At 48.9% G+C, this 70,869-nt stretch overlaps 1 protein-coding gene and 1 non-coding gene across 5 annotated transcripts; both read left to right on the top strand.

Moving 5' to 3' along the window:
• The first annotated feature begins 1,030 nt into the window (after nucleotides 1-1,030).
• Nucleotides 1,031-1,135, top strand: LOC145504136 (small nucleolar RNA U13). The gene has a single exon (XR_014052117.1). It is a non-coding gene; the product is annotated as a small nucleolar RNA U13 (small nucleolar RNA).
• Nucleotides 1,136-41,641: 40,506 nt separating this feature from the next.
• On the top strand, nucleotides 41,642-68,547 carry A4GALT (alpha 1,4-galactosyltransferase (P1PK blood group)). Of its 4 annotated transcripts, XM_081587840.1 has the most exons (5): nucleotides 41,855-41,891; nucleotides 62,609-62,716; nucleotides 62,871-63,012; nucleotides 63,882-63,991; nucleotides 64,470-68,547. In XM_081587840.1, the coding sequence occupies exons 4-5, from the start codon at nucleotides 63,954-63,956 to the stop codon at nucleotides 65,572-65,574; spliced, it is 1,143 nt and encodes a 380-aa protein (XP_081443966.1). In that variant the 5' UTR covers nucleotides 41,855-41,891; nucleotides 62,609-62,716; nucleotides 62,871-63,012; nucleotides 63,882-63,953; the 3' UTR covers nucleotides 65,575-68,547. The 4 variants fall into 4 exon arrangements, 3 of the variants coding, with proteins under 3 accessions (XP_081443967.1, XP_081443965.1, XP_081443966.1); XM_081587839.1 differs by lacking the exon at nucleotides 62,609-62,716 and having other exon boundaries at nucleotides 41,779-41,891; XR_014081601.1 differs by lacking the exons at nucleotides 62,609-62,716; nucleotides 63,882-63,991 and having other exon boundaries at nucleotides 41,802-41,891; nucleotides 64,470-66,073; nucleotides 66,904-68,547.
• The last annotated feature ends 2,322 nt before the right edge of the window (nucleotides 68,548-70,869 follow it).

Below are 70,869 nucleotides of genomic sequence, written 5' to 3'. Positions count from 1 at the left end.
TCGGAGTGGCCCACAGACCCCGCAGGTCTCACCCCAGTCAGCCCCTTGCGGGCCCCCGGGGCCGCCAGGCTTGTCTCTCCTCCAGGCCTTTCCACAGCAGGCGCTTCTGCCAGGAAGGAGCCCTCACGGGTGGTGGTTAAGAGCTAGTTCAGGGCTAAGAGGGGCGATGACAGTCTCACGGCATTGTTGTGCAAATGGGGAGAGGAGGGCACTTCCCTGGTGGTCCAGTGGCTAAGACTGCGCACTCCCAATGCAGGAGGCCTGGGTTCAATCCCTGGTCCGGGAACTTAAATCCCACATGATGAAACTAAAGATCCAGGACAGACAATTTTTTTTTTTTAGGAAAAGAGCAGGGTCCATCACCTCACAGGAGATGAGGGGAACCATGGGAAGTGCAGGAGGTGCCCTAGTGGGGACCCCGGCACACCAGAGGCCTGGGGCTTGGGCCTTGGGGTGAGGCAGGGTGAGGCCCCCACAGGCAGGCTTTCACAGAGAAAGCACAGAGACAGGGAGGGTCAGCTCACAAGGTAAACGGAGGGGTGCCAGCCTGGGGCCCCCAAGTTCGGGGTGGCCTCAATGCAGCGGTCTCGCTGAAGCACCTGCGTGTGCTCTCAACACACCCCCGTACGGCCATCCTCCAGCGGGCTCCCTGTGGCTGCCCTGTCCTCGTTCCGGCCGCTGTCCAGCTCGCTCACCCAGCTGCTCAGGCTTCGGAGGGGAGGCCGTGAGAAGCCCAACCTGGCTTCAGTGTAGTCAGTGTAGGGGAAGAAAAATTCTTTTTCCTTCTACCCTCCTAGGTTCTCTGGCCCCGGCCCTGTAAAATTAGACTGACTAAAGGCAGATTAACACGAGAAAAACAAACACAAGACTGTTGACATGTACATTGCGCATACACGTGGGAGCAGGCGTGGTTAAAGCCAGGGCTTCTATAGCATCTTGACAAAAGAATACTAAATTCTTGGAGAAGTAACGAGACAAAGGAAGGGGAGGACTTCCCTGGTGGTCCAGTGGTTTAAAATCCACCCACCAGATCCTTTTGTAGTTCATGAGCGTGATGATTGGGTGTTCACGCTGTTGCGTGACATGTGCCTCCCTGCAAACCTTGTTACGACACCGGCACATTACCCGTCTGACGTGAAAAAAAAAAAAGAAAAAAAAAAATCCACCCACCAGTGCGGGGGACACGGGGGGGTTTGATCCCTGGTTGTGGAAGATGCCACATGCCCTGGGGCAACTAAGCCTGTTTGCCGCAACTATGGGGCCTAGAGCCTGGGGACCACGACTCCCGAGTCCACACGCCACAGCTCCGGAGGCCTGCATGCCCTTTCATGCCCACGCTCTGAAACAAGAGAAGTCACCGGAAAGAAACCCCGAACATCCCAACTAAAGGGTAGCTGCTGCTTGACCCAACTAAAGCCCGTGCAAGCAGCAGAGACCCAGTGCAGCCAAATATAAAAAGAAATAAATCACAAATAACATTAAGAAAAAAAAGGAAGGGGAGTCAGGCTTTCAAGGGCAGCAAACTGTGGGAAGGTAAATAGAAACTAATGAAGGAAGTAAGGCTGGTTCATGCAGGTCCATCGTGGCCCAGAGGGGTCCCATCATCTTCTCCGTCATAAAACTCTCTCCGGGAGAGGGGATTTCTGGCAGCCCTCCCTTTTCAGACGTTCCCGCTTTCACCCAGATGAAGGAGGTTCTGGGTAGGCATCCTTCTGCATCTGCTGGTTCTCATTTGCCTGCAGCTCGGAGTCATCCTGACGCCAAAGTGGCGTGCTCCAGTCCCATCGCAAGTCAGAGGGAGGCTGGTGATGGCCTGATACCTGCTGGACAGGGCTGCAATCCTCTCTGCAGGCTCTGGGGCTGAACCTGCTTCCACGTCCATTCAGCCTGTTGGTGGAATGGCTTCCTTGTGGTTATAGGCCCACATCCCTGCTTTCTTGCTGACTGTCAGCTGGTGCTGTTCTTTACAACCTGAGGACTCAGGTCCTTGCACCGGGCGCCTCCATCAGAGCTGACTCCAGCTGCAGCGAGTCCAACCCTTCTCATTCCCGGGAACTTGCTGACTTCCTCGTGTCTCTTGCCTCCAGCCAAAGAAAGTCCTCTGCTCTTAAGGGCTCATAGGACTAGACTGGGCTTGCGGGGAATAATGTAGGAAAATCTCTCTCACTATTTCAAGGTTCATAACCTTAATTACAGGCTTCCCAGGTGGTGCTAGTGGTAAAGAGCTTGCCTGCCAATGCAGGAGACAGAAGAGACTCATGTTTGATCACTGGGTATGGAAGATCCCCTGAAGGAGGGCATGGCAACCCACTCCAGTATTCTTGCCTCGGAAATCCCATGAACAGAGGAGCCTGGTGGGCTACAGTCCGTGGGGTTGCACAGAGTCGGACACGACTTAGCACACACACATGCCTGTCTTTTAAATGTGAGCGGGCAGCTCAAGCTCACCAGGCATTTGAGGAAAGCATGTCACATGAAAAATGAACACCAAGGACACAATCATGAACAGGATAATTAAGAGGGAAGCGATCGTGCTGGAGATTTTTTAGAAAAAAAATGTTTAACTATGATTAGAATCTTCAGAGAGAAAAAGATATCGCACCTGTTAAACGCTGAATTCTAGAAAAGGAAACGAGGGGAGAATAAGAAACAGCATATAGCAGTGCAAATTAAAGTCAAGCGTGGAACTTCCCTGGTCGTCCTGTGGTGAAGATTCTGCACGCCCAGTGCTGGGAGCCTGCGTTTGATCCCTGGTCAAGGAACTAGATCCCACCCGTCACCACTGAGAGTTCACAGGCCACAACGAAAAAGATGCTGAGACCCAACTAAGACCCAGCGCAGTTAAATAAAACAAATACCTGTAAAGTCAGTGTTAAAAAAAATTCATATAAAGTAAGTTCAAGAGAAGGGTAGAAAAAGATGGTCAAATCTCCCAGAAAGCCAAGAGTCAGAGAGGGAAAAGTAGGAGATAGAAGGTCAAGGACATGAGAGGAAAAACTCAGGGGGTCTCACCCTCTGAGTAAGTGAGGTTCAGGAAAAATGGAGGGAAGGAAAGAAATTGTCAAAGAAAGAACTCAAGAAAATCCCTGTGAAATGAAGAATGTGAACGTGTGAGCAGGTGCTGGGCACGCACTCCCCCACCTCTGCCCCAGGTATGAAGGGCTTTACACGCAGAACCTTGCTTTACCTCAATCCTATGGAAGAGGCCCTGGCAAGGAGCCTGGGGGGCCACAGTCCACGGGGTCGCAAAGAATCGGACACGACTGAGCACACATTGTCAGATGAGCACCACGTCTTCTCAGGTTATACTGTACGGTAAATGTTATGAATACAGATACTCCAGAAATTCTGTTATATAAATTCCTAAAAATTGGATGTGGCCTGGTAAAACGTTATCCGTCATAATTCTAGCTGTCATCTGCAAGTGTAGTATGTCACAGCAGTAACCAAGCTTCTTTGTCAATTGCATTTTAATCAGATTTTTGTTTTAATTTTTACTTACTGATTTTTTGGCTGTGCTGGGTCTTCGTCACGCGAGGCCTCTCCTCTAGTTCCAGCGAGCAGGGGCTACTCTCTAGTCGCGGTATGCGGTCCTCTCATTGCAGCGGCTTCTCTCGTTGCAGAGCACGGGCTCTAGGGTGCGGGGGTTCAGTAGTTGCAGTTCCGAGGCTCTAGAGCACAGGCTCAATAATTGTGGCACTTGGGCTTAGTTGCTCCCTGGCATATGGGATCTTCCTAGATCAGGAGTTCGAACCCGTGTCTCCTGCATTGGCAGGCAGATACTTTACCACTGAGCCACTAGGGAAGCCCTACAATCAGGTTTTAAATATGCCTTCTTAAATCTTTTGTCATCACAGACAGTTATGGTTTTATTATGATACCTTCCTTTGTGAAAATGCTTCCTCTTCAAAAAGATTTATAGAAAGGACTTTTGGATAGTATTTTGACTCTCAGGCCATAATGCTAAATGGGTGAGAAATTGAAGAATTCTACTGGGAAACTTTATGGCTTCACAAAATTGTTCACAAAAAGGATTAGTTACATAGGACCGACTGAACTGGTGAATATGGTTATAATTTTTATGGTTTCTAATCTGAAAAACTACTGGTCTACACCTGTGTTTTCCAGGTGTAAAGAAACCTTTCCCTCAACTAACTGTGACTTACAGTAATTTGGTAAATTATACTTTTGTAAGCAGAATTAAAATGTTTATCTTTTCTTTTGATCTGCTCCCTCCAGACGTTGGAAACTCATAGGTTCCCAGCAGCTCTATCAGATAAAATATCTATCAGGAAATCTACCTCCTAACAGAGCTTCCCCTGTTAGGCTCAGTAGTAAAGAATCCTCCTGCCAATTCAGGAGACCCGGGTTTGATCCCTGGTCCAGAAAGATCCTCTGGAGAAGGAAATGGTAACCCACTCCAGTATTCTTGCTTACGAAATCCCATGGACAGAGGAACGTGGTGGGCTACAGTCCATGGTGTTGCAAAAGAGTCAGACATGACTTAGTGACTAAACAACAAGTACAGAAATCTCAAGGTGTTTGATGACCTTGAAAAGAGAGGAATTCACCTAGACAAGCCCTTGGCATGACTCCTAGCCAAGTTCGGTCTGAGACTCCTTACAAAAGTTTCAACAAAGCAAATAAAAATAAAAAATAAACTTATATGATCTATGATAGTTACATAAATCATCAGGTCAAATTTATTGAGACCAAAAGTTATTTTGCAAATTAATCTTAATTAGGTTATATTTGGTAGAAATTAGGGTAATTTTAGAGAAAAAAGATTATGTTTCAATGACTGTTAAAGCCCACCTTTGTTAATGGAAGTGGAAGTGAAAGTCCAGTCATGTCTGACTCTTTGTGACCCCATGGACTATACAGTCCATGGAATTCTCCAGGCCAGAATACTGGAGTGGGTAGCTGTTCCCTTCTCCAGGGGCTCTTCCCAACCCAGGGATCGAACCCAGGTCTCCCACATTGCAAGCTGATTTTTTTACCAGCTGAGCCACCAGTGAAGCCCATCCTTTGTTAATGGAGGTCTATATATACTAAGTCTCACTTCCTGGATAGCTCCTTGCTGTTATATAACCTTAATGTAAAGTTTAACTGGATTGTTAAAAGGACACTCAAAGTTTCTGAAACTTATCTCAGTAATATATCATTGGGTGAAGATTAGATGTCCCATGACCAGTAACCAGGGGATTATACATACTGGAAAAGACATAATTTAAAGGACTATCTCCAACTAGAAGAAAGGATCCTTATCAGGTACTCTTAACTACTCATGTACTGCGGAACTGAAGGGAATTGACTGTTGGGTTAATTCCCACTTACAAAGGGCCTCCACCTAGCCTGGTCTGTACGGAGGATGTCTAACCTCAAACTCACCTTAAAACAATGCCCAAGGGCTTCCCTGGTGGCTCACTGGTAAAGAATTAGCCTGTCAGTGCAGGAGACACAGGTTCGATTCCTGACCCCGGAAGACTCCACATGCCACCGAGCAACTAAGCCCATGCTCCACAATTACTGAGCTGGTGCTCTAGAACACGGGAGCCGCAACTACTGAGCCCACGCGCACTAGGGCCCCTGTCACTAGAGAAGCCACACAATGAAGGGACCGCACACCACAGCTAGAGAAAAGCCCAAGCGCTGCAGCGAAGACCCAGCACAACCAAAAGTTAATAAATAAAATTATTTAAAAAAAAACGATGCTCAAAGAGAGGAGAAACTACATTCACAGTAGGGAGAGAAGACATCAGAAATAGACAGCTAACCTAAGATCTCATATGGCCATGTATAATGCTTTCTTGACTTCTTGGACCTTTGCATATGAATCAATGTCAATTGTTGCATTTGTGGCCAATTACCTGTGTCTAGTACTTTTGGCCTGGAAAATCCCATGGACGGAGGAGCCTAGTAGGCTACAGTCCATAGGGTCGCTAAGAGTCGGACACGACTGAGCGACTTCACTTTCACTTTACCCTTTTATGCACTGGAGAAGGAAATGGCAACCCACTCCAGTGTTCTTGCCTGGAGAATCCCAGGGACGGGGGAGCCTGGTGGGCTGCCGTCTATGGGGTCGCACAGAGTCGGACACGACTGAAGCGACTTAGCAGCAGCAGCAGCAGTACTTTTGGATTACCTTGGTGGGTTTCTTCACTCCAAGGGTATAACTGGGTGGTCCTTAGAATTATTCTAAGAGAAAGAAATTATAGTCCTGTTTAGGCTATCTTAAATGGGATCTTAGATGGGATCCCCTCAACTTGCCAATTAATAATACCTGCTCTGACCCTGGCAATAAATATGAATTTTCCTCTAAAGTTACTCAAGCTTAATCAGAGCAGCAAGCCAAATTTCAACCAAGGAATTAAACCTCCTACAATTAGGGGATAGATTTAGGTGGTTAACACTAGGCTATGGTCATTTAAGTTGTTTTTTTGGTGGTGTTTTTTCAATATTTATTTATTTGGCTCCACCAGGTCTTAGTTTTGGCACACAGGCTCTTTGCTGTGGTGCCTGGGCTTCACTCTAGTTGTGGCACATGGCCTTTGTTGCCCCAAGACATATGGGATCCTAGTTCCCCGACCAGGGATTGAACCCACGTTCTCTGCATTGTAAGGAGGATTCTTAACCTCTGGACCACCAAGGAAGTCCCAGTTATTTAAGTTTTAAGCCCCCCGCCCCCTTCATCTTGGGAACAATTAAATTATGCTAAGGATAGCTATTCTAGTAACTCTAGAAAAGTGGATTGGGACAGTGGATTATGGACAGTGCCAATGTATAATTTCCCTGAAAGATAAGGATTTGTATGGAACAGATATAGTCCAACAACGTGAGGATATACTGGGCTGCACCTAAAGGAAGTTCTTAGAATTCTTACTTATGATATTAATAATACTGCTAGCTGTATTAGGAGAAGGCAATGGCACCCCACTCCAGTACTCTTGCCTGGAAAATCCCATGACCGAAGGAGCCTGGCGGGCTGCAGTCCATGGGGTCACTGAGTCGGACACGACTGAGCGACTCCACTTTCACTTTTCACTTTCATGCCCTGGAGAAGGAAATGGCAACCCACTCCAGTACTCTTGCCTGGAGAATCCCAGGGACGGGGGAGCCTGGTGGGCTGCCATCTACGGGGTCGCACAGAGTCGTACACGACTGACGCGACTTAGCAGCAGCAGCAACAGCTGTATTATTTGTATTTGGCCTGTTTCACAAGATTGTTGTTTCTTGCATTACCAAATGTGTGACTGAGTGACAAAAGTATGTAGCTTTACAAGAGATCAGTGATTGTAATAGTGTGATTCTAGATATAGGAAGATGTAACAAGAGTAACCTTCACAAGACGAGCAGAAACTTTCTGCAAAAAAATAAATGTGCTTGGGCTAAGATATTTTTCGAAAAGCATGATTTCAAATAGTAATTTAATTGCCCATTAATAAAGAAAGAAATAAGCTATGAGTTACGATTTATTTATATAATGGAATATTTCAAGCATTTAAGGGACTTAATGGTTTATTATTTTGGAACCTATTGCATGACACTATCAGATAAATGAAATATACAGGCTCTATATGTTTAACATGATGTACAATGGTGTGATTATGGCTAATTAATTTTTGTTCTCTTTGTGTAAATAAAAAAAAAGTGAGGACTTCCCTGGTGGTCCAGTGGCTAAGACTCTGCACTCCCAATGCAGGGGCCCCCGTTAGATCCTTGTCAGGATCCCACATGTCAGAACTAAGAGTTTGCATGCCTCAATTAAAGACCCACATGCCACAAGGAAGATTGAAGATCCCACGTGCTGCAACTAAGATCTAGTTAGGCTCTGTTGCAACAAAATAATTAATTAATTAAAAATTTAAAAAATAAAATAAGTGCTTGATTGCATGTATTCCCCTTTCACCAAAATCACTTATATACTGACCTTCCCCACTACCTCTTTGGAAGAGTTTCTCAGAGCTATCCGAAATGCTGTCCCCCTAGGCTAGAGTCCTCATTTTGTCTCAAATAAAATTTAACTCCTGGGGCTTCCCTGGTGGTCCAGTGGCTAAGACTCTGCACTCCCAGTGCAGAGGGACCAGGTCAGAGCCCTGCTCAGGGAACTAGATCCCACATGCTGCAACTGAGACCTGGAATAGCCAAATAAATAAACATTAAAATAAAAAAAGAATATAGGGTATAAATGTAAAACAAACAAACATTTAACTCACAGTGCTCACGTTGTGTGTGTGTTTTTCCAGTCAACAGCCTCTGGGAAGGACTGGGGTCTCTGGAGACTCAAAATCATGAAGTCCTGTCCCTGGGGCCCCATGCCTGACAGCCCTCGAGTAGACACACCTGTGTTGGAGTTAATGAGATACATGGGTTTTTCTTTCTGTCTTGAGCTGCCCACAGCAGGAGCCAGGGCACCAACCTACAGAGATTTCCCAGGCTGTTCAGTTCAGTTCAGTTGCTCAGTCGTGTCCGACTCTTTGCGACCCCAAGGACTGCAGCACGCCAGGCCTCCCTGTCCGTCACCAACTCCCAGAGTTTGCTCAAACTCATGTCCATTGAGTCGGTGATGCCATCCAACTATCTCATCCTCTGTGGTCCCCTTCTCCTCTCGCCTTCCCAGCCTCTGGCAGGCGAGAAACAAGCTCAAGGACAAGAAAGGCATTCCAGGGCTGGAAGGAGGACATGCTCCATTCTCTGTGTGAGACTGGGCATTACCTAGAGGCCTCACCCTGAGCCTCGCCTTTCTGGAGCCAAGGGAGGACTCGAGCTGCCAGGATGTGGGGCCAAGACTGATCCCAACTGTACTTGACTCCCCAACAGAGGCCTAGCTTCTGTTCTCTGGTGACCAGGCTCTCAGGACGGGCCCCCTTCCCCATGGGTCTTCCCTAGAAGGCCCAGCATCAGCACAGCCCTAGCTATCGGAGCGGGGAGGGCCACGGGTGCCCGAAAGAACACTGCACACCCTCCCTGGGTGAGCCAACACCCCCAAACTGGATTCCACCAAAGACACAACCGAGCCAAAGAGCTAGCAAAGGAAGGATGTATTGTTCATATTTTCAGCAAGTAAGGAGAACCCAGGATCTTTTCCAAAGCAATGTCTCCTCAAACAGCAAAACTGGGGAAGTTTTAAGCTAAGTTGCAGGAACATATTCATGAAGTGGGTTTATCTGGTATATGCATATTCATGGAGGGGCTTGAGCAAAGAGTTCAGCCTAGAATTGGGACAAAGGTCAACAGAGTCCAAGCTTTAACTGAGTCAGAAAAAGTCAATGTCATCATTCCTTAGGTTCCAGTTGATCTGGTAGTTGATTGCTTGAGGGTGATTATATCCACAGCTTAAGAAAGTGTTTCAGGCTTATCTTTATATTGAAACAGAACTTACTACCTTTATACAACTAACCTATTCCCTTTGCTACTGTTACTTCTGTGGGCTTCCCTGGTGGCTCAGACAGTAAAGAATCTGCCTACAGTGCAGGAGATCTGGGTTGGATCACGGGGTTGGGAAGATCCCCTGAAGAAGGGAATGGCCACCCTCTCCAGTTCTCTCTAGTATTCTTGCCTGGAGAATTTCATGGACAGAGGACCCTGGTGGGTTACAGTCCATGGGGTCTCAAAGAGTGGGACACGACTGAGCAACTAACACTACTTTACTTGTTTTTTCTACTGTTACTTCTGTCTGATGAAGGTCATTTGTTCCTGCCTTTTTTTGTTCATCCCCTTACTGAGCCAACTTTCACTTTAAGACTATCATTACTGGGACCTGATCAAGAGCAAGCACTGAAGCCAAGCTTAGATCACAAAACAGCTTAAGCCTAAAATGGCTTCTCTTATGCCAGGAAAGCCAGGCCTGCTTCTCTTTCTCTGGGAACTCTCTACCCTATGGCTCACAGAGCCTCCCAGTTCCTCCAGGTTTGAGTACTGGATGGATAGGGATCCCAGGGACCTTTCTGCAGAACCACAGAGGGTCACTGTGGGGACTCTGGGCTTTGTGCAGACAGATTGCTGCATGTGGACACAGGCAGTGCAGGCAGAGGACAGAGTTTGAGACAGGGTTGGTGGGGTTGTGGGCTGGGACTGGGGGTGTCGGAGAGAGAAAGAGAAGAGGAAATTGGAGAAGTGCTGGGTGGCATCTCACTTTGTGAATCTCCTATAAAACCAACAGTATTCACCAAAGTGTTTGTTTTGTTAGTGGGCTTGGGGAGGAAGATTGTGACAAATGCTGAGTGACCTGCATGTGGGGTGAGTGAGAACAGAGGATGTCATGAGGGTCCTATTAGACCCCACGGAAGGGGTGGGCAGTGAAACCTCAGCACCAGCAGCATTTCCTCACCGGGTCACCCTCCACGTGGCTCCATCCTCTTTCATCACAGACGGCTTGTTCACTAGGCAGGAGCAGGATGGCCAAAGACTCCGAACACTGCATCTCCTTCTACAGGACCGGCCCCAGGCTGGAATAAACTCCCAGCAAAGGACTCTGATTGACTTATCTCCAGTTGTCCTATAAGAACGAGGGCTCAGATGCGAACCAGAGAGTCTGATGGGAGCTGTGCATGACACAGCTTAGTAAATGGTGGAGCTGGGATTAGAACCCAGGTCTTGGGGTGTCAAAGCCTGGGCCCACCGCCTTGCACCAGGGGCTCATCTTTACAGCCCCTCTCTTGCAGGGCTGCACACCTTCATGAAAGATTGTAAGGCTCTGAAGGCAGACACCATGTTTCTCCCATCCCTAGAGCACAGCCTTTCTCCAAGTTGAGTCTGGGCAGATCGCTGGTTGCTTATCCAGGGATTTGGGCAGGGGAGTGGGGAGTTTGTGCTGATAGAAAAGAAAGCAATGAATTCATTTGTTACATAAATTTCACAAATGTGTGATGCTGAGTTGTTGGTACTCCTAACCCCAGTACCTTAGAATGAGATTGTAATGTGAGACAGGGTGTTGAACAAGGTGATTAAGTTAAATGAAGCCATGGGGTGGGCCCTAATCCAGTATGACCAGTGCCCTTACAAGAAGAGGAGATTAGGACTCAAAGAGGAGATTCAGTTCAGTTCAGTCGCTCAGTTGTGTCCAACTCTTTGTGACCCCATGGACTGCAGCGCACCAGGCCTCCCTGTCCAACACCAACTCCTGGAGTTTACTCAGACTCATGTCCATTGAGTCGGTGATGCCATGCAACCATCTCATCCTCTGTTGTCCCCTTCTCCTCCTGCCTTCAATCTTTCCCAGCATTAGTTCAGTCGCTCAGTCGTGTCCGACTCTTTGCTACCCTATGAACCGCAGCACGCCAGGCCTCCCTGTCCATCACCAACTCCCGGAGTCTACCCAAACCCATTCCGTTGAGTCGGTGATGCCATCCAATCATCTCATCCTCTGTCGTCCCCTTCTCCTCCTGTCTTCAATCTTTCCCAACATCAGGGTCTTTTCCAATGAATCAGCTCTTAGCATCAGGTGGCCAAAGTATTGGAGTTTCAGCTTCAACATCAGTCCTTCCAATGAACACCCAGGACTGATCTTCTTTAGGATGGATTGGTTGGATCTCCTTGCAGTCCAAGGGACTCTCAAGGGTCTTCTCCAACACCACAGTTCAAAAGCATCCACCTTTCCCAGCATCAGGGTCTTTTCAAATGAGTCAGTTCTTTGCATCAGGTGGCCCAGATTAGGCACAGTTAGACACAATGATGACTCTCCCTGTGTTCTTTTCTCTTCTTTTAAAATTATTTATTTATTTTTGGCTGCACTGGGTCTCAGGCTTTCTCCACTTGTGGCGAGCAGGGGCTACTTTCTAGTTGCAGGTACACGGGCTTCTCACTGCCCTAGCTTCTCTTGTTGCAGAGCACAGGCTCTAGGGCACGTGGGCTCAGTAGTCATGGAGTATGGGCTTGGTTGCCCTGCAGCATGTGGAATCTTCCCGGATCAGGGATCAAACCCATGTCCCCTGCATTGGCAGGAAATTTTTAACCACTGGACCACCAGGGAAGTCCTCCCCCTGTTCTTAACCATCATCACGACCTCAACAGTTGCACACGAGCCACAAGGACAGTCCAAGGCAGATCACCTCGGGTGACTCATTTTCATATCATTTGCCTGTTAGAGTTCACATGTGTTAAATTTGCATTTTCTTTGTCACTATGATATTGCATTATAGCCCCCAATTCAGAGCTGAAATACATGACTCAAAGCGCCTCATTAAGGCATAAGTATAGGGCTGCAAGGAGATATGTAAACATGCAGGATGATGCTGTAAACATAAATATGGGAGCAGGTGGTGGTGGTGGTGGTTTAGTCGCTAAGTCGTGTCTGAGTCCTGCAACACCATGGACTGTAGCTCGCCAGGCTCCTCAGTCTATGGGATTCTCCAGGCAAGAATACTGGAGTGGGCTGCCATTTCCTTCTCCAGGGGATCTTCCTGACCCAGGGATCAAACCCAAGTCTCCTGCATTGCAGGCAGATTCTTTACCAACTGAGCTACGAGGGAAGCCCTCACGGGAGCATGAGAGCAACACAAATGCAGAGAGTGGATCTGCCTGTTCCCGCACAGCGACTCTGCAGGTGTGATGTTGCCACAAAGAAGCTGGAAAAGGACGAACAAGAAGGAGGCATGACCCTGAGAGCCTGACATGGTTCTAATGGCTCCATCTAGCCCTAGCTCCAGCGCAGTGACTGATGCAACTTTGCCAGTCAGTGGGGCGGGAGCTCCTTTTCAGAGGCAACACTACAGTTTCGCTAGGTAAAACCACAGGTTATTTCTGGAACAAGAAAAATAATTCTTTCGAGCAGAAAACTGACTTTTTTTTTTGGCGTACCACTCAGCTTGTTGGAATTTCCCTGACCAGAGATCGTGACCCCAGCAGTGGAAGCACAGAGTCTCAGCCACTGGACCACCAGGGAAGCCCCAAAATGTTTAATTTTGATGCTAAAGGCAGAGAAGATCTGCAAACCATAGAGATACCGTTCAACACTCCCTTCCTTCCAGGAAGAAAAGAGAAGCGGGTCACACTGCTGCTGAGAAGGTAGGAAGACCTGGCTGCTTTGGATTGAATTGTCCCCACCCACCTCAGAAGTGGTAAATTGAATTCCTAACCCCAGTAACTTAGTATGAGATTGTAATGTAAGACAGGGTGTTGAATGAGGTGAGTAAGTTAAATGAAGTCATGGGGTGCGCCCTAATGCAATATGACCAGTGTCCTCACAAGAAGAGGAAATTAGGAACCAGAAAGGCACAGAGGAAAACCAGAAGGGTGGTTGTCTGCCAGCCAAGGAGAGAGGCCTCAGAAGGAACCACCCTTGCCAACACATTGATCTTCAACTCCTGGCCTCTAGAACTGTAAGAACATAAATTTCTGGGACTTCCCTGGTGGTCCAGTGGTTAAGAATCTGCTTTCCAGTGCAGGGGACATGGGTTCAATCCCTGGCCCAGGAACTAAGATCCCAGATGCCACGGGACAACTGTGCGAGTGTGCTGTAACTACTGAGCCCGCTGCTCCGCAACTAGAGAAGTCCGCGTGTAGCAACGAAAGATCACACATGCCCCAACGAAGATGCCATGGGCTACGACTCAGACTCCACGCAGCCAAAAATAAGCAAGTCCTTTTTTAAAAAAAAGAACATAAATTTCTGTTGTTTAAGCTGCCTGTTTTATGGTATCTTGCTTAGGCAGCCCCAGGACATGAGTATACTGCCCAAGACATTGTGTTCAGAAAGTACAAGATGCAGTTGGCAGAGTTCCTTGATCAAAAGACAAGGTTGGCAGTCAGAGAATAGAAGCTGCATACCAGGATGTATGCAGGTTTCATACCAGGATGAAACCCACGTGAAGAGACTAGCAGTTATTTTTGATGTTTGGACAAAACCACTGATGTCTCTCTCCATGCGTGAGGAAAAATGCTCAATCACTCTTTGTTCTGTTTATCAGTGAAAAATCCAAGCTCGAGAGGAGAGATGCTGTGTGGTATTTATTGTGTGTGTGTGTGTGTGTGTGACCACCCTATTACCCCATTGCTTTTTGAACATGGAGAGGAAAAGTGTGTTGATGTCAGTTTTGAGAGAACATCCATACGATAGCAGAGTTTGTCCACAAATGCCTCTCCACCCTTTCCATCACTCAGAGACCTATTGGGGGTCAACAGAATGTTCCTCACTTTGATTTGGCGAAGAATGAGATGGGGGAACATTATGAATGAATCTAATTCAGTTCTCAACTTAGTAAAGAGAGAAAAAAATCATATGCTGAGGTTGCTAACATCTTCAGTGTGAAAAAAAAACTACTACCCATGCAATTGCAAAGAAGGAAAAAGCCATTTGTGTTAGTTTTGCTAACCCACCTCAAACTGCGAAAGTTATGCCCACAGTGCATAAATGTTTAGTTAGGCTGGAAAAGGCACTAAATTTGTACAACCAGGTATTTTGAGAGAAACCACAGTCACATAAGTTTTACTGCAGAATATTGTTATAATTGTTCTCTTTTATTAGTATTATTAATCTCTTACTCTGCTCAATTTATAACTTATGATAGGTCTGTATGTATGCATAGGGAAAAACACAGCATATATATTCTTACTTTCTGTGGTTTTGAAATAGGAGGTAAAGGGGCAGGGCACAACCTTCACAAGAATGACATAGCCCAAGGACATGACATAAACTGATGTAGAATCAAACAGGTCCAAGATGGCAGATGAGTCAGCTTCCACCAGACCTTGAGCATCATTATATATTCATTGCAACACACTGTTGTTCAGTCACTAAATCATATCCGATTCTTTGTGGCCTCATGAACTGCAGCACATCAGGCTTCTCTGTCCTTCACCATCTCCTGGAGTTTGCTCAACTCGTGTCCACTGAGTCAGTGATGCCATCCAACCAGCTCATCCTCTGTTGCCCGCTTCTCCTCCTGCCCTCAATCTTTTTCAGCATCAGGGTCTTTCCCAGTGAGTCAGCTCTTCTCATCAGGTGGCCAGAGTACTGGAGCTTCATCTTCAGCATCAGTCCTTCCAATGAATATTCAGGGTTGATTTCCTTTAAAACTGACTGGTTGGATCTCCTTACCATCCAAGGGATTCTCAAGAGTCTTCTCTACCACCACAGTTCGAAGGCATCACTTCTTTAGCACTCAGCCTTCTTTATGGTCCAACTCTCACATCCATACATGACTACTGGAAAAACCATAGCTCTGACTATATGGACCTCTGTTGGCAAAGTAATGGCTCTGCTTTTTAATATGCTGTCTAGGTTTGTCATAGCTTTCCTTCCAAGGAATCAGCATCTTTTAATTTCATGGCTGCAGTCACCATCCACAGTGATTTTGGATTTATTTGCCCAAGCAAATAAAATCTGCCACTTTTTTCCCATCTATTTGCCATGAAATGATGAGACCAGTTGTCATGATCTTTGTTTTTTGAATGTTAAGTTTTAAACCAGCTTTTTCACTCTCCTCTTTCACCTCATCAAGAGGCTCTTTAATTCCTCTTCACCTTCTGTCATTAGAGGAGTATCGTCTGCATGTTTGAGGTTGTTGATATTACTCCCGGCAATATTGATTCCAGCTTGTGAGTCTTCCAGCTAAGCATTTTGCATAATGTACTCTGTGTATAAGTTAAATAAGCAGGGTGGCAATATACAGCCTGGACGTATTCCTTTCCTGATTTTGAACCAGTGTGTTGTTCTATGTCCGGTTCTAACTGTTGCTTCTTGTCCTGCATACAGGTTTCTCAGGAGACAGGTAAGGTGGTCTGATATTCCCATCTCTTTAAGAGTTTTTTCCACATATTAGCAAGCTCAATACACACACAGGCCCCATGACAGTTCCAAGGCCAATCATAAGGGTCAAAAAGTGGGTGATGGTCCAATTCCTAGAAATCCCCACCCCTTTCCAAAGTATATGGAACTCTCCCACTTATTAGCCTATGAAAATATTCTATAAAATTACCCACTTCTATAAAAACTGACAAGCTTCCCAGGTGGCTCATTGGTAAAGAACCACCTGCCAAGCAGGAGGTGCAATTTTGACCCCTGCAGGAAGATCCCCTGGAGAAGGCAATGGCACCCCACTCCAGTACTCTTGCCTGGAAAATCCCATGGACGGAGGAGCCTGGTAGGCTGCAGTCCATGGGGTCGCTAAGAGTCGGACACAACCGAGCGACTTTACTTCCACTTTTCCCTTTCATGCACTAGAGAAGGAAATGGCAGCCCACTCCAGTATTCTTGCCTGGAGAATCCCAGGGACGGCGGAGCCTGGTGGGCTGCTGTCTATGGGGCCGCAGAGAGTCGGACATGACTGAAGCGACTTAGAAGCAGCAGCCTATGAAGTTACCTATTCCTATAAAAACAGACCACCCCCATATCTTGTGGCCGCCCTCATCTTCTGAGATGGCCCACACTCTGTCTGCAGAGTGTATTTCTCTTTAAATAAATCCACTTCTTACCTGTTGCTTTGCTTCTCACTGAATTCTTTCTGCAGTGAAACATCAAGAACCTGAACTTCATTAAGGCCCGAGACCAGGGGTGATCTCAGTTAAAAGACCACGAGTTTGAGTCCCAACCTGAGTTGCACAGTTTCGATTTCAGGCACTCACTGGGGCTTGTGGAAATGTAATCCCATGGATAAGGGGAACTAGTGCAGTAGAAACAAAATAAATAAGCATTTCAGCTCACATTTAGCAAAGACTTCCTGTCCATTTCACATTCTAAGCCTTACACCGAGTTCTGAGGCAGATACGCTTATCTGGATTTCTGGGACAGGAAACAAAGGCCACAGAGATACACTGTGAAGTGGGAACCCAGGAAGGACAGCACCCTGCCCGTCTGGCTCCACCAGCAGCAGTGAGACCTCTTCCTTTTGTTTGTTGAGCCGAGGATTAAGTCAATGACGCATGGAGAACTGTCTCTAAATACCCTGTCAGAGCTTGAAGAAATCTCTGAAGCCAAATGCCAGCAGGGAGACACTTGCCAGAGACCTCCCAGGTCCAGAGGGTAATGTGTCACCAATATAGCCTTTGGGGACTCACTGCAGCCTCCTGGGGAAAGGTCCCCAGCTTCTGAGGCCAGGTTTGACCTGAACGCCCAGATGGCCCTGTTTGAAATGTTCAAACAGAGGGCCCTGTGTGAAATGTACAGGGCAGGCCATCAGGGAAGGCAAGCAGGAAACTCTCAGGCTGGGGCTGACACTGCTGCTCACAGGCAGAGTTGCCTCTTCCTAGGAGAAACCCCAGTTTGGCTCTTCCAGCCTTTTGATTGGTAGGATCAGCCCCACCCACATTATACAGGATAATCTCCTTCATAGAAAGTCAACTGATCACTGACATTAATCACGTCTGCAAAATACCTTCACAACAGCACCTGGATTAGTATTTGATTGAATAACTGGGTTCTATAGCCTGACCACGTGGCCATAAAACTGACCACCACAGGTCGCAGTCAACCCCAATGGCCTGTGTGTGCTCAGATGCTCAGTCCTGTCCGACTCTTTGTGACCCCATCCTCCGTCCATGGGATGCTCCCATAAAACCAGCACCAGAAAGCCTCCTTGGGCCCCTCCGCAGTGGCTATCTCCCATCATGAGGTCTTCTCAAACTCCCATCAGCATTGCCTGTTTTGTTTTTTCTTGTGTGTCTAGCTCTTCTCACTCAGTATTGTCTTGGTGGGCTTTGTCCGCACTGCTGCAGTGATGCTGTGATTTGCTCATTAGCAGTGCTGTCTGTCCTTCCATTCTGTGAATACAACACAGATGTGTATCCATTCTCTTGCTGAGACTTTGGGATGGTTTCTGATTTAGGGTTATTATGAATGAAGCTGCTGTGAACATTCAGGTACAAGATTTGGGGGGAACATCTGTGTACTTTGCGTTGTATGTACTTAGGGGAGGAATTGATAGGTCATAGGAAGTGTGTCTTTGGAAGATAAGAGCAGACACACCAGCACCGGGCTCGCATCCCCTCCACAGTCTCACCAGCAGTGAGGGGTGTCTGCTGTTTCATGAGCCCTGCTGGCAGGGCTATGATGTGGCAGCTGGCCTTTAATCTCATTCCCTGAGGACTAACACATCTGCATATCTACGCTTTGATTACTGACCATTTCCAGTTCCTCTTCTGTGAAGTCATTCATTCCTCTTTAGATCCTCTTTATCATATTGATGTATAGGAATTTCCTATATATTCTAGATACAAATCTTCGTTATAAATTTATATTTCAAATGTTTTTTCCCCACTCTGTGAGTTACCTTTCTCTCTCTCGTGTACTCAATTGTTCAGTCATGTCCAACTGCTTGCGACCCCATGGACTATAGCCTGCCAGGCTCCTCTGTCCATGGGATTTCCCAGGCAAGAATACTGGAGTGGGTTGCCACCCTCTCCTCTAGGGGATCTTCCCAACCCAGAGATCTTGCATCTCCTGCCTTGGCAGGTGAATTCTTCACTACTAACACCACCTGGGAAGCTCCTTTCTCTCTCTTAATGAACAGAGAACACTAAAATTCTTAATTTTAGTCTTGCCTAACCTATCAATCATCTCCTTTATAGTCAGCACTTTTTGTATCCCCTTTAAGAAGGTTTTGCATAACCCAGTGAAAATATTCCCTTGTTTTCTTTTAGAAACTTTGTTTGCCTTTCTCATTGTTTGATTCTCAGTACCCTGAGAAATGATATTTATGTATGGTGTGGGTGTTACCAAATTCATGTTTGGTTACTCCTCACTCAATAATCCAATACTGGGGACTGCCTTAGTGGTCCAGCAGATAAGAATCCACCTGCCAAGGTAGGGGACATGGGTTCAATCCCTGGGCAAGGAAGATCCCACATGCTTTGGAACAGTAATTGAAGCCCATGCATAGAGCCTGTACTCTGTACCAATAAGAAGCCTTTGCATTGCAATGAAGCATAGCCTAAGCCTGTTATAAATAGAGAAACCCTGAACACAGCAGTGAAGACCCATCATAGCCAAAAATAGAAATAAATAAATAAATGAAAAAAATTTTAAATTCTGTATTAAAAAAAAAAAAGAATCTAATCCTGAGAGACAAGTGTTAGGTAAAAGGAAAGACAGCTTTATTGAGGAACCTGGCAAACCTGGGGAGAAGGTGGACTCATGCCCCAAAGAATCAACTTCCCATTGCTGGTCAAGGGGCAAGTTTTCAAAGGGGAATTTCCAGGGTGCTTAGGTGGGGGAGGTGGAGTGGCTATATACAGAACAGCACAGTCAGCTCTGACAATCATCTTGAAATCAGCTATGTGGTGGTCTGACCAGCATCATCTTGATTGTTTTAAGTACAGTTAATCTTTGGTTCCAAGGTCAGTTTGTTCCCATTTCCTTGAGGCCAGCTCCCTGAATTATGTAAGATCGAATACATTATGTTATGGCTACAGTCTGGTCATCGAGTAGTTAACTTCTTCCACTTGGTGAGGGTTTCAGTATCTGCAAAACAGCTCAAAGGACATGCTCAGAATATTATCTATAGTCCTTGAAGGAGAACTAAAGCTCCTTGACTTTGTTTAAAGACTAACTTATTATTATTTTGTCTTGTTTGACTATTTCCCTTTGCTTCTGTGTTTTTCTCATTTTTCTGATTAAATGTATTATTTGACTAAGACTTTTCTTCATACAAGAGGCAGGCAGAGGACATGAAAGCAGGGGCTGGATGGGTGAGAGGGGGCATTCTGCGCTGGGGAGGCACCATAGGGTCTTGCTCCATTACATCAGGAATGGGGTAGAAATTCACATCAATACTGATATTCCACTAACTCAACACCATTTATTAAAGATGTGTGTTTTTGTGGTGTGGCTGGCACTGCTTGGGCTGTGCACTCACCTTCCTATTAAAAGCTCACCTTGCCTATGGTCCACTATTGTCCCCATTCTGCAGGAGAGGAGACCGAGGCTCAGGAACCCAGGGACGTGCCCACAGCACACAGGTAGTGCTCACACAGCAGAGCCAGAATTCAAATCCAGACAGATCCAGCTGTAAGGCTGTTTTGAAGGGAAATGGTGACGATGGTGATTGATGATGGTGATGACAATGCTGAGCCTTTGGGGTGACTTCACAACTCAGAGCATCCTGTATCCAGAGAGGGGCTGTGACTCTGGTCCGTTGTTCCTGGTTGGCCCCAGCTGGAGGACAGGGTCTCAGAACCCAAAGGAAAAGACAAACCCACTCGAGGAAGGGGGCGTACTTCGGGATGGCTGTGGCTGAGCCATTCCTGGCGCTTCCTGGAGGAGACGTAGACAGGGTTTGGGGTGGGAAGCGGGGAGGGAATCTTCTGGAACTCACCCAGAACACAGAAGGTACTTCGGAAATGGCAGGAGTCTGCTTCTTTGATTTCTTCCTCTCACTCAGAAATCACATCAGGCCAGGAAAACCTAGTGATGGATTGTGGGGACCTAACTGGGATTTAATTTGCTGGTCTTGTCCATTTGGAGGGGGTGGAGCAGCGAGGAAATCTGCCAGACCTGGAGCCAGATGCCCGGATAATTTGGTTAGCGCCAAGGCTGTGTGGACAGACAGCCTGACAAGTGTCCTGGGAGGACCGAGGGAGGGAGGCCACGGGCCACAGAGGCACAGACTCTCATGGCAAGGGAGTCATGCTGTCCGCTTCCACGGTGCCCCCGTCCCCTGCACAGGCCCCCTGGTAGCCGACTCTTCACCCTGAACTTGGGAGGGAAGGATGAGTTTTATCTCTGGTTTGACAATGAGGAACCTGAGGCTCCAAGTGGCCCACAGTCTCCTGGAGGATGGACAGCTGAGGGATGAGATGCCCAGACAAGCCCAGGGTAGGGAGGCCCGAGGTGGGTGATGAGGAGTCTGCCAGGGCTGCCAACCCCTTCCTCCTCTGGCCTAGAGGGACAGAGGGGCCCTAGCATTTCTGCTCCTCTCTCCCTCACCCTCACCCCCCACCAAGGGGACCCAGGACAGGTTCAGGCGCAGGGAACCTGCCTCTCAAAGCTGCCTGAGTACAGGGGACGCCTGTCACCCCCTCCCACGCATATTTGTGATTCTGGGGACAGTTTATTTTATTTTAAATTTTTGTTTATTTATTTTTGGCTGCGCTCAATCCTGGTCGCTGCACGTGGGCTTTCTCTAGTTGCAGCGAGCGGGGGCTGCCCTGATTGGGGTGAGGCTTCTCTCGTCGCACAGCACAAACTCTGGGTGCAGGAGCTTCAGTGGCTGTGGCATACAGACTTAGTTGCCCCACAACGTGTGGAATCTTCCCAGACCAGGGACTGAACCCGTGTCCCCTGCACAGGCAGTTGGATTCTTAACCACTGGATCACCAGGGATGTCCCCAGGGACAATTTAAAGTCCTCTCTTTGTTCCTAAATTGTTGCCACAACTGTCCAGCTTTGGGGGAAGCCATTTTTAAGCTGGTTAAGGGACAGAGGAGCCTGACGGGCTGCCGTCCATGGGGTTGCAAAGAGTCAGACACAGCTTAGCGACAGAACAACAACAGGGGACTTTTTCTTTCTTTCTTTTTTTGGCCATGCCTCAGGGTTAGCCGGATCTCAGTTCCCTGACCAGGGATTGAACCCAGGCCGCAGCACTGAAAGCCCAGAATCCTAAACACGAGGCCACTAGGGGACTCCCTAGGGGACTGTTTGTATGTCCTGTTTTGTTTTACTTCAAATGACAGGTCAAAGCAGCTCTGAGTGGGGTAGTCAGAGAGAGAATCAGATGTGACCAGGGCAGCCTAATTCTGTGGACGGAGGAGACAGCAGCAGCCCTGTGGAGCTGTGGGCTCTGTGTGAGGCCCCCCACGAAGACTAACGGGGTTCTGAGCCCGGGCAGCAGGCCTGGGGCCAGTGGTGCCCACGGCTGGCCTGGTCCCCACTCTCCACTCACGCTGGCCTCACCCTTTGGGAGGCCCCGCCTCCATGGGAGCAGTTTCCTAATGTGGAGGGTTGGCCGTGGGGGATCTGGTCTCGGTCCTGCCAAATCCGGGCCCCACTGCACAAGGAAGAAGGTAAAGAAGCAGGCTTGGCTTTCTCAGAATCCTGGCCCCAAAGCCCAACTCAGACCCAGTTGCCAGCCCCCCTTTCTCTTCCTCATCTGCAACCTGGAGACCGTTGTCTGGTCCCATCTCCTGAGGCTCTTTGAGGGCAAAGCAACCTGGTCATCACGCTCCCTCATCAAGTATGTTCTTGATTTTGCCTCCCAGAGACTCATTTGTTTGGAAAACAGAGGCCCAGAAGGCCTTGGAGCCCAGCCACTTGATCTGAAGGGCCGACTCATTGGACAAGCCCCTGATGCTGGGAAAGAGTGAAGGCAAAAGGAGAAGGGGGCGGCAGAGGATGAGATGGTGAGACAGTATTACCAGTTCAGTGGATACGAATTTGTGCCAACTCTGGGAGATAGTGCAGGACAGAGGAGCCTGGCAGGCTGCAGTCCACGGGGTCGCAAAAAGTTGAACAAGACTGAGCGACTGGGTAATAGTAAAGAATCTGGCTGATGGCAGAACTCACAGGGCTGTAGTTGGTAGTGATGACATGAAATTCTTATTTTATGGCAAGAGGAGACACATTTAAACATAATCTTTTTCTTTGCCCATTCAGACCTCCTCCCTCCCATTCAGTGTATGTTCTGCCTCTACCTTAACCAGGCCTTCTTAGTATCGAGATAGCATTCCTTCTTAATCTCACCAAGGGTCACAACTCCCTTGGAGATAACCTTTCTTCTTAATCTCCTAAGAGGCCACAGTGACCCAGGACTCACCATTTGCTTTCCACATGTAGACCTAGATTGTGAAAACAGTCAAGAACACGTCATCTGACGTGTAACCCTCTTTGTCTCAAACATGTGTATCACTGTGCTTTGACCTCTAAGGGGAAGAACAGTTCTCAGAGCTTTTCATAAGACTGTTTCTTGTGTTATAATCCTGTGTGTGTGTGTGTGTGTGTGTGTGTGTGTGTGTGTGTGTGTGTGTGTGTGTGTGTGTGTGTGTGTGTGTGTGTGTGTGTGTGTGTGTGTGTGTGCCTGCGTGCTCAGTTGCTTAGTCATGTCCGACTCTTTGAGACGCTATGGGCTGTAGCCCAATAGGCTCCTCTGTCCATGGGATTTCCCAGGCAAGAATACTGGAACGGGCTGCCATTTCCTTCTCCAAGGGATCTTCACGGGCCCAGGGATCAAACCAGCATCTCCTGCATTAGCAGGCAGGCTTTTTTTACCACTGCGCCACCTGGGAAGCTCTAAAATCCTCAGGTTGCCTCCAATAACATTTTCCATTTCTTTCTTCGATGGACTATTGATTGATTTTTCATCAACAATAGTGATGAAGGACCTGGGTCTGGGCAGAGGCCATTGGTCATCGGCCACCCATAGGCCTAGCCTCAGGTGCCCATGAGGCCTTGGTTGGGCCTGTGCCTAGCCTTTGACAGGGGCAGTTGAGCACCTGGAGAAACCAGCTTGCAAGATGGGACATGCTGGGGACTCATTGGTCATCCAAAGAGAGGGGAAGGGGCAGGGGCCTCTGTGCCCAGGACACTCACCATCGTTCTTGGTCCCCATATCACCTCCACACGAGGGACCCAGATATAACACCTGTGGGGACACTTGGGTTGCCCCTGTGTGCTGTTACCCAGCATCTGGGCCTTACAAGATGATCCCATCTTGTGTTTTGCTTTAGATTTTTTTTTTCCCGCTGTGCCATGCAGCATATGGGATCTTAGTTCCCTGGCTAGGGATCAAACCTGCATCGGAATGGGCAGAGTGTTAACCACTGGGCCACCAGGGAAGTCCCAGATCCCATCTTGTTAAGAACAATTACTCTGAGGTACATATGCTCAAAGGGCTTCCCAGGTGGTTCAATGGTAAAGCATCCACCTGCCAATGCAGGAGACACAAGAGATGTGGGTTCGATGATTCCCTGGAAAAGTTCTACTCCAGTACACTTGTCTGGGAAATCCCATGGACAGAGGAGCCTGGCAGGTTGCAGTCCATAAGGCTGCAGAGAGTTAGACACAACTTAGCAACTAAACAACAACAAGGAAGCAAGGAAACAACACAAGCTCTGCCTGGTGCTGAGTTTCTGCTGTGAGCAGGCATCCATCCACCCTGAGAATGTGCTGTGCAGCAGCAATTATGCTTATTTCTGCTTCAGATTGCTGAAGTGATCCACCCGAGGTCCCACGGGGAGGGCGGGGCCCCATGGACACTGGAAGGGGACCCAGGCCAGACGTTCCTCCCACAGCCAAGCCCCAGCGTATGAGAAATCAGGAGAGCACAGGGCAGGAAGGGAGATGCTTTGAGTCCCACAGGAGGCAGCTCTTTCTTCCACTCCCACAGATGAATCCAAACCTCCCTCCAGGGTGAGCCGCACCCTGCAGCTGCCAAGGCCTTTCCTGTAGTGGGGCGGGGAACCTCATTCCGTCTTCAGGAGGAAAACACTGAGGTCTGGAGAAGGCGAGGGGCTTGGCCAGGACCACAAAGGCTCTGTGGCAGGACTTGGACCCAGGCTTCCTGAGACTAAGGACGGAGAGGCTGTAGGAGTGGGGACCAGGCAGTGATGCAAGAGCACTCTGACCTGGCCTGGGGAGTGGTAAGGGCCAGGCACCCGGCCCATGAGGCTGGGGAGGGTGGCTAAGCAGCTCTCAGGAGAGGATGGAGCTGGGGAAGCAGAGAGTGACCCCAGCAAGACTCTGAGCTCGCGTTCTGCCCGGCAGTGAAGCTGGGGGAGCTGGCTGTCACCAAAGGAACAGCTCGTTGTGTCCAGGGGCCGTGGGAGCTCAGAGGAGGTGTCTGAACTTTGCAGTCTTGAAACTGTGTAACTCAGATTGGGATCTGAACCCACAGTCTTTTAACTGAGATCACATACCTGGTTTCAGGGCTTAAGGAAGCTCAGGTTCTTGACATCTCATCACAGAAAGAATTTAGTGAAAGACAAAGCGATAGGAAAGAAGTAGATTTATTTAAAGAGAAGCACCCTCCACAGACAGAGTGAGAGAGTGGCCCCAGGGTATGGGGTTGTCGGTTTTTATTTTGTTGCTGCTATTCAGTCGCTAAGTCATGTCTGACTCTTTGCAACTCCATGGACCGCAGCACACCAGGCTTCCCGGTCTTCACTATCCTTGGAGTCTGCTCAAATTCATGTCCATTGAGTCGGTGATGCTACTGTTGACTAAAAAGGTGCACAACTTGATAGTTGCGAGTTAAGTTCTATTTGGGGCAAAATAAGGACTGCACTCCGGGAGACAGCACCTCAGAGAACTCTAAGAGACTGCTCCAAAGAGGCAGTGGGGGAAGGTCAAGATAGAAGATTTTGATAAAGGGAGAGTTCAACGCAATCAAGCACTTACTTTACAAAAGCTTTGCTGCTAGTCAAGAGGAGCTGATGTCACCATGAAGGGATTTAGTGCTCTTCTAGATGCGAAGAAATGCAAGGATTGTGATCATGAAATCAGTTCCTGAAGGTAACTAACTATATAAAGACCTGTTCCACCAGATTCCCAGGAGCACAGAGTGCCTCATTCCACCCTGAATTCCCCTCAAGGGGAGTTGAAGTTCGGCAACTGCAGCAGCCCAGGGCTCAGTCTCCAAGGAGGCAGATGGCAATTGCCCTTGTTGCTGTTGTTCAGCCTCTGGCAAATGCTCTTCGCAAGTGCCAATTTACAGTTGACAACTAAGAAGTGGATTTAAAAAGAAACACGCTCCAGACAGAGTGTGGGCCATCTCTGAAGGTGGAGTAACCCCAGGGTTTGGGGTTGTCTCTTCTTATTTTGTTGTTGTTGTTCAGTCTCTCAGTCCTGTCCGACTCTTTGTGACCTCCTGGACGGCAGCACACCAGGCTCCTTTGTCCTTAACCATCTCCCAGAGTTTGTTCAAATTCATGTCCATCAAGTTGGTGATGCCACCCAACCATCTTATCCTCTGTTGCCCTCTTCTTTTGCCTTCAATCTTTCCCAGGATCCCGGTCTTTTCCAATAGTCAGCTCTTCACATCAGGTGGCCAAAGTATTGGAGCTTCAGCTTCAGCAACAGTCTTTCCAATGAATATTCAGGGTTGATTTCCTTTAGGATTAACTGGTTTGATCTCCTTGCAGTCCAAGGGACTCTCAAGAGTCTTCTCCAACACCGCAGTTTGAAAGCATCAATTCTTCGATGCTCAGCCTTCTTTATGGTCTAACTCTCACATCCATACATGACTGCTGGAAAACCATAGCTTTGACTATATGGACCTTTGCTGGCAAAGTGATGTCTCTGGTTTTTAATATGCTGTCTAGGTTTGTCATAACTTTCCCTTCCAATGAACAAGCGTCTTTTAACTTCATGACTGCACTGATTTTGGAGCCCAAGAAAATAAAATCTGACACTGCTTCCATTTTTTCCCATTCTGTTTGCCATGAAGTGATAGGACTGGATGCCATGATCTTATTTTTTTAATAATGTCAGTTTTTATAGAAGTGGGTAATTATACTGGCAGAAGAGTGGGAGGAGTATTCCTGTTATTTGGGGAAAGCGGTGAGGAGTGGCGCCTTTGGGTATTTCATTTAGCCAACTCATGTGTTGAAAGAAGAAAGTGAGAGTGTTAGTCGCTCAGTCGTGTCTGACTCTTTGTGACCCCATGGACTGTAGCCCACCAGGCTCCTCTGTCCCTGGAATTCTCCAGGCAAGAATATTAGAGTGGGTTGCCATTTCCTTCTCCAGGAGATCGTCCCAACTCAGGGATTGAACCAGGGTCTCCCACATTGCAGGCAGACTCTTTACCGACTGAGCCACAAGGTCTGGTGGAAGTCAACTCATCAGCCATATTGGAGCCATTTGGTTCTAATCAGTTCACGTTGTGTCCTTGGGCTACGTCATTCTTTTAAAAGTTGTGCCCTGCCCCCTTCCCTCCTGTTTCGATTTTGTAAAAATGAACTGATTGGAGCCCTGTGGGGCTGTTGGGCACAGAGGCATTTTTTGTCCCCCATTTCTTGTAGACAAGACTCCAGTCTCCATGCTGTTCCCTGACTTCCCAAGGGCAGATTCAAACAGTTGATAATTAAGGGAGGAGTAACCCAGAAACCTCCTGAGTCCTGACCAATGAAACCAGAGAAGCTCATCAAGATAAGCTGAAGGACTTCACTGGTTCCAGAGGTTAAGACTCCATGCTTCCACTTTGGGAATGTGGGTTTGATCCCTGGTCAGGGAACTAAGATCCTCAAACGTAGCTGGCCAAAAAAAAAAAAAGATTACCTGAGACCTGAAATAAGATTAAAGGAGGACAGAGCCTAATCTTATCAGATGCCCTAATCTTATCAGCAAACCCACCCTTGAGCCATTGCCATAAAACTTCTCACCAAACTCTAGCGGGTTGGGACATTCAGTTTCAAAGGCAGGAGGCTACAGGGTCCCCCTTTTCATGGCAAAGCAATAAAACTATCCTCTTCTACTTCACCCAAAACTTTGTCTCTGAGATTCAATTGGGCACCAGTGAACAAAGAAGTTGAGTTTCAGCATCAAAAACATATCAAAATTTAGGGGCTTTCGTAGGTGACTCAGTAAAGAATCTGTCTGCCTAAGGCAGGAGACACTGGTCCAGGAAGATCCCACATGCCTCGGAGCAACTAAGCCCATAAGTCACAACTACTAAGCCTGTGGGGAAGATCCCCTGGAGAAGGAAATGGAAACCCACTCCACTATTCTTACCTGGGGAACCCTGTGGACAAAGGAGTCTGGCAGGCTACAGTTCCTGGGGTCACAAGAGTCGGATTCGACTTAGCAACTAAGCCACCCCCGAGCCTGTGCTCTAGAGTCTGGGAGCTGCAAATGATGAGTCCAAGCACCACAGCTACTGAAGCCTGAATGCCCTAGAGCCCGTGCTCCCCAACAAGAAAAGCCACTGCAGGGAGAACCCCGCACACCTCTAGAGAGTAGCCCCTGCTTGGGGCAACTGGAGAAAAGCCTCGAAGCAACAAAGGTCCAGCACAGACAAAAATAATTGGTAAATGAAATTATTTTTTAAAAAATACCTAGGTTTAGATTATTTTTATTTATTCTGCTTGATATATGCTGAGATTCCTATATTTGTAGATCCATGACTTGCACCACTTCTGGAATATTCTCAGCCATTATCTCTTCTTCTGCCGCCCCCACCCTCTAGGACTCAGGTTAGATCTGCTCTCTTTTTGCTTCTGTCTCCTGGTCTGTCTGTGCTGCATCCTGACCAACGTCTTCATATTCATCAAATTCTTCTCTGTGTCTAATGTGCTATTTCTCTCTTCATTGAGAATTTAATTTGAAAAAAAATTTTTTAGTGTTTATGCATTCTATTTGGCTTAATTTAATATCAGCTGGACTGCTTTGGATGGTCTCTTGTTCCCTGCTCACTATTTTTGCTCCATCTTCTCTATCTCTAAACATTTGAAACTTGGTGGTTTTATAGTCTAAATCTGATATCCACTACCTGCAGTCCTCTCTCTGGAGGGAGTTATGGCTACGTTTCTTGTGTGTTATCTCAGTGCTCAATGGAAACAGTGACAGACTTTATTTTCTTGGGCTCCAAAATCATTGCAGATGGTGACTGTATCTGTGAAATTAAAAGACGTTCACTCCTTGGAAGAAAAGCTATGACCAACCTAGACAGCATATTAAAAAGCAGAGACATTACCAACAAAGGTCCATCTAAGCAAGAAATGTCCCCAGGGAAACAGAAGCCTTCGGCAGAGCCGTTTCTGACTACGTGGAAGGACTTGATCTCCAGGACAAGGAGTGCAGGGTGGGGGATGAGAGAAAAGTCAGAGGCGTGGGGGGAGAGCCCTCTGCTCCTGATGGGCAGGGGGTGGCATGTGAGCTCCAGGCTCGGGGCACTTTTGCCTTCCCTGAGATTTGGTTTTGAAGGGGTTCTGAACATGCTACCCCCAAATACACCGCTTTGGAACATTGATTGCTCTGAGCTGAAGGTACTTGAGAAACAGAAGATGCAAGAAGGGCTCTCAGCCCTCCTCTTCCCACCTAAAGGCAGGTCACACATTTCCCAAGTGAAATGTGCCCTTCTGCACCAGAAAGAGAGCATCTTGTCACCAGAGACTGTTTGCGTGTGTGTGTTGGGGGGGGGGGGATGCTGAAAGAGATCTGTACAAGCAAGCTGCTAAAATAACTCTGGTTTTCTATTAGTTTCACCCACGTTACTGCCCCGGCTCCAGCCCCTTCATCCCGTCACATCTCCGCAAAGTGCCATTGTTCATGTAAAAAGATATATAAGCTTTAGGGCCTAAGACCTTCCTGGGGTCATCATTTTCCTTTTGAAGACTCCTGTGTACATGTAAGAATACTAAACAAAACATGAGTGCTTCTCTCCTATTAATCAGCCTTTGGTCAGTTTAATTCTCAAGCCAGCCACAGAGCCTAAGAGGACAGCAAGATATTTTTCCTTCCCTACAATTTGGAATCTTCTACTTACTCCATTGGTTTTCCTGGTGAGTCAGCGGTGAAGAAACCGCCTGCCAAGCAGGGGATTTGGGCTCAATCCCTGGGTCGAGAAGATCGCCTGAAGACAGAAATGGCAACCCACTCCAGTATTCTTGCCTGGAGAATTCCATGGACAGAGGAGCCCGGTCAGCTACAGTCCATAGGGTCGCAAAGAGTCGGACACAACTTAGCAACTAAACAACAGCACAATAACCTATTCCACCAGCCAACGAATCCCCTTGTGTCTAAGGGAATGTGAATTGGGTTTCTGACACTTAGAACCCAAAAATCAACCTGAAAACAAAACAAACAAAAAACAAAGCTTGCTCATCACCTTCTGGCTCCTGGTCATCCCCACTCCCCTTTCCTATCCACACTTTTCAGGAGAGCTGTGGTCTACACTTCCTGTTCCCCCTTCCTTCCTCCAGCCTCATCTTGGGCCCCATGCTTCTGGGATCCCTCCTGGACCCCCGCAGGGTCCGATGCTGCCCGCGGCCTCCTTCCCGCAGACCTCTCCTCTGGCCTGTTTCTGCATCACCGGAGGGCCGTCAGCTCCCCCAGCCTGGCCCGTCCCGGAATGTTGCAGGGCCCTGGAGCTGAGTCCAACCTCTCATCTTCGCAGGCAGAATTGCTTCACACCGTTTCCAGGGCAACAGCATCCCCACGTCCCAGTCTCCAGCCCAGTGACTCTGCTGACCTCCGTGGACCTCCCTCACAGGAGATGCCCCCAGGTGTGACACGTCAAGACTGAGCTCATTCCTTCCCCAGAGCCCTGCCTCCGGGCCTCTGGACAGGCCGTCCCCTCTGCCAGGCGCACCCTTGCCACTCTGGCGCCTCAAGATGAAACGCCTTTCATGCTTCGAAACCGGTCCTAGAGCAAAGACGGTCAGTCCCACCTTTGTCGTCATTCGGATTTCAGCATTGCTGGGATCCACCAGCTCAGGCCAGGCTTTTGTCTGAGCTGGAGGAACTGAGTGTGGGGAAAGGCAGGAACCCCGCAGGCCTGAGTCAGTCACACCCCATTCTGGGACAGTCTGTAGGATGGGGACAGTGACCTCCAGCTCACCAGCCTCCTGGGCTGACCTGCAGGTCAGGTGAGGGGTACGACTCCATCATTTCATGGGAGCAGCATGGTTTCTCTTTCTTGGAAACCTTAACGGGGGTCAAAACCAAACCACTTAGAGGTAAAAAGGGACTTTGAGCTGAGATTTTTGGAGAAGCCTCACTTCATTTATTCACTCATTCATTCATTTATTATTCGGTCATCCAACACTGCTTGAATGTCTAGCACCTTCCAGGCCCTGGGCTCGCATCAAACCTGGGCCTGCCTTCCAGAAGCCCTTGGTCAGTGGGGCCAAGAGGGGAAAAAGCAGAGTAAATGCCTACCCTGTTACCAGGCCAAGTTGGGGCAGGAAGAGGCCAGGCAGGGCAGAGAACCAGAGCCCCGGGGGTCCCAGGAAGAACTTGGGGGCTGGCCCACTGCCGTCCACATATTGGGATGCAGAGCTGGAACACAGAGCCAAGTTTCGGCCTCCCGACCGAGAACTGCCTGAGGCAGGGGCCTCCCCAGCACTGTTTTCAGCAGTGGCTCATCTCCCAGGGCCAGGAGCGCTCTAGGCAGAAGAGGATCACAAGGCTACAAGGCCTCGAGTTTACAGCAGAAGAGGATTCAGGCTTCTGGGTCCCCATCTGATGGGCAAGCTTCCACACCAGGCAGCAGCCAGGACAGGGTGAGGGTGGAAGCTGCCAGCCCCCTGCGCTCCCCACGACCCTCCTCGGACAGAGCAAGCCGGTGCCCCAGCAATGGGCCCCATCCGCATCTCTAGTTCTGGGGTGGCCGAGGGCAGCATGAGCTGAGGGCAGGCTTTTGAGGCCAGAGATCGTGCATGAGCGCTCAGTCGTGTCTGGCACTGTGTGACCCTACGGACTGTAGCCCGCCAGGCTCCTCTGTCCATGGGGATTCTTCAGGCAAGAATACTGGAGTGGGTTGCCAGGCCCTCGTCCAGGGGATCTTCCCGACCCAGGGATCAAACCCACATTGCCTGTGTCTCCTGCATTGCAGGTGGATTCTTTGCCCACTGAGCCACCTCGGAAGCCCCAGGCCAGAGCCCAGCATTGTCCAGTGCCAGGCGGCTGATGCCAGTGGGAACCAAAAGATCCTCCCAGGGCTTCTCAAGGTGGGCTTCTCAGATCGGCAGCAGCAGCACCTCCTATAGGAAATGCAGGTTCTCAGGTCCCACCCCAGACCTGCCAAGTCAGAAACTCCAGGGATGGAGTCTAGCCACCTGTGTTGTTACAAGCCCACCCAGGGATCCTGGCACCCTCTCGTCCTAGAGTCCAGGGGACTGTCCCCGGGGATGGTAATCAACATCTGGTATGTGCTAGGCGCTCTGCCTGAGTCATCTTAGACAACACCTCCAACAACACATGCAGAGGGGCCAGCATGGCCCGCAGAGGCTGGGGAGCGTCACGTAGTCAGCCAGGGCTGTGCAATCACTCAAGTCGAGTGGCTGATGGCTTCAACCACCAGACCAAACTCTGTGCAGGACCCAGCACGCACGCAGCAATGGGCAGGCTTGCAAAGGCCTTTCTCATGCCTCTGCTGCTGTTTCCTACACCTCTAGGTGCTCCAGCGAGGCAGGCACCTCTATGCTCTGCTGGGTTGGTAAACAAATTAGTCCTAACTAGGGGCTGCTGAGCGAACTCAAAAGAAGAAGGCAGATAGATTTGGTACCGTATCTGGTACACTGACCTCAACACGTCCAGCAATTTCTTTGAGGTTCAGTTTCTTTATCTGTAAAACAAGATGGTAATCCTTCCTACACAGCCTGGCAGCGAGGTTGAGATCTTATGTTGAAGAACCACCTCCACCTTCTTCCAAAGCTCAACCAAAAAGACACAAAAGGGATATTTTTAGAGGCGTAAATCCTCAAGGACAGAAGGGAAAATAGGGAAAGAGACGATGATAACATTTTGGAAGCTGAATGGCAGATAGATGAGAGGAACTCATCGAACAGACCCAGAGAAGATGAACCCTAAGCGGATGCGGCCAGTTCCAGAAGCTGCAGAATCCAGCAAAGTTGACACCTCAGAAAAAACTTAGGGGGACTGTGGTTGGACGTCCACTTGACAAGGAGTTGTGGGGATTTCTCTCTCTAGCTCTGACAGAGAAGTTTACAGAGCATCGATGATCCCACCAAGATCTGGGATCTGGAAAAGCCAGATGTAATACCCAGTCAAACAAACCAAACCACAAAAGCAATGTGTTTGAAGGCATTAAAAGCTTTGGAAGAAATCGAGTTTAAGGGGGCCTTCCCTGGCAGCCCAGTGGGTAAGACTTTGCCTTCCAGGGCAGGGGGTTCAGGTTCAGTCCCTGGTCAGGGAGCTAAGATCCTGCATGCTGCTAGGTGCCAGGGAACCACCTTCGAGAGAAGCTTTTCCCTCTGGCCATCTGCTCATTTGGGAGCCTGGCAGTTCAGTTCAGTCACTCAGTCGTGTCCAACTCTCTGTAACCCCATGAACTGCAGCAAGCCAGGCCTCCCTGTCCGTCACCAACTCCCGGAGTCCACCCAAACCCATGTCCATCGAGTCGGTGATGCCATCCAGCCATCTCATCCTCTGTCGTCCCCTTCTCCTCCTGCCCCCAATCCTTCCCAACATCAGGGTCTTTTCAAATGAGGCAGCTCTTCGCATCAGGTGGCCAAAGTATTGGAGTTTCAGCTTCAACATCAGTCCTTCCAATGAATATTTAGGACTGATTTCCTTTAGGATGGGCTGATTGTATCTCCTTGCAGTCCAAGGGACTCTCAAGAGTCCTCTCCAACACCACAGTTCAAAAGCATCAATTCTTCGGCGCTCAGCTTTCTTCACCATCCAACTCTCACATCCATACATGACCACTGGAAAAACCATAGCCTTGACTAGACGGACCTTTGTTGACAAAGTAATGTCTCTGCTTTTCAATACGCTGTCTAGGTTGGTCATAACTTTCCTTCCAAGGAGTAAGTGTCTTTTAATTTCATGACTGCAGTCACCATCTGCAGTGATTTTGGAGCCCAGAAAAATAAAGTCTGACACTGTTTCCCCACCTATTTGCCATGAAGTAATGGGACCGGATACCATGATCTTAGTTTTCTGAATGTTGAGCTTTAAGCCAACTTTTTCACTCTCCTCTTTCACTTTCATCAAGAGGCTCTTTAGTTCCTCTTCACTTTCTGCCATAAGGGTGGTGTCATCTGCCTATCTGAGGTTATTGATATTTCTCCCAGCAATCTTGATTCCAGCTTGTGCTTCCTCCAGCCCAGCGTTTCTCATGATGTACTCTGCATATAAGTTAAATAAGCAGGGTAACAATATACAGCCTTGATGTACTCCCTTTCCTATTTGGAACCAGTCTGTTGTTCCATGTCCAGTTCTAACTGTTGTTCCTGACCTGCATACAGGTCTCTCAAGAGGCAGGTCTTGTGGTCTGGTATTCCCATCTCTTTCAGAATTTTCCACCGTTTATTGTGATTCACATAGTCAAAGGCTTTGGCATAGTCAATAAAGCAGAAATAGATGTTTTTCTGGAACTCGCTTGCTTTTTCGATGATCCATCAGATGTTGGCAATTTGATCTCTGCTTCCTCTGCCTTTTCTAAAACCAGCTTGAACATCTGGAAGTTCACAGTTGATGTATTGCTGAAGCCTGGCTTGGAGAATTTTAAGCATTACTTTACTAACATGTGAGATGAGTGCATTGGGACAGATGGAACAGACAGCCTGGGCAGAGGGCTACAGAGAAGACAGCAAAGCTTCTGACCGTCTTGTGAGGCTGGTGAGCAAAACTTAGAGCCACAAGGGCTAGGATCCCAGAGAGAAGGGAAAGATAGAGAACTGAGCCCAACATCCCCTATCTCCCCCAGATATTTGCAGAATTCTGCATACAGGATATGAGGCGCAGAGCCTCTGATAAGCAGAGCAGAGGTTGAGTAGGCAGGGGAAAGGAGACTGGGTGTTGGGGGGAAGTAAGGAAGAGAGCTAAATCCTCAGCTTCCAAAAGTTATCTGTAACTTAAAAAGTTAAGCAATGGCAGTATACATTTATAATTTTAAATTACGAGGGATGTATCTGTTAGAAAGACCTTTGTCTTTAAAGAATCAGTAACAACAAAACCATAAACACTAATTTCAGAGGCTTAAACTGTTTCTCTTCCTTTCTCTGCTTCATATAACAAGAATTATGGAAGTACGCAGCTGCTAGGATTAGTTTCGAGGCTCGATGCTATGAGAGCCAATGTCCTGAGATTCTCTTTGCCCTTTATGCTTGATACCTCATAGTTACAAAATGACCGGTGAACTCCAACCACCACATCCATATTCCAGCAGGAAGAAAGGAAAGAGGCAACATCTGTATCGGGAAAGAAACCATCTTTTCAGAAACATCATGGCAGACTTCTCCCTGTGTCTGCTGGCCACTTGCCCACCGTAGCTGGAGTACTGTGAAAGAAAAGAGAGTTAGAAATGGGAGTTGGGTGAGCTGGCCACAGTATTTACCACAGAGCCACAGAGATAAGTATCAAAGGAAAGAGTTGAAAATGTCCGCTTCTGGGGAGCAACTGCAGAAGACTGGTGTTTTAAATTATGTCTTACAGGACTAATTTTCTTTAAGCTATGCATACATGTAACTTATACAAAAATGAAAACTAAATTTCACAAAAGAAAGGGCAACACACACACACACACAAATAAAGGGTAAATCGTGTCCCTGGAAAAACTGATGCAGAATTCTCATCTTACTCAAGTTACTGAACTTTAACAAAAAAATTCTTTGAACATCCCAGCAAAAGGCTAATGTCACCCATAATGATGACCTCAGAATTCTCCATAGCAACATCTGGTGCTGGACTGAGCTGACACTGTCCTTCAGGAAAGAAAGCAAGATCCAAGAACATTATAGCCAGCCTGACTGATTTAAAGTGTAAAGGCCACAGACACATATTTTGAAGCATGCTAGAATGTGAGGAGTATGCTTTCCATCGTCTCTTCTTGTGTGTGTGTGTGTGCGTGTTATTGAAGTATAGTTGATTTCCAATGTTGGGCCAATCTCTGCTGTACAGCAAATTGATTCAGTTATACACATATATAGATTCTTCTTAAATATTTTTTTCCATTATGATTTATCCCAGGAGATTGGATATAGTTCCCTGGGCTGTATAGCAGGACCTTGTTGTTTATCCATTCTAAATGTAACAGTTTACATCCACCAACCCCAAACTCCAGGTCCATCCCTCTCCCTCCTCCCTTCCCCTTGGCAGCCACACACCTGATCTCTATGCTGTTGTTATTCAGTCGCTAAGTTGTGTCTGACTCTTTGCAACTGCATGGACTACAGCACGCGAGGCTCCTCTGCCCTCTACTACCTCCTGGAGTTTGCTTAAATTCAAGCCCGTGGAGTCGGTGAAACTATCTTACCATCTCATCCTCTGCCACCCCCTTCTCCTTCTGCCTGATCTCTGTGAGTGTGGGTCTATCTCTGTTTTGTAGACGCATTCATTTGTACCATGTTTTAGATTCTACCTATAAGTGATATCATATGGTATTTGTTTTTCTCTTTCTGACTTACTTCATTTAGTATAATAATCTCTAGTGGCATCCATGTTGCTGCAAATGGCATTATTTCATCCTTTTTGTGTGTGTGTGACTTAGTGTCCATTGTATGTATGTACCACATCTCCTTTATCCATTCACCCATCAATGGACATTTAGGTTGTTCCCATGTCTTGGCTATTGTGAATAGTACTGCTGTGAACCTAGGGGTGTGCGTATCTTTTTGGATTAGTTTTGTCCCAGTATATGCCCAGGAGTGGGGTTGCTGGATCATATAACAATTCCACTTTTAGTTTTCTGTGGAACCTCCATACTGTTTTTCACGGTGGCTGCAACAACTTACATTCCCACTAACAGTATAGGAGAGTTCCCTTTTTCCACACCCTCTCCAACATTTGTTATATGTCGACTTTTTAATGATGGCCATTCTTTTCATCTTTAACTTTTTATTCTGTATTGAGGTATAGTCGATTAACAATGTTGTGATAGTTCTAGGTGAACAGCAAAAGGACTCAGCCATACAATGATGGCCATTCTGACCAGAGTGAGCTGGTACCTCACTGTAGTTGTCGTTTGCGTTTCTCTAATAATTAGTGATGTGTGTCTTTTCATGTGTCTACCAGCCATCTGTGTGTCTTCTTTGGAGAAATGTTTATTAAGGTCTTCTACCCACTTTTCGGTTGAGATGGTTGTTTTTGTTGTTGAGTTGTATGAGTGGACTGTGTATTTTGGAGATTAAGCCCTTGTTAGTCACGTCATTTGCAAATGTTTTCTCCCATTTCTTTTCTTTTTTTTAATGGTTTCCTTTGCTGATCAAAAGCTTGTAAGTTTGCTTAGATCCCATTTGCTTATTTTGGGTTTTATTTCCATTGCCTTTGGGGACAGTAAAACACATCCCTCAAAGGTCCTATCAGAAAAGTTTAAACAATACTTGAGGGAAACAAGGCCTTCTCCAACGGCCCAGCAGTAGAGAATCCTCCTGCCATGCAGGAGACGCGGGTTCGATCCCTGGGTTGGGAAGATCCCCTGGAGAGGGAAATGGCAACCCACTCCAGTATTCTTGCTTGGGAAATCCTAGGCACAGAGGAAGGAGCCTGGTGGACTACAATGCACAGGGTTGCAAAGAATCAGACATGAGTTAGCATGTGATAGATTATAATAATTGATTTTTGAATGCAACCAGTCTTGCCTACCTGAAATAAATCTCACTTGATCATGGTGAATATATGTTTTTCAAATTTTTTTCCATTATAGGTTATTGTAAGATATTGGATATAGTTCTCTGCGCCACACAGTAAATCCTTGTTGTTTATTTATTATATATGTAGTGATGTGTATCTGTTTATCCCAAACTCCTAACTTATCTTTCCATAGTAGCTGTATCAATTTACATTCCTACCAACGGAGTAGGAGGGTTCATTTTTCTCCATACCCTCTCTAGCATTTATTTGTAGACTTTTAGATGACGGCTATGCTGACTGGCGTGAAGTGATACTGATAGGAATAGAATTGGATAGTTATACAGATGGTTGTAGCAGTCCCAGTAGAGGACTATATATAGAGAAGGAAACCTAGGAAACTTTTGGGGAACCACTGTAAGTTAACGATTGCTCTGACTTCCCTGGTGGCTCAGACAGTAAAGCGTCTGCCTACAATGCAGGAGACCCAGGTTCGATCCCTGGGTCGGGAAGATGCTCTGGAGAAGGAAATGGCAACCCGCTCCAGTACTCTTGCCTGGAAAATCTCATGGTTGGAGGAGCGTGGTAGGCTACAGTCCATGGCCTCGCAAAGAGTTGGACACGACTGAGCGACTTCACTTTCTTTCTTTCCTTTCAAGAAAGCTATTGGAACACTGTTCAGTAAAGTAGGCTTGCTTAATGATAAAACCAAAAGCAAAACCACAAGATATGCCCGAAACTATTAGATGGAAGAAAAATGTCACCACCCTTCTACTAATACAATAATCCTAGTTTGACCCCATAGGGTCAGACACTTTCCTGCCTAATATGAAGTGGGAGTGAGTGATGTATGTCTGCCCCTGTGTCCACGTGATAGCAAGACTGGAAAGAATTGGTGCCATTTCTTCTCCAAATGATTGGTAGAATCCACCAATGATACAATCTGGGCCCAGTGCTTCCTGTTTGGGAACGTTATGAAGGAGAAACTTTCTATAAGCTTTTATTTAAATCTCTATGGTTGTTGTTTTTATTTTTGGTAGGCCAGAGTCCCTGGGCTGTGACCTTCAGAGGAGTTTCATAGTTTGTTTTTCTTCTCTTTTGTAGGACCAGAGGGTTAGAGTGAGTGGAATTGACTAATTTCCCTTTCCTAGGTGGTATAAGGCTCTGGCTCTCCTTGGTTACTGAAGAGGTTCAGGACATCCCCCTTTCACCCTAAACTTGCCACACTGACAGGCTATTTTGACTTCAAAGCACTTGAGAAACAGCATTTGAATGAAGGGCACATTCTGACTTTGCTTTTCTTTTTGAAAGCAGGAGGCAAAATTTCCAAGTGAAAGATGTCCTCTGCGTTCCAGAAAGAGAAGGCATTCCTATCACCAGAGGCAGGGAGTTAAGAGAAATCTATGCAAACAGACCCTATTATCAAGACAATATCTCTCATCTCCCTATAGTCCTCCTATGTAATTTCGTTGTGCTTGGTTGCTCAGGCATGTCCGACTCTTTGCGACCCCAAGGACTATAGCCTGCCAGGCTCCTCTGCCCATGGGGATTCTTCAGGCAAGAATACTGGGTTACTTGTCCACAACTGCAGTTCTCTCTTTAACCGAGTATATGGAGCACTTGGATCTCATCACTTCTCTGGATCTTTCTGCTGTGAGGGCTCCCACTTCTACGTAAATAAAATTCATCTGCTTTTCCACAGTTACTCTGTTTTATGTCAATCTCGGCTGGCAACCTTAAGAGGGTAGAGGGCCATTCTTACTTTCCCTGTATTACAGACGGAATGTATTTCAACATGGCTTGTGTATTTCAGAATGTGTTTCAAAACGGTTGGCTTCCTCTCTTTCTGTCCAAAGCACCGTGTGATTTCTTTTAAGTCTTTAACTCCCAGGCTTGTCTACACTGAGCTGCCTGCAGTGTAATTGTCCGACCAGTGCCGGCTCCAGCTGTGGGCTTTTGCCCAGGTACAGCTGTGATCCTCTGCACCCACCTCTCCCTTTCAGGCCGCTGCTTTGCCCTGCAACCTCAGTTCTCTGATGGATTTGAGAAGAGTTACTGATTTTCAGCTTGTTCAGATTTCTTTTCTTGTTGTGAGAATGGGAATGATGACTTCGAAGTTCTTTACATGCTCAACCCCAAAACTGGAAGTTCTCATTATTTCTAAGAGAAAAAAAAAAAGTTACCACCTTGATGGCAAACATCCAGCAACTCTCCTGACAGGCCTTTGAACCCTGATGCCCCTCAGGGCTCTACCCAGGTGTCCATCACTCTAAGCCAGTGACCTGCAACAGCCCAGACCCATGCTTGGGGCTCTAGCACCAATGTCCCTCTGCCTTTGCCCCCCACCTGGATGGCACCAGTGCCTCAAACACACCTCACACACGTGTTAACTTGAATTCACCATCTTTCTCCCCCAAACTAACCCATAGCTCGGGTTTCCTGTCTCAAGGGGCTGACACAAATCTTAGCTTCCTTTTGGATGCTTGTCTCTCCCCACCCCCAAAGTATCTGTGAGCCACCGGGTTCCATGGAGTTTGCAGCGAGCTGGTTCACCCGCAGCCACCCCCAGGCGGCTCTCTTAGAGCCCTCAGCCCCTCTTCAGTCCTCACTGACCCCTCTCAGACACCCTCTACTGCTACTCACTGCTCCCTTCGGAGAGGGGAGATTTTCAGGGGAGCTCTTCCCCCGAAAACGTTCACTGGATCCCTCTCCTGCCTGAGCACAGCCAGTGGCCTCCCAGTGCATGCGGGATAAACTCTGTTTCTCCCAGCTGGCAACACAAGGTCAGGTGACCCTTGCACCTGCTCGGTCCTCCCTCCAGAATCCCTTCTGCACTCCCAGCATTCTTCTCCTCTGAAACCACTTACTTCCTTTCTAGGATAGACCAAGGGTTCTTGCTCACTTTTGAGTGAGCTGTAAGCAGGCAGGTCGAATGTTCCAGGTGAAGGCAACATTTTCCCACCCCCCACCCCCCACTCATTCTGCCAGGGTCAGCTCGGAAGTCATCTCCTCCAGGAGGCTGTCTCCATCTCCCAGAACTGGGGGAGCTGCAGCCGTGTGCTAACGTTTCACCACTTGCTCTGCAGGAAGTCCTGCTTTGCAGCCTTTGCCAATTTCCATGGTGTAAATATTCCCAGCATAGCCAATTTCATGCTACCAATGTGATATCACTGAACTTGAGCTGGGAAGAGATGCTGACATCAATCAGCTCAAGCACATACCAGGTGGATGAGCCTCTTGGGGGCTCACATCACACGTTGTACAACCCTCCATCAAAGTAGGGCTCACGGGCTTCCCCAGTGGCTCAGTGGTAAAGAACCCTCCTGCAATGCAGGAGACACTGGTTCCATCCCTGGGTTGGGAAGATCCCCTGGAGGAAGGTATGACAACCCACTCGTTTTCTTGCCTGGAGAATCCCATGGGCAGAGGAGCCTGGCGGGTTACAGTTCATAGGGTCGCAAAGAGTCGGACACGACTGAGCAAATGAACATACATGCGTGCTAAGTTGCTCAGTCGTGTCCAACTCTTTGTGACCCTGTAGACTGTAGCCCGCTAGGGTCCTCTGTCCATAGGATTCTTCAGGCAAGACTACACACACACGAAGTATGGCTCACAGGAAATGGTCAAAAACAAAAACTCTGGTGGTCCAACAGAAGGATAGATTGAAAGGCTTAGCTCTAATCCCCACTCAATGCCTTCCTGGCTGTGTGACCAGAGGTAAGTGGCCAAGCTTCTCTGAGCCTCAGATGTGTTGTCTATAAAATGGACATGTTCTTCCTAAGCCTGTATAGAAATTACATGAATGTAAACACTGTAAAATCCTAAGAAGTTAGAGGGTCTGTCAAGGAGTAGGGAGGAACATTCATGGGGTGATGACCAGCAGGAGAGCAGAGAAGCAGAAGGTAAAAGATGTACTTTCTTAGTTGGAGCTGCCCTGGGAACCCTGGGTGGGAAGGCAGTGGGGAAGCCCAGGAGGGTGGTCTTTGGAGGGCAGTGTGAAGGGGCTGGGATTCATCGTCAACCCTGGGAGCTTTGGGAAGCTCAGAAGAATAATTAAATCAGCTGTCTTAGAAGCAGGAGACCATTCATGAGCTGCTCCTGGGCGAGGGGCACAGGGCTGGTCAGGCCAAGCTCCTTTCAGAGGTTGGGATAGACGCCGTGAGAAGGAAAGGGGTTGAGGGCCTCAGTGTTTGTTTTCTTTTCCGGAGATGGGGGTGAAAGCCTCGCGCATCTTAGTTATCAAGCTCAGGAGGCAAGAGGCTCACTAAGCATCATGGGAAATTCCCCTATCCAGCCAGGAATAGGAGAAGAACCCTGTCCTAGGGAAGAAGATTTGATGAAAGAACCCAGACGGCTGTGTGTGCCCTGAAGGCCTTAACTGGGTCAAAAGAACTCTCTACCTTGGGCCCTCCACGGCCCTCTGCCCATGCTCTTTGGCAAGACTCAAAACCCCTGTGTAACCCGGGACCTTGTAACTCAAAGAATAGGTCTGGAATCACTAGCAGCAGGAGCAGTACCTCTGGGAGTGCTCCGTACCTGTGAGCCCGCGGGCTGACGGGGGTCCAGCACCGGGCGCTGGGAGCGGTGCGGACTCGCGGGACCCCCTCGGGGCGGAGCGGGGCGGAGCGGCGCTGACCCCGCCTCGGGACTGAGAAGCGGCGCTCCGCCCGCCTGTCTCCCCGCCCTGCCCGTCAGCCGCCTGCTGCCTGCCTGCCGCCCGGCCGGCCCGCGGGGCCGCGTTGTCCGCCGCCCGGAGTCCCAGGAGCCAGAGGTACGAATGGCCGGGCTCCGGGGCACAGACCAGGGGGCGCCCCGGGCCCGGGCGGGGAGGCGCGCTCCGAGAGAAGGAAGGGGTAGGGGCTGTAGAGGGCTCGGCCGCCGCCCGCCTGGACCACCTGTTCGGGAGGGTCGCTCGCGTGCGCACCAACTGTGCGCGCTGGTTCCCGACCGCCGCCTCCGCCCCAGAGGCACCCAAAGTTGAGCGCGGCGGCTGGGCAGGGAGCCCAGCCAGAGAAGGGAGGGCGCGCCCCGCCCGGGCGCCCTCCGGGCAGCGCCGCCTGGGCGGGGGTCCCCGCGGCAGGAGCAGAGCGGCCGTGGGGGCGAGACGCCCGGGTCCGAGGGCAGGCTCCCCCGGCCCATGTTGCGCCCTTGGGCGAGCCGCGCCGCTGTGCCTGGGGGCGCGACAAAGTCCCGGAGGCCTCACCGCCGGTCGCGATCGCCCCTGGCCCCGAGGGGCGCCGCTGGGGAGACGGGTCCGGGGGAGCGGCCGGCTGCGGGGGAGACTGCCGGGGGATGGGAGGTGTCCCCCTGGACGCCGAGGGGGGAAAGGGTTCTCTCTAGGTGGAGGGACCGCCCGGGTCGTAACTGGGAAATGAGGAGAGCAGGGTCTAAACGCTCCGTCTCGGGGGTCGGAATCCCCAGACCACCCCCTCTTTCTAGCGTGCTTCTCTCCTCCAGATGGGAACCGTCGAGTCCCAGCGGGAGCTGTGGTGCGCTGGCAGAGGCTCTTTCCGGGGATGTACAGTCTCGGTCCACGCCCCTTGGCACTATCCGAGTCCCCTGGCCTCAGTTTACGCTTCTGACTCGTGCGAGGCAGAGGTTCCCACCTCCCGGCCAGACGCAGCCGAGCCTCCAGCTCTGAGAGGGTTAGCAGCCACCTCCCCTGACCTCGCGGCCCTCTCTCTGGAGGACATCTTTTTGGTCTCCGCCAAATACGGAGTGAACGGCGGCTCCGTTGTGGCCCTTTGGGGGTCTCTGGAATCGCTTTGTGCCCACCTCCATCAAACTCCCCGGGGCACCTGGGGTGCTACCCCTCTGGCGCCCCCTCGACCCCCACCCCAGCTACCCAAGGACTCCTCCTTTGTTACCACCTCCCGAAGATGGAGGAATCACCCTTCCCAGAGGGACAAAGCAGGGCCCAGGCTGGCCGTGACTGTCCCCTCCTGCTCGCATCCCTGTTCTCACAGCCAAAGAGCCTGGTAGCCAAATCAGGCCCAAACAAAAAATAAAAAGGAGAGTCCAGATGGAACCTTCTCAGTTGCTCCTTTTCCTTCCAAATCTGTTTCCAGTGCCCTGGTGCCTGTCCCTGCTCGTCCGCTGTGGCCACTCCACATTAGAGGACAAACACCGAAGTGGAAATTCTTTAACATTTTGTTTTGCTTCCTTGTACCCGTTGAAGCCCTATAGCTGCCTAGGCTAGTGGACTTGCTCCTGCTGTGTGCGAGGGTTGGCAGCATCTTTCAAAGTGACTTGTGCTTAGTTGCTCAGCCGTGTCCGACTCTTTGCCACCCCCATGGACTGTAGCCCGCCAGGCTCCTCTGTCCATGGGGATTCTCCAGACAAGAATACTTCTCCAGAGGAACTTCCCGACCCAGGAATTGAACCGGGGTCTCCTGCATTGCAGGCTGATTCTTTATTAGCTGAGCTGCCTCGGGAAGGTGACTTCTGGAAGTTGTGACACACCACATCATCAGGTTGGCCCCCATCAGCCCCTTCCATGGGGCCATGGAGGTCCGGCTCTTCAGGGACCCAGGGCTGCAGAGAATGCTCTTTCCTGTGGGTCTGAGTTGGTACTAGGGCAGAGTGAGACAGGGTGGCTGCCCTGGGAGTTTTGTAACAAGATGGGAAGAAGGGTGGATGAGGAAAGGGGAGCTTAATCTGTGAAAACAGCTCTTCCCCACCCCAACCTACCCAACCAGCTGCTACGCCTCCTGGTGGGGATGGTTCCACCTTCAACCTGGCCACCCGAGCTGTGCTCATTACTGCGCTCTCTGGAACACACTTTCTCCCAGCCAGGTAGCTCTTAGGTGTGCCCTTACCTCCTGTTGACTGACCTGCCCTGCATTCTGTTGCCTTCCTCCTCCTCTCCAGATTGGAAGCTCCTGGAGAGAGGAACCTTGCCAGAAGCCTAGCACCCAGTCTGACATAGTAGGTGTTTACTGCCTTTTGCTTGAATGAATGAACTGAAAGTAGGGGGTAAAATTCCATATTTGCATCACTTGGAGATGAGCTGTGCTTAGTCACAGTCATGTCCATCTCTGTGACCCCATGAACCATAGCCCACCAGGCTCCTCTGTCCATGGGGATTCTCCAGGCAAGAATACTGGAGTAGGTTGCCGTGCCCTCGTCCAGTAGATCTTCCCAACCCAGGGATCAAATGACTGTCTGAGCCACCAGTTATCACTTGGAGATAACTGTTGTTAAAATTTACCAGGGTTTTTAAAAACCACATTGGTACGGATTTGAATGGGCTTCCCTGGTAGCTCAGTGATAAAGAACCCGCTTGACAATACAGGGGACTTAGGCTCCATCCCTAGGTCAGGAAGATCCCCTGGAGAAGGAAATGGCAACCCACTCCAGTACTCTTGCCTGGGAAATTCCACAGACAGAGGAGCCTGGTGGGCAGCAGCCCACAGGGTTGCAAAGAATCAGACACGACTGAGCAACTAAACAACAACAACAACATATTTGGATATCTTGTTTATACAAACATTGCAAATTCCTCATCTTTCTCAAATTCTTTTTTTATGTTTTTCAGTGCTTAGATATTGTGACATCATATTTAGTTAATGAGTTTCATTTGACATTTAGGTTTTGTTGGGTGTTTTTTTTAATATTTGGCTCTTTTAGATAGTGTTACATTGAGTTCATAGATAAATTTATGCATTGCCAGATATTTTTTTCTGGAGAGGGAATTACCTGGTAGTCGCTGTAGCATCAGCTGGCTCTCCAGAGGAACTGTGCCATTGTGTACTTCCTTAGGCTGTGAGCATGCATTTCCTGTTATTTCCTGGAAATGAAATTACTGGAGTCAAAGAGCATGAACATCTAGTATCTTTGGGTGTTTCTTATTCACTTGTTTGAGTTCATCAGTGAGACGCTTGCCCCTTGTTTGGTCTCTTGGTGGCAAAGATCTTCTCCCAGGTTATGACTAGGCTATTACTATTTTTGCGCTGATGCTGTGTGTATTTGAGCAGCACGTTTTAAATTTTAATTTTACTGTATCTGTGCTTTTGGATAAGGGAGACTTGGCTGCATTTATAAGCTGATAGGAAAGAGCCAGGCGAGGGAGTGGCTGAAGTCCCTGAAGAGGGAGGGGCAGGTCGACAGATGAAGTCCCAGAGGATGCTGGAGGCGGGATAGAGCTGGAACTGGTCCAGAGGGGGGCCCTCTGAGGACAGGAGGTGTGAGGAAAGGGCTGGGAGGGCATCTTATGAATCGGCTTTGATCTTCCCAGAGAAGAAAGTAAAAAAAGCATCATCAGCGGGTTCTGGACCTGAGGCCCCCAGCGCCCTGTGCTGTTTGCCAGCCTCATTTCCCTTGAATCCTCCTTGTTTCCTGGGGAGGTAGGAGGTGTTATCACCCCCATCAACAGACTCTGGAGGGAGGGGAAGTGCCTTTTGGGAGTTCCCCCTGCATTCACTGCTCGCTCTTGAGAGTCCCCTCTGAGCCTCCATCTCTAGTAGCTAGCGGGAAACAGTACTCATCTTCCTGTGTCTAGGGCTTAGTGAGTGAGCATCCCTTCCTCTCCTGCCTGCCTCTGTTTGTCTTCCCTCTGGACAGACCCCAGTGGGGCCAGGAGCTTTCAGCTCCGCAGAGCTGGCCACAGGAACTAGGAGGGCCCCTTCCATTCTGGGCAGTGCCCGCACACTCTCCTCTCACCCCCCAGGAACCAAGTGCTGCAGGGGCAGCAGGGCCTTCTGGATGTCACATTTGTGCAAAGTCTGAGTTGCTGGGTAAACGTGAAAGTAAAACAGAAAAGTGGTCCTTACGCTTCATGAACAGCTTGATTTGAAAGTGCAGACGCCATTGTCCCAGATACAGATATGGGGCCCAGAGACACCCTTCCAACCCCACCCCAACTGTCTGTCTGTAGTCATCAATCGCTTTTTTCCAGCAGCTTCCAAGGCAATCCCCTGATTTGAGGGCGGGCTTCTGGCTCAGACAGGAAAGAATCCACCTTCAGTGCAGGAGACCCGGGTTTGGTCCCTGTGTCCGGAAGATCCCCTGGAAAAGGGAATGGCAACCCACTCTAGTATCCTTGCCTGAAGAATTACGTGGGCAGAGGAGCCTGGTGGCTACAGTCTGTGAGGTCGCAAAGAGTCAGACATGACTGACACTTTCACTTTTCTTTCCGTTGGTCAAGCCCCCACCTGATTCCAGGGGCTTTGTTAACTTGATCTTTTTTTTACTGACCCTCTCAGCCCTCTTGTGGAGAAGGAAATGGCAACCCACTCCAGTATTCTTGCCTGGAGAATCCCAGGGATAGAGGAGCCTGGTGGGCTGCTGTCTGTGGGGTCACACAGAGTCGGACACGACTGAAGTGACTTAGCAGCAGCAGCAGCCCTCTGGAGCTGTCAGTCCCATTTTACAGATGAGGAACAGAGAGTCAGCCACCTCTTCTTGACCACAGCAAGATCTGAGCCCCTGGCTACAGCGCAGTCCCAGCTGAATGGGACTGGGCTACAGACAGAGTTATTTCACCTGGCAGAGGGTGTTTGAATCTCAACTGGGCCTTAGTTTCCAACTCTTAAACTCTAATTGATAATAAGAGGACCTGCTTCACGCAGCTTTTGGGAAGATTAAACGAGTTACTGAAAGAAAAACCACTCTAACCAGTAGCTGTGCAAGGTAAGCCCTCAGGAAATATACACTGTTGTTATTATTAAACCACATAGCTCCATTCCTGACGGGGAGCTTTTAATAAATGCTAACTCAGCCACACCCATCTCTCTTCCAGATGAGAGGATGGGAAGGAGGACCAGCCCTGCCGCTGGAGAGAACTTGGACTTTTTAAATTCTTGAGACCAGTGATGACCTGTATCAAAGAACAGATTTGCATTTCCTTTGACCTAAGCAGTTCATTTCTAGGAAGGGTCCTGCAGAAGTACTTAAGGATGTGTTGAGAGATTTAACTGCTAAGATATCACAGTGTTGTCTATAAAAGCAAAAAGATAGAAGCCACATTTCCAGCAGTCAAAGTGAAAAGTGAAAGTCACTCAGTTGAGTCTGACTCTGTGCGACCCCATGGACTATACAGTCCATGGAATTCTCCAGGCCAGATTACTGGAGTGGGGAGCCTTTCTCTTCTCCAGGGGATCTTCCCAACCCAGGGATGGAACCCAGGTCTCCCGCATGGCAGGTGGATTCTTTACCAGCTGAGCTACAAGGGGACGCCCCTCCAGCAGTCAAGATGGGTTACCCTGGAGAGGTAGGGCATGAAGCTATGTATCCTGACATAACAGAGTCACGGCATGTATTTCCAAAGAGTTTAATTCAGGTAGAATTTACACCCTGTTGCATGTGTTCAGTCTGATGAGTTTTAGGAAATGGGTCTGGTTATGTAACTGCCACCACCTGGTTTTAGGAGACAGGGGCCCCGCATATTTTTAAGTGAAAAATAAAACAAGGTATAGAACAGTGTGGTTAAGGATCACTTGTGCGCCTCCTGGACACAGCCTGTGTAAACACTGCTCTGTGTGAGTGGAGGCGGCAGAAAAGGACTGGAAAGCATATGCCAAAATGCTGACGTGTCACATACCCTCACCTCAAACCTTCAAGATAAAGACCAAAACAAGAGGTGTTCACTGAGAGTGGTGACTGGACGTCCCCTCCCCTGCCCCCCATGTATGCACACACACACACACACACACACATCCCTCTAGAAAAACTGGGAGCCCCACCAACCATGATCCCACTGTTGGCTAAGTGTCTGTGTATATGCGCTGTGGAAACTCAGAGGCAATACTCAAAGGTCTGAAGAAAACCATAACAGTATTTTGATGGATTCTTGGCAAATGGCAGCTCATCTTCCCTACAATGATTGAGAGGTTGCCAGGTCGGGAAGGTGGAGGGACGTTTGGGGAAGAAGGAAGAGCTTGTTTCAGAAACTTGGTGATCCCAGAGCCTGGTGCCTTGAGCAATAGAGAAGAGCTGGTTTTTCTTGCAAGTCTTTAATCATCGTTTTTAAAGGCACTGAGGATATAGTGGGATGGCTATCCTGTATCCCTCACCACTGTCAGTCATCACGCACTTATCATGCACCTGCTGTATGCCAGCCCTCCCTGATTTAATATCAGGCTGAGTGGGCAGCGTCTGGCTTGGTGCCCACTTTCCTGCAATCCCAGTTCACTCCAAGACCAAATTCACCCCAGTGGTTCCCCATAGGACTCATTCGGGGGCTCTGAAGGTCTGCCAGGGGTCTGGGCTGTGGGGGAGCACAGGGTTTGGTGTGAGAGCTGTTCACACTCCTTTGGAAGGTAGCCACGAGCTCCTCCTGGTGTGAATGTGTGCAGAAATGGGGACCCAGCCCACAGGCCACAGTAAGAGTTGCACCAACATCTGGGCGGCTTCCTAGATCAGGAGAGACGGAGGAAGGAAGGTCTGAGACTTGGGGGCACACATGCCCGGGTGGTACTGATCCTGCCTCCCACCTTCACTAGCCCAGCAGCCCCTTTGCTCTGCACTTTAGTTTTTCATTTGCAAGAGGGGCCACCGCGGTGGACATGAGACCCAGGACGCGTGGTGTTCAGTAGGGTGCCTGATAGGCAGTGTGTTCTGGACAGATGGCAAACTTCCTTCATACCTTTTCTGCTCAGGAAGTTCCTGGGCAGGGGAACATGGAGGGATGTTTTGGGAAGAGGAAAGAGTGCGTTGCAGAAACCTGGAATTCCCAGAGCCTGGTGGCTTGAGCAATAGGGCAGACGTCAGCTCGGTTAGTCTGGAGGTCATGTGCCCAGAGCAGGCAGGGCTGGGGAGGCAGAGCTTGCAGGACCCCAGCACTGTGGGGTCTGCGGGCTTGTGTGGGGCTGCAGCAGGAGGAGGCTGGGGTGGCGGGTCCCAGGATAGGGACAGAGAGATGGAGAGAGCTGAGCTGGGAAGGAGGGGTAGAGGGGAAATCTGTTTGGCGGAGCTGTGCCCCTACCTCCCTGTCTCCACTTCCCTCTCCCCGGATCATCACAATAGCCCTGTAACACATTCCTGTTGCTGCACATCCCCTGTGATTTAGCCTCAAAAAGCAGCCAGATCTTAAAGATTTCTTTAAGACATAAGTCACACTAGGGAATTCCCTGGCAGTCCAGTGGTTAGGATTTGGGGCTCTCACTGCCGAGGTGGAGAACTAGGATTCCACAAGCCACACAGGGTGACCCCCCAAAAAGTCACGCTATAACCCTTTCCTCCTCAAAATTGCCCAATGGCACCCCCTGCCAATCAGCTGTCAAGTCCTCCCGGTGGCCCTCAAGCTCCTTCCCACCCCAGCCCAGTCTCCCCTTTATCTCTCTGGCCTCTCCTGGTATTTTGGTGACTCCATGGTCAGTTCCTCAGGCACACATGTCTCAGAGCCTTCGCACTCACTGACTTTCTTCCCTGGACACACTTTCCCCTGAAATCCATCCAGCTGGTGCCTCATCTCCTTCTGGCCTCTGCACACATGTCAGCTTTTCAAGAGAAGCCATCCATAACCATTCTGCACCCCCACCCCGGCCCTCCCAGTCCAGGGTCGCTAAGAGCAGATGTCTGGGTGTCCAGATCCGTGGTGAGTTATCACTCCCTGCATGAGCAGAAGGTGACTTCACCCTGCTCCTGAGAGCGGAGCCCAGGCTGTACTGCAGAGTGACCTTGGCCACCCCCCCTAGATGGCCTCAGGGAAGAAAAAAGCCTCTGAGACTTTCCGGTGCAGACAGACCTGAGAGCAGATCCTGGTGCCACCCCCTTGACCCCTCCCCCCCACCCCAGGTGCTAGCCTTGTAGTGTTGGGAAGGTCACCTTTCTCTGCTGGGACAGGTGCATACTCAGGTACTTGAATATGAAGGGACATGGCATGCGACCATATTTTATGCCCTTAGATGGTTAGGCGGGACACATCAGTTACACATTCTGACAGTTGTTCTCTGCACGGGCTCAGGGTTTACAGATTTGCAGATGCTGCTCGCCTAGATTAGTTGCTCATTTGATCCTGGCTTTCTGGGCAGTTTAGGGATCATCCATTCACTCTTTCAGAAAATATGTATTAAGCACCTTTGATGTGCTAGGGTCTGTGCTGGCCTTGTGGGACTAGGCGATGAGTCAGAGTGACCTTGTTCCTGGCTCCCTGGGAGCGGACATTGTTTTCCAAGATATCAGTGTCACTGTGTGTTTAACCAGTCCCTTCAAGGAAGACCTTGGGTTGTTTCTAATCCTTTGCAGTTGCAAACAAACCTGTGACTGGTACAAATATCACTTATCTGTAGGATAAATTCAGAGTGGGACTGCGAGGCGAAAGGGTACATGAATGTGTAATTTTGATAGATGTTGATCACTTGCCCTCCACCTCTACCAGCACTGTATGGGTGCCCATTTCCTCAGAGCCTTGCCTGAAGGATGTGTTGTTGAAGTTTTAGATTCTTGCAAATCTGATGGGTGAGAGATGCTATCTGACTGTTTTGACCTGCATTTTTCTTACTTACAAAAAGCTCCCCCATCTTGCTTATCTGTTTAAGCATCAGTGTGTGTATGTGTGTGTGATGTGACCTTGGCTCATTTTCTTTTGGATCGTTCATTTTTTCTCCTTGATTTGTGGGATCACTTTCTAGGTTAGAAAAATGAGACCTCTGGGATCTGAGAGAAACAAAAGCCATCCCAAGATATCACTTGTGTTTTTTACTTTCCCGGTTTTTGGCAAAAGGTTGCAGGGAAATTTTTTCTTTTCATGACTTCTAGATTTCATGCATAATTAAGAAAACCTTCCCAACTCTAAGTTTATTAAGGAATTCACTAGTGTTTTGTCTGAAACATTTATTATTTTACCTTTGGGATTTATCCTGGGCATATCCTGAGATATCAACTCATCTGGTTCTTTTTCCCTACTGTCTTCCTTGCTTGCCCAACAGCCGTGTTAAAAGATCCCTTTTTACTCGCACATTGGGAGGTGCTGCCTGTGTTGGGTATGCAAATACCATGCTCTTTCTGTGATTTGTTTCTTGCCCTGTTTATATGCAAAAACTAGGTTATTTTAATTATTGGTGCTTCATGTTTCAATCTCTAAAAGACCAGTCCTTCTTCACATGTTCCTTTCCTCAGAGTTTCCCTGTAGGTTCTTGCTTATTTTTCTTTTTTGAATTGTGTTTTATTTTATTTCTTTATTTGGCTGTGCTGAGTCTTCAATTCTCTAGTTGCAGCGAGTGGGGGCTACTCTCTAGTTGTGATGCTCAGGCTTCCCATTGCAGTGGCTTCTCTTGTTGCAGAGCACAGGCTCTAGGTACATGGGCTTCAGCAGTGGTGGCTCACGGGCTTAGCTGCCCTGTGGGATGTGATCTTCCCAGACCAGGGACTGAACCTCTGTCCCCTACATGAGCAGGCAGATTCTTTACCCCTGTACCACCAGGGAAGTCCCTTGCTTATTTTTCTAGACAAACTATAGAATCAGTTTGTTGAACTGCAGAACCGAGTGCAGTTTATACATTGGCTAAGAGAAAATCGACATCTTTAAAAAGCTGAATCTTCTATCCAAAAACGTCGTGCACGTTTTCACTTGTCCAAGTGTACTTTGTTTTGATCGTGGCTTTAAATTGTTGTTCACATGAATGTTGAACATCTTTTATTAAGTTTAACCCTAAGTATTGTGGTGGTGGTTGTAAGTAGGAGTCTTCTTTATATCTTCTGCTTCTAGCTGTTTTTTTATATTTGTGTATGTGTCTGTCTGTTTCCTATCACCTTATGGTATTTCTTTATTAGTAGGAGTTTTTCAACAGCTTCTCTTGACTTTTCTAGATATATAGTAGTATCATATAAAAACAGCAGTAATTTTAGCTTTTTATATTTGGGGTTTGGGTTTTTTTTTTTTTTGCCCCCTGTTTGTATCATAGCTTTACTGGTGGCTCAGACGGTAAAGAATCTGCCTGCAATGTCGGAGACCCAGGTTTGATCCCTGGGTCGGGAAGATCTCTTGGAGAAGGGAATGGCAACTCACTCTAGTATTCTTGCCTGGAGTATATTCCATGGACGGAGGAGCCTGGCGGGCTACAGTCCATGGGGTGGCAAAGAGTCGGACACGACTGAGCAACTTTCACTTTCATTCAGTTTTTATAGCTCTAATTTCTTTCTCTTGCCGAGTTGCTTTGATGAATACCTCCAGTGCCTGTGAGGGTGCTGGACACTTTGTCCTTTTCCTATCTTCAGCAAGAGTTCCCTCATGTATGAAGCTGAGTGTTCACAATCCTATATGAAGCTGGCTCTTGGCTTTGATGTTGATATACATAATTTTGTTAAGGAAGTATCCACTGATTCCTAATTTATCCAGAAAGAGTGTTGGAAATGTTGTCAAATTACTTTAGCATTACTGGATATAATAGTATAGTTTTTCTCCTTAGATCTATGAATATGGTGAATTATATTAAAGACATCCTAATATTGAACCATCCTTGCATCATAAGAATAAAGCCCACTTGGTTTTGTTTTGTTTTGTTATGGCATGTGGGATCTAGTTCCCTGACCAGGGATTGACCCGGGGCCCCCTGCATCGAGAACGTGGAGTCTTAGCCACTGGACCACCTAGGAAGTCCCAACTCACATGGTTTTGATTTTTCATTCTTTTGTTGGCTGCTGCATTCTATTTGCTTTTTCTTGTGCAATCTTTGTCAGGTTTTGATGTCTATATTATGCTAATTTAAATTCTTTATACTTAACTTAGACGTCTCTGGTGGCTCAGTCAGTAAAGAATCCATCTGCTTGCAACGCAGGAGACCTGGATTCGATCCCTGGGTCAGGAAGGTACCCTGGAGAAGGAAGTGACAATGGACTCCAGTATTCTTGCCTGGAAAATCCCATGGACGGGGGAGCCTGGTGGGCTACAGTCCATGGGATTGCAAGAGTCCAATATGACTTAGTGACTAAACCATCATACTTAAATTTTTAAAGTGTTCCTTCTTATATTTTGCTATTTAACACCTTTAAAAACGCTGAGATGTTATGTAAATTTGTAAAATTCCTCTCTAAAAATGTCTTGTTGCTTTTGTTTCTTAATGATCTGATATAATTCTATTTCTTATGTAAAAGTTGGCCTGTCTAGACTGACTGTTCTGGTAACAGTCTTGATTTATTACATTTGTCTAGAAATTATTTTTTTCAGGTTTCAAATGTTATTTTCAAAGTACTATCTTATGATTAAAAAAAAAGTTTTCCTCTGCTTCTTTGGTTCCTTTCCCGTTTGGCATGACTTAGTTTGCACTGGGTGCTCACTCATCTCCTCATTCTCTTGTTTTGTTAATTAGCTTAATGGTGATTTATATATTTCACTGAATTTTTTCCAAACAGCCAGCCTTTTGGCCTTATGTCTTAGTTCTACTGCTTGTCTGCTTCTTGACTTTTTTCTACTGTAATTTTTCTTTCCTTAGTCTTCTTGTTTATTTTCTAACATTTTAAGAAAATGTTTAGGTTCTTTTTCTACCATTTTTCGCCTGCTGCTTTCTTTCTTCTTATCGGTCCTGTTTTACTTGTCACATGTATTGGAGGCTATAAACATTCTTCTGATAAATCTGCAGCTGTGTCTTGTAGATTCAGATTCTTGGTATTTTGATAAGGTTGTTTTCTAGAAATGCCACAAATCCCTTTTGTACTTCCCTTTTGACTCAAGAATTGTCCAAGAGAGAGGTTTTGTTTTTAAAAAAATTTCCTAACTTTTACATTAATTTCTAGTCATACTGCTTTGTATTTATAAAATGTATTTTTTATGTTTATGGGTTTTGTTGAGGTTTTCAATTTTCATAAACGTTCCATCTGCTTTTGAAAAGAAAGTGAATTATCTATTATTAGGATCAAGAATTTGATATAGAGTAGTACTTTTTGATTGTTTTGTAGATCTTCTGAATTATTTTGTGTTTGATCTACTTGTTTCTTGGACTCAGAAAGGTAAATTAAAGTCTGTTATTAGTGTGTTGCCATCTGTTTATCCTGACATCCCTGTAATTTCTTCTTCCTGAAAATTGCTGCAGTGTTTTTGACGCCTTGTGAATTATACCACTTGACATTATAAATGGCCTTTCTTTGGCTCATTTAGTGATGCCTGGCTTTAATTCCCATTGTCAGGTACTAAGATAATGGCTTCAGCTTTGTTTTTGTTTGTATGTCTTTAAACCTTTGCTCATTCTTTTACTTCTAACCTTCTAAATCACTTTTTTGATGTATGTCTCTCAAATACAAGATAGAGTTGCAATTTGCTTGTGATGTAAACTAAAAAAAATCTTTTCCTTTGTATAGATAAGTTAAATCTCTTTATATTTATTGACGTGGCTAATGTCTATGATCTTTCCGGTCTTGCTGAGTATATATGTATGTATGCCTTTGTGCTTGTGGGAGGGCTGCATTCTTTTTTATATATAATATATACGCATATCTTTTTACTTGTTTGGCTGTTGCAAGCACGAGAGATCCTTAGTTGCAGCATGTGGGATCTAGTTCCCTAACCAGGGACTGAACCCATGCCCCCAGCCTTGAGAGCACAGAGTCTTAGCCACTGGACCACCGGGGAAGCCCCTGGGAGGGCTATATTCTGATGAAAACAAACAAGCAAAGAACCCAAAACAAAAAACAACAATCTTTCTGATGTTTGGGAAAGCTTGTATTTTTGTTCCAGTGGCTACATTTTTTTTTAATATTTATCCTTCACATAATACTCTCAGTTCCTTCTTTCTTTAGACAGTGTCTATTGTTTCTCTTCTGTGAACAACAATACATTGAACTTGTTTCTCCTGCCTCCTCCGCTTTCTCTAGTCACTACTCATTTCAGCTTATACTGTACTGAGTAAGGCGCACGCTGTTTCCATCCGGTGCTTCCGCAAGCTCTCCGTCAGGCAGTATTCCTGACAGTTGCCGCTTCCTGCTCGTGCAGTGAGATGACAGCCTGAAGAGACGTCCACAGCTCAGAAAAAGCCGCGAGGCAAAAGTGAAGCACTCTTTGAAGAAGTGCTGTGCCACCCACAGTTGATGGAGAGTGTGAGCCAAAGATTAATTACTACATGGTTGTCCCTTAGTATCCACGCTACCAAAATCCTCACACATTCAAGTTCAATGATGTAAACTGGACTTGATGCTGCCATGTAGGGAAACACAGACATCAGTGACACTGAGGGGAAATCATTCACAAGAATCAGGTTTTACTTGTGGTGAAATTTCAGGAACACTTTACTAAATTTATTTCACTTATATTCCTTCCTATGGAATTCTTTCCTTCATACCATTCCTTCCTTCCTTCCTTCCATCCTATGTATACACAGATGTGATAGGTGATTTAAAAATCTAACTTAAAAAATTCTTGCAAAAGAAAAATCCTACATAATAAGAAAGCAGAGTGGCTTTGCTTAATTGGCAGTGTTTTTATTTTTTAGTGGTATATAACATGATGATGCATCTTATTAGATGCAATAACATTGGGCAGTATTATCCTTTGCACTATTATCCTTTGTATCACCTTTGCACTTTAAATGTGCTCAAACTTTTACCACTTTAGTTTTTAGCCCCTAGCAATGAGAGACGAGGCAACGACTGAGCTTATTCTCCTTTCCACCTTCTTTTTGCCTGTCCTACCAATTTTTGTTTACATTTTTACACTGTCTGGCTAGGTACCATTGTCGTTCCATCCTGTCATCCTTATTCCTACCTTTTTGGTGGATGGAGAGGAGCCGAAGTTAAATATACTCAGTCCTGTTACTAAAGTTCGTACAGTCACCATTTGGTTGGCTGTACTTATGCCTCATAATACATTATTGCCCAAGTCCTTATATTTTGAAACGCGGTGTGTAACCTTTATATTGAAAGGACAGCTTGGCTATACACTCAACTCTCCAAATCTCTGGGTTGCACATCCACAGATTCAACCAATTGTGGGTCTAAAATATTAAAAGGAAAAAAATTCCAGAACATTCCAAAAAGGAAAACCTGAATGTGCTGCACACTTGCAACTATTAATGTAGCATTTACATTACTGAGCAACTAACACGTTCACTTTTTACTTTATATTGGGTGTTATAAATAATCTAGAGATGATTTAAGGAATTTCGGTAATGTGTCTAGCTTAGCAAATACTACACCGTTTTCTGTCACGGACTTGAGTATCTGTGGATTTTGGTGGCTGTGGGAGTCCTGGAACCACTTGCCTGCATGGGTTCCAAGGGATGACATGTATTGACACTCGGCTCACCCTTTCTTTCCCTGAGGATCCTGTAGGTGTTGCTCCACTATCTGTCGCTGAGTGTCTGCTGAAAAATCTGATACAAGCCTGACTCTGTTTCCTTCATAGGTCTTTCTGTGTGCATGTTCAGTCGCTCAGTCGTGTCTGATTCTTTGTGACCCTACAGACTGTAGCCCGATAGGATCCTCTGTCCATGGGATTCTCCAGGCAAGAATACTGGAGTGGGTAGCCATTCCCTCCTCCAGGGGATCTTCCCCACCCAGGGATCAAACCTGGGTCTCCGGTATTGCAGGCAGGTTCTTTACCATCTGAGCCACGGGTAGCTACCCAAAGATTTATTTTTGTGTCTTTATAAAGTTCATTCATTTTACTAGAAAATGTCTTGGGACTTACCATTCTAGGTCACTGATCTCCAGTACTACATGGGGTACCTTTTCAATTCACGAAATGAAATCTTCCCTTATTTCAGAAAAGTTTTCCTAAATTATAATTTTAAATATTTATTCTGGTCCACTGTTTTCATCTTCTTCTTTAGAAACCCTAGTTATGCACCTGTTGGATCTCCTTTACATCTTTTCTCCATCTTCTTGAATTCTTTCATCTCTTTATTTCTATTTGGTTTTGTTCCCTTTTCTCATTTTAATCTCTGTACCTCTTACTGTACTTTGTGTCTGCTCTCCCTGTGTCTCTTGTAGTTTGGTTTTCATTTCTGAAATGTTTTTGTCTTTTTCTTCTAGTTCTTTCCTGAGGTCTATCAGTTCTCACTTGTTGTCCTCTTATCTTTTTTCAAGATCTTCTCCAGTTCTTGTATTTCTGCTTTCTGGTCTTCCCTCAAGCAGGAATTACTTTTTTCTCAAGGTTTTTTATTTTAATTGTTTTCCATTCATGCTGCCATTTTGGATTTGAATTTTTGTTTGTTTTGTGGCGATATTTTTATAGTGCCTCATCTTTTTACATAAGGGAACACCAGTGTTCCTTTCCCTCTTCATTCATGCAGCATCTTTGGGTGGATATTGTGTTTATGCCTTTAACAATTTTTTTTCCTCTATTTGAATTAGCAGAATTTTCCTGGACCAGCAACCAACAGGAGGTTTTGATGGAAATTGGGATACAGGCCAGGATCGTTCTCTAGATTTCTCTACTGAAAGACTCCTCTGTTTATACAGGAATGGATTGTTCCTTTAATATACAGCCTTCCTCTGCAACTTCTCTTCTGTTGTCTCTCAGAACACAACCTGATTCAAGAGGCCACCGCCTCCAACCTTGAACCCTCCTGGCTCATTAAGCCCTTGGCTCCTGTCTTATTCATCTTCCTTTTTGCAGTTCGTTTATTTTTTGCCCACACCACACGGCATGGGGGATCTTAGTTCCCCAACCAGAGATCCCACCCATGCCCCCTACATTGGAAGCACAGAGTCTTAACTACTGGACCCACGGGCAGCCCCTCGTCTTCCTTTTAGAAGTGGTGATTGCTGTGATCTCGCACTACTGGGTACCCCGGGTACCCACTGCTCTTCCCCGCCCCCACTGCCGTATCTGCTGGTCTCAGGTGCCTTGTGCGACACTTACACGTGACTTGGAGTTTATGAGTTTTTCCTGCTCCTGGTTTCTTTCCCTGATGCTGTAGCTTGTGGTTTATTCTTTTCCTCTCCCTCATTGCTCAGTCTGACATCAGTAGAAGAGGGGAGACTCAGAACTAAGAATATGCCTTGTTCCTCTTGGAAACAGAGGTCTCCTCCTCCTATTTTTCTGTCTGTCGTAACCCCCCAAGAGCAAGCCACTGCCTGCTAGATTCTGGCTTCAGGAATTTCTGTCCTCGGAACAACTTACAGGCTTTGGAGGTGGAACATTTTGTAACCTCGGCTCTGAAAACAGCCACTTGTACAAGGATCACTGCCTTTTAGTATCCGTCAGTCTTACTTCTTGAGTAGAAATCATTTATGCCCTGAAAGAGTGGAGGTGGTGTCCATGGGAGAACTGGACAGCAGATCCTTCAGGTAGGGTTTGGAAGCTGGAGATATTGATTTTTCACACCGAGGAGGGTCTGAATTCTAAGACCTAAAGCCCACCCTCCTCAGTTTTATGAATGTAAAGGGCACAGGGGCAGGCACAGGCCCAAGGTCACAGAGCCGATCAGTGGCGGAACAGAAGCTGTCAGCAGGGACCTGCGTTTGAATTCTATACTCCATTTCCTGGCTGGGTGACCTGCCCCGGGATCCCTCAGTGTATAGCCTCCGTATCTGCTCAGCCATTAACTTATCAAGGAGGTGGATCAGCACGGGCCCTGTGTTCCCACGGTAGAACTTCCGGTTAGTCCGGCTCTTCCTTCCTCGTGGTGCAGAAGGAATCTGAGGCCCAACGAAGGAAAGGGAGTTGCCTAAAGTCACAGCAAATTGAGGGGGGCTGGGCAGACCTGCAAGCACCCTCCAGCCCCAGTGCCACTAGCATGGCCCCTTCAAGTCACTTATGTTTTCTGAAGTTTAAACAGGGGAGCAAGTGCCGGGGTGAGCTGGAGTAATCCTGCAGCCCTCACTGGGGATCAGGCTGAACTGAGAAACACATTGACCCCAGCCGAGGCCGGTCAGGGCCTCCTGACCCCCATGAGATGCATCCTCCTCAAGCAGAAGGATGCAATTGACTCTCTGATCTCTTCTTTTTTTATTTAACTGTTTTATCTTATTTATTTGTATTTTGGCCGTGCCTTTTTGTTATGTGGGATCTTGTTCCCCTACCAGAGATGGAACCCAAACCCCCTGCAGTGGAAGGGCAGAGTCTTAACCCCTGGACCACAAGGGAAGTACTCCCCTATCTCTTCTGTCACCCATGGCACCCCCACCTCCGCCAGGTCCCCAGCCCTAAGTCTCCCGGTACTTAACGAATCCCTGTGTTTTTGACTTGATATGGGGCACAGGTGCCAACTGGGGTCTTTGGGTCCCTAGCTTGGGGAAGAGCTTCCTTGTGGCAAAGGGAGGCAGCTGCCTATCCAGGTCCTTTGACTGCTGTCAACCTGGCCTTTGGCCCCTGTCTCTCTCTGTGTCCTCCCATTGGACCCCTGCCCCAGTGCAGTATCATGGGATCAGGGACCAACAAAGGCACCCCAGGGTTGGTTGAGAGGGAGAGAGATGGAGAGAGAGACAGACCGTGTGGGGCAGCAGGGGAGAGGGAGGTGTAGGAGGGACCGAGAGAGGGGCCGGGGACAGAAAGTAGGAAGAGAGGAAGAGGCAAGTGGCGTTGAGGCATCGATGGATTGCCGATTGGTTGATTGAGAAATCTTTGGAAGGTGCCATCCTTTGCTTCAAGGCTCTTCTCTCCTCTCTGGTCAGGGTCCACCCTCCACCTCAGAGAACAAGGTTCCACCAGCTGCTACCTCTGCAGTCCTGGGGGTCTCCAGGAAGGAGAAGGACCCTCTGCCACTGCCTCCTCCATCCTTCCTATGCATATCTGCCCACAGGCGTTGGTTTCCAAACCCTACGCTGCCCCCAACTGATAGCAGAGCCAACAAGGGCCACGTGCAGGTAGAGATGCATGTGGTACCCAGGGCAGCCTCTGCACTCCCCTCCCACAGGTGAGGAAACTGAGGCCCCCCGTCTTAGGTGACCTGTCGGGGACTTCCCTGGTGGTCCAGTGGCTAAGACTCCACACTCCCAATGCAGGGGGCCCAGGTTTGATCCCTGGTCACAGAGCTAGAGCTCACAGGCCACAATGAAGATCAAAGACCCCATGTCCTGTAACCGATCCCAGCACTGCCAAATAAAGAAATGAATAAGATAAATTAATAAAAAGAAGGGGGGCTTCCCTGGCAGTCCAATGGTAAGACTCCGCACTTCCACTGCAGGTGGCTCGGGTCCAATCACTGGTTGGGGAACTAAGATCCCACAGGCCATGTGGCAAGGCCAACAAAAAATTATAAAAATTTTTTTAGATCATTTTTTTTTAATTAAGTGACAGTCACAGAAGTGGAGGACAGGTAGTCGCTTGCATCTGCTGAGTCCAGAGCTGGGTCCCGGCTCCCAGGGCCCGTGGGAGGGAAACAATGGAGAAATTACAACCCTGACATCTAGTTGCATGTGGGCTGGTGTGAGAGCTGAGTTCTAGTCCCGTCTCGACTATGATTCTCTGCGTGGAACTGGGCATCACTAAGCCTCCATTTCTCCCCCTCTTATGTGAGGGGCTGGGCAAGTCGTCTCTAGTTTGGGACAGTTGGTGGCTCCTAAACCCAGTAAGTGCCAGAGAGCTCCTGTCCCGCATTTACCGGGTCTTGTCCTCATCCTCCCCTGACGAGCAGGCCACCAGCATCCATGGCACCTCCTGGGCTCTGAGAGCAGAGACTATGGCTGAGGAGCACAGCACAGCCAGTACCCAGACCTGAATCCTGTGCTCACCCCCAGAGTTGGGAGTGGAGTCTGTGGGGCAGGGGCGGTTCCCCAAGGGAAATCGGGGTGCAGTTATTAGAAGTGGGAATGGATTCTGGACAACCCAGACCAGCAGATGGTCACCCTGTCTCCCCTGGGGACCCCAGTTACACGTGACTTATAACCCTTTTCTCTGCCATGGGCTGGACCCTCCCTAAACCCTCCCTATGGGTGTAGGCCGAGGTGGGGGGTGATGAGTGCCAGGTCCGGGAGCCTTTTCTAGACACGTGAGCTCGATGCCCTCGATGCCATGCTCCTGAGGTGGGAGCCACGGAGCCGGTGCCAAGGGCCAACTCAGAAGGGGACTGGTCAGACCTTTAGCCCTCTGTCTCCTCCAGCCCTGCACTTCCTACCCTTCCTTCCTCCCTGAGCTGGATCACAGGGGTCTTGATGATGGAGAGCCGCAGAAGGACTTAGAGCTGGGACATTACCACCGCAGTTAGGTGCTAACAGGGAATATCTCCCCGGGGCAGGGCTGGAAGTGGTGGCCGGGAGACAGGAGGAGGTGGCAGGAATGCACCAGGCCGGACTGACAAAGGCCAGGACGGGCTGTGAGGCCCTCCCGGGGACTGGAGAGTGCTTTGGGCCTGAGGTCACATGGCTACTGGGCTGTGGCCAGCTTCGCGTCATAAACGGTTTCTATTCCCGGGTCTTGGGCTCCGGCACCAAATACGGTGCTGCTGCTCGTGTCTGGCTCCCTCAGCCATGGCCAGCACATCCTGCCTCCTCGACAGGCTCCTATCCCCACCCTGAAAACACACACCATGGGAGAACCAGGCCCCTCCAGGCCCCCACCCAGCCCCAGCCTCTCTCCATCCGCTGCCGGTCCGTGTGTACTCAGCAGTTTAGTTCACAGAGGATTAAAAATACTCAGGACCGAAATAGCCTCTCTCCCTGTAGGGGAAAACCAGCGCCTGGGGAACACAAGGTTATGGGTTGACATCAACGGCTCTGCCACTCACAACCTGGCTGGGGGGTCCCAGGCAGCTCTCTCTGACCCCTCAGATTCCTCCCCTCGTGTGCTCACTATTTCCTCACTTGTTGATTTGCTGACTCATTCATATGCTGATTCATTCATTCACTGATCACTCATTGATTGGCCCTTCATTCACTCGCTTGCTCCTTTACGTAGGTACACACCCACACGCCGAGTCACTCACTTACTCAGTATTTATTTATTACATACCAAGACCTAGGCACTATTCTAAACACTAAAAAAAATAAACCTACACCAGAAAATACCTGTCCTCCTAGGGGTTATGTTCCAAATAAATAACCAAAATGGACAAGCACAGAAAGGTACAGTATATTAGAATAAGTACTAGGGAGAATAGACTAGAGGAGGAGCCTATGGGGTGGTGGGGAACCTGGGGAGGGGCCGGCGGGGTGGGAAGGACGTGGGAAGATGAAGGAGCTGCTGTGTGAACATCTGCAGGAACAGCAGGTGCGGAGGCTCTGAGACGGCAGTGTAGCGGGATGGGCTTGAGGAAGAACCGGGAAGCCAGGTGGTGATAGGGAGAGAAGCCGGTGTGAGGTCAGGGTGGGGGCACGTGCCGCCGCTCATGAACTGGGCCTCCCACCTCACTCATCGTCTGAGCAGAGGAGCAGCCTGGCCAGACTTGCGTTTTTAAATCGTCCCCCTGGCTGTTGCCTGGAAAATCCCGTGGATGGAGGACCATGGTAGCTTACAGTCCATGGGGTCGCAAAAGTCGGACACGACTGAGTGACTTCACTTTCTTTCTTTTCTCTCCTGGCTGTTGAGGGAGTGAATCAGGCTGTGAGTCCGTTTTCCTGTGTGACTACTGTGGACCTGATCCTGAGCTGGGCCCTGGGGAGAGAGAGGTGTGCAGGTCCCCTCTGCTCCCCTCTGCGCTCATGGCTGACTCCCTTCTCATCAAGTGTCACCTTCTCCAGGAAGCCGCCTGCTCCCGCTCCGCTGGCCCCTTGGCTCCAGTTCCGCCATCCTCGGGTTGATTGCCTCTCTCCACGTGGTCTCCCCTTGAAGCCAAGCATTCCTGCAGGGTAGAGCTGCACCTAACTCTTCTCTTCTCCCCAGCATGTTCCCCCAGGGGTCAAGTGAGTGGAGGACCAAATGAACAAGTGAGCCGCGGGCCCAGCCTGCCCGGCCCGTGTGGCTGGGCACCACCCTTACTCTGTCTCTCGCCATCTTTTGCAGATGGATTTGCAGGCATGGAGAGCGTGGGGAAGGACCCAGTTCCTGCTGGCAGAGAAGGCTGGCTGCTGACCCAGGGCGTGTCTCCAGGAGGCCGGCCAGGCTGCCCGGTTCCCCACCTCGCTGCCATGGGCTGCCCAGGCTGGTCAGTTTCCAGTCCATGCCGTGGCCACGGTTCCCGACCTCAGCCTTGGGGAGGGACGGGCCCCACTGGACGAGTCACAGCCTCCTGGGACCCCGCTGTGACCACAAGACCCCTCTGTCCTGGGGAAGGGTTGACTCTGTCTCCCCCAGGTCCCCAGGCTGCACCCAGTGCCTTGCCCACTTGCACCCAAGCTTCCTGGCCTCTAAAGTGGAAACTATGCAACTGGCATTACTGAGGCCCAGATGGATGTGGATTCAGGACAGTAAACGCTGGCCAAGATTCTGTTCAGAGTACTGTCCAGGTCGACGTGTACCGAGTCCCCAAGCACCAGCACATTCACACGGTTGCGCCATCTCTCTGCAGGGCAGGATGGTGCAGTGGTGAGAGCACAGGCCTGGAGCCTGGTGGCCTGGGTTCAAACCCCCTGCCCACTACTTGCCAACCAGAGGACTCTGCATGAGTTCCTGGACTTCTCTGTGCCTCAGTTTCCTCACCATGTAAAAGGAGGATGATTCCCGCCCCACAGGGTGGCTGTGTTTAATGAATTAATATGTTTGAAATGCTGAGAAGGCCCCCTGACATGTGCATGGTGGGCAGTCAGTACTCGCCGAGTGAATGAATATAACCTTGCTCCAGTATGACCATCCTGTAGCTGGTTCAGGCAGACACAGGTCCCGTGTGTCCCAGGATTCACATTGTCCCACCACAAGCCTCTCTTGTTCCTCCCAGCCAGTACCCAGGAATATTCCTGCTGCCAGCCAGCCACAGCCTGGGCATCAAGAAAGAGTGAGGGTCTGAGGGCAGCGGTGCTAGTCAGGTGACATAGTGACAGCTCATATAACACAACCTTCCTGTCTCTCTCCCTCCAGGCAAGGGCTGGGGAAGCCAGGGCCCAGGAGACTCTGTCATGTCCACCCCAAGGGCTTGGGGACCCAGCAAGCATGCCCACATGCCTGGAGTCGGCCCGTCCTGCTTCTGAGTGAGCTTGCATGCCAGCACCCAGCCCCTCAGGCCTCCTGCTGAAAGTCCCTGTGGTTGTGGGCAGCCCTTCCTCTTAGATCAGCTGCAGGTCCGGCTGGTGGAACCGAATGGGGCTGAGAGATGCCTGCATTGGGCCTCACATCACAGGCTGCCAGGCTGGCAGTTCAAAGTAGACAGACCTTGCAGAGAGGCCAGACCCTTTCCTGGGCCCATGTTGGCCTCACCTTGTGGGTGGCACTGGCCCAGCCCTTGGGGAGCTCACCGGTATGTCACAGAGTGGAAGGGCCTCTGCCCAGATCTCAGTCCATGGCCTGCCACTCCCACTTTACAGCTGAGGTGAGAGAGGGGTCCCTCAGCACCTGGCCGGCCCGTGGGGTCTGAAAGCCAGCATCAGCTGTGCCGTTGTTTGTGGGCAGTGTTCTTCTTGGACTGGGGAAGCCAGCAGGCTGCCTGAGTGTGGTGCTCGTCCCTTACAGACCAGCCGATTCCTGCTGGAGGCTCCTGACATCTGGGGAGATGACGTCCGCGCCCCCTGACTGCCTGCTGCGGCTGCTCCGGGGCACCCCGAGGCAGCGGGTCTACACCCTGTTCATCATCGGCTTCAAGTTCACCTTCTTCGTCTCCGTCTTGGTCTACTGGCACGTCGTGGGAGAGCCCGGGGGCCGACAACTCTCTAACCTGCCTGTGGACGTCCCCTGCCCCCAAGTGGTCCCCCCAACCTCCCCGCCCTCCGGCACCCCACCTCCAGGCAACATCTTCTTCCTGGAGACTTCTGACCGGACGAACCCCAACTTCCTGTTCATGTGCTCCGTGGAGTCAGCCGCCAGGGCGCACCCCGAGTCCCCGGTGGTGGTCCTGATGAAGGGACTGCCTAGCGGGAACGCCTCCCGCCCGCGGCACCTGGGCCTCTCGCTCCTGGGCTGCTTCCCCAACATCCAGATGCGCCCCCTGGACCTGGGGGAGCTGTTCCAGGACACGCCCCTGGCCGCCTGGTACGCGGTTGTGCAGCGGCGCTGGGAGCCCTACCTGCTGCCGGTTCTCTCGGACGCCTCCAGGATCGCGCTGCTGTGGAAGTTCGGCGGCATCTACCTGGACACGGACTTCATCGTCCTCAAGGACCTGAGGAACCTGACCAATGCGCTGGGCACCCAGTCCCGCTATGTCCTCAACGGCGCCTTCCTGGCCTTCGAGCGGCACCATGAGTTCATGGCCCAGTGCATGCGCGACTTCGTGGCCCACTACAACGGCTGGATCTGGGGCCACCAGGGCCCGCAGCTGCTCACGCGGGTCTTCAAGAAGTGGTGCTCCATCCGCAGCCTGAGCGAGAGCCACGCCTGCCGCGGCGTCACCACCCTGCCCCCCGAGGCCTTCTATCCCATCCCCTGGCAGAACTGGAAGAAGTACTTCGAAGACATCAGCCCCCAGGAGCTGGCCCAGCTGCTCAATGCCACCTATGCTGTCCATGTGTGGAACAAGAAGAGCCAGGGCACGCGCTTCGAGGCCACGTCCAGGGCCCTGCTGGCTCAGCTCCACGCCCGCTACTGCCCCACGACGCACGAGGCCATGAAGATGTACTTGTGAGGGGGCCTGCTGGCTCACCTCCCTGCACATCACAGAGAGAGGCTCTGGGGCCCACTGCCTTCCTAGGGGAGGTGAGATGGGAGGGCGGGAAACCGGGAGGCTGGGCTGCTGCAGCCCTGGGGTCTGGGACAGGTGATGGGGAAGACGGGGAACGGTTGGCCAGAGAGCTGTTACTGGAGGGCACGCTGCGGCCCCTGGGGCCTGCTCTGGTGGGCCACCCCCTGGGCCCGCGCACCGTCACAGGGTTGAGACGACCAGTGGTGGGGGAAGCATCTCTAGACAGAATGAGCTGGAGTGGGCTGTTGAGCACCCTGGGTCTTGCTCACAACGGGCAAGCCCGGCAAATATGGAAGCACCTTGTGGGGCAGCAGGCTGGCTGAAGTGCCCACGAAGTCGGGGGTTGGAGGGGGGAGCACCGAGGGGAGAACGGAGAAGCAGGTAGGAAGGAGGAGGAGGAGGCAGCTGGTGGGGGGGCGGGGCAGCAAACTCAGCATCAGGAGCCCAAGGGGTGGGGTTTGGGTTTCTTTTTCTGGGGTCGGGGGGTGGGGAGCTGCGGCCGGCAGAGTTGCCTGGGGAGCTCTTTGGGGAAGGCCCTGCCTGCCCACCCCGTCCTTCCTCCCAGAGACGTTGCAGGAGTGACACAGTCCAGCTGCCCACTCAGGGGCAAGGGGCCTGGAGTCCTTTTGGCTCAGGAAAAGCATTTTAAAGAAAACACCCCCTACCCTGCCCCCAGTAAACACAATAAAGTGACTCACCCACATCCAGCACTTTCTGGTGACTGAAATGCATTCATTCGTACCACTCTTGTGAGCCCCACCCTGCAGCTGAGGGCAGGCATCTGGACGGGTGGTGGTGGTGACTTCCCTGAGTGCACACGGCCTGCCTTGGTCACAGGGGCCCGGGGACTTGGCCGCTGGGCAGGTTCACGGCCTGGGTGCCGGAGAGTGACTGCGGTGGGCAAGGGAGGGAGCCTGCCTTCCCACCTCATTTATCAAGGTTCAAACAGCCTCTGTTGGGTCCCCCCAGCACTCCCACCTTCACCCCATAATCAGCCTGATTCTGTTCTGGCCTGAACTGAGCCAGATGAGGAACCCACCACCTGGGCATGTGCCTCCTAGGTTAGAGGAACCCCAGGGAGGGAGGTGAGAGGCCTGTGGGGTCCCTCCTGGCTCATGCTGGCTGTCTGACTGAGAATCTTGGAGAGACTGCAGTGCCATGCTGGCAGCCCCAGGGATGGGCCAGAGGAAAATCTCGCAGGGTGAGGCCCCAGCTGGTTTGTGTTGAGGAAGGAGGCTTCCTGTGAGAGCTGGGCCTTCCAGCAGGCTGGAGAAGCCCTCCCCGTAGGACAGAGGACTGGGGATACTGTCAGGAACTTGGGCTCAGCAGGCTGCTCTTTGGCAGCCAAGGCAAAGGAGCTTAGAGGCCTCTGGATTCTGCCAGTAGAAGATCGTGGGCAGCCTGGTCAGGAGGTGAGGTCCCTGGCTCTAGGGATAATCAAGAGCAGGTGATGTTTTGATTACAACAATGAATGTAAGAGGTAGTTCTCCAACCACAGCATCATCTCACCTGTCTTTTAAAATCTTTTGAAAATGAGTAGATTTTACTTTAATAGTACAGCCTGAGGTGAGAGCTTGCCCTCCTCATCACCTCTGGGTGCAACACCCCCAGTCCAGAGCCCTTCCTGGGCCGCTGGGCTTGGACTAGATTCCAGAGAGACCTTCTGCTTCCTTCTGCCCCATCCCAAGTTCACCATCGCCTGATGCCTGGCAGCGTCAGTCCACTGATCCTGTCGGAACATTTGTTGGGCATTCGGTCCTAAATTCTCGGAAAGGAGAAGGAAAGGAGAGGGGGCTCCCGTGGAAGGCTGCCCTGGCGACAGTAATCAGATCCTAGGAATCCTGTTGTTTGTTTCTGGCTAGTGTTTTTACAGATATTTTTTTCTGGGGAGATGAGGTCCCATCCCTCCACTGGGGCAGTGTGTGGTCCAGCAGGGGCCCCTGGCAGGTTTCCTGTCAATTATTTAATGAACCCTCCAAGCTGACCAGTCACACGCAAGCAAGGAGGTAGCATTTCCAGCAGCTCTGGGGTAGGGGAATAATTCCCCCTTGCCGCTGTATCAATATTCAACTTCTTGTTTAAACATTAAATTGGAATGTCCTCTATCCGAGAAAGAAGATGGGGGATAATTTAGGACTCTATTCCTGGAAGTCTGGTTTCATGGTTCACTTGTTCCTAAATCTCTGTTTGTCCTAAAGCGGACCAGCCAGTGCAAGGCATGCTGGGAAGTCTGCTGTAAGGTGGACAGGGCCGGACAGGCCTTTAGGACCTGACAACGGACCAAGGACTCAAGTGCAATCTACGCTCCGCAGTAGGGGTCGGGGAGGTCATCCCCTTCCCTGGACTGGGAGCAGGAGCAGGAGGGAAAGGTGGTAGGTGAGACTAAACTCGGTGGGATGTTGGGAGGAGACAACCTCAAACAGGAAGACAGTCCTTGCAGATATAGTCCACCATCAACAAAAACTGGAACTCAGCACCAGCCCCCACCAACTTCCAAGGAGAGAAAGATCAGAGAGGAGGCCCTGGCTGCTAGAAACAACTCAGGTGGCTGAAATCAGGAGGGCACTTATTTTTTAATTTTTTTTTTACAAGATGTTTATTTATTTGTTTGGCTGCATCAGGTCTTAGTTGCAACACTAGATGTCTTCGTTGTGTCATGTGGGATCTTTCTCTGCAGCACACAGACTCTCTAGCTGTGGTACACGGGCTTAGTTGCTCCAAGGCATATGGGATCTTAGTTCCCCAACCAGGGATCAAACCCGAGTGCCCTGCATTGCAAGGTGGGTTCTTAACCACTGGGCCACCAGGGAAGTCCCAAGAGGGCATTTATTATCCCACATGATATATTGGCTAAGGTGCTTGAGAAGCTACTGTAACAAAAAGACCCCAAAATAAAGTCATTTAAATAAAGTAAAAGATTGTTTCTCTCTCAAATCATTGCTCCAAGGTGAGTGTGCCAAGGCCGATGGGGCTTCCAAAAGATTACACGTGTGCTAAGTCACTTCAGTCATGTCTGTCTCTGCGACCCCATGGACTGTAGCCCATCAGGCTCTTCTGTCCATGGGATTCTCCAGGCAAGAATACTGGAGTGGGTTGCCATTTCCTCCTCCAGGAGATCTTCCCGACCCAGGGATCAAAGCTGTGATTCCTGCATTGCAGACGGATTCTTTACCGCTGAGCCTCCAAAAGACTAGCTGTTGCAATTTTCCAGCTAGTGGGACACGGGAAGAGAGTGCCCAAGGCAAATGTCTTTTTGTTGTTTTTTTTTTGAAGTATAGTTGGTTTACAGTGCTGTGTTAGTTTCTGCCTGCTAAGTCTATTCAGTGGCGTCCGATTCTTTGTGACTCTATGGACTGTAGCCCTCCAGGTTTCTCTGTCCACAGGATTCTCCAGGCAAGAATACTGGAGTGGGTTGCCGTTTCCTCCTCCAGGGGATCTTCCTGAGCCAGGGATCAAACCCGCATCTCGTATGTCTTCTGCACTGGCAGGCGGGTTCTTCACCGCTAGAGCCACCTAGGAAGTGTTAGTTTCTACTGCACAGCAAAGTGAATGAGTTATATACATAAATATATGAAAAGTGAAAGTGATTCTTTACTGTCTGAACAACAAGGGGAACCCACATATACATATATCCACTCTTTTATAGATTCTTTTCTCATGTAGGTCATTACAGAATATTGAGTAGAGTTCTCTGTGCTATACAATAGGTCCTTATCAGTTATCTATTTAATATATAGTGTGAAGGCAAACATCGTTAAGGAAATAATACAGAAATTGTAGGTATCACTTCTGTTTATGTCCCATTGGCCTGGACTTAGTCACACGGCCACACCCAACTGCCAAGGATGCTAGAAAGTGTGGTCTGCAACTGGGGCTGCCAAATGCCCAGCTAAAACTCAATAGGTTTTATTACTAAAAGGATGACCGGAAGAATGGCCACTAGGGGACAGTTAACAGTGCCAGCCATAGGCAACAAGGAGTCTAGTGATAGGGTTTCTCCAGTGTTGATTAATTCAGTAGCTCACCAATGTCTTCAAGGATCCAGTATAGTCTCACTCAGGCTTGTTCCCTCATGGCCTCAAGATGGCTGCCACTACTCCAGCATCACACCCTTAGGCACTAAAGCAAAAAGGCAGAAGAGAGAATGTTTCTTCCTTGCATCTATGAAAACTCAGAAACCCCCTTCTCCAACTGATTTCCTCTAACTCCTTGGCCAGAATAGCATTACGTGTCCATTCCTGCTCCAATTACTAGCAAAGGGAGTGGAATGACCAAAATTGGTTTAGACCTGTTGAGAATCACCCTCAGGGCATGTGATATTTCTACTTCATATCCTTTTCAAGAACTTAGAGGACAACTTAACTAAAGGAGAAGTTGAACTGTGATGTAGTCCCATTACAAGGCTCAGGCAACTCCCTGATGTTGAGATGGACTTGCAGAGCTGTCCTGAGCTGGGGAAAGTTTCTAGGTCCTTATAGTCCACACTGATCTGTCACTGGAGACAGGCTGTCCCTGAAGAAATGACCTGGGATGAGCCAGTTTCTTCAGCCCAGGCAAATGAGCTCTTCTGGTGTTTTTGCCTCAGGAGCTTGGAGGAAGGATCCCATTGACCCAGCCCCAGGCCTCTGAAGATGGGCCATCAGTCAGCTGAGTCTCTGAGGAGGTGAGATACAGAGTTTGGAGAAAAATCTAAAACTGGGACTAAGTGTCACTGCTGCCTGAAGAGCCCAGAAACAAACCCTTATACTTGTGGTCAATTTTTTTTACATGGGTGGCAAGACAATTCAAAGGGGGAAAACATGGTTTTCTCAACATATGGTGCTAGAAAACTGGATATCCACATGCAAAAGAATGAAGTTGGACCTCCCCACACACATCATATTTGAAAACCAATTCAAAATGTATTGTTATGTAAGGGTTAAAACTATAAGACTCAAAAGAAAACATAGGGTTTAATCCTTACCAGTTTGGATTAAACAATGGTTTAAAGATGACACTAAAAGCACAAGTGACTAAAGAAAAAAATAGTTGAATTGGACTTCATTAAAATTAAATTTGTTTTTATGTTTCAAAAGGACACCATCAACAAAGGGAAAAGACCAAATTCCCTGGCGGTCCAGTGGTTAGGCAGAACTCTGCACTTTCACTGCTGAGGTCCCTGGTTAAGGAACTAAGATCCCACAAGCTGCCTGTGCAGTAAAAAAAAAAAAAAGAGAGAACCCACATAATGGAATAATG

Source organism: Giraffa tippelskirchi, chromosome 4 (genome assembly GCF_054371585.1).
Source record: "Giraffa tippelskirchi isolate mGirTip1 chromosome 4, T2T-mGirTip1v1.2.pri, whole genome shotgun sequence".
NCBI lineage: Eukaryota > Metazoa > Chordata > Mammalia > Artiodactyla > Giraffidae > Giraffa > Giraffa tippelskirchi.
This window is presented reverse-complemented; position numbering and strand designations above follow the sequence as displayed.

Excerpts from the sequence above, each read along its gene's own strand:
- A4GALT (XM_081587839.1), top strand. The coding sequence starts at position 63,954 with ATGCCCACATGCCTGGAGTCGGCCCGTCCTGCTTCTGA. Across the intron at positions 63,992-64,469 it reads TCGGCCCGTCCTGCTTCTGA|ACCAGCCGATTCCTGCTGGA; the intron begins GTGAGCTTGCAT and ends CGTCCCTTACAG.